Source organism: Pelophylax lessonae, assembly GCF_965119305.1.
Source record: "Pelophylax lessonae genome assembly, chromosome: 2".
Taxonomy (NCBI): Eukaryota; Metazoa; Chordata; class Amphibia; order Anura; family Ranidae; genus Pelophylax; species Pelophylax lessonae.
In genome coordinates, this window is record NC_138769.1 from 219,199,300 (window position 1) to 219,271,388 (window position 72,089).

A 72,089-nucleotide genomic window follows, 5' to 3' on the forward strand; every position below is an offset into this window, starting at 1 on the left:
CTACGCCTCTAACCCTAACCCTCTAACCCTAAGCACTAAAAATAACCCTAACCCTAGCCCTAACCCTAATTCTAATTTTTTTCTGGTTCTGGACATGCTACAGAGCTGAAACTTCACAGGTACACTTTTTAGACCCCCCAGACACCAAATCACACAAAAAGTTCTTAAAAATTGTCATTTTTGATAGAGAGCCAATTATTGGAAAAATTAAAAAAAAAATAATAATTTCTTTGGATTTAGTGTCTGGGGGGGTCTAAAAAGTGTACCTGTGAAGTTTCAACCCTGTAGCATGCCCAGAACCAGAAAAAAATTATGAATTAGGGTTAGGGCTAGGGTTAGGGTTAGGGCTAGGGGGTTAAGTTTAAGGTTAGAGGGTTAGGGTTAGGATTAGGGTTAGGGCTAGGGTTAAGTTTAGGGTTAGGGTTATTTTTATGGCTAAGCTTAGATGGTTAGGGTTAAGGTTAGAGGGTTAGGGTTATGGTTAGAGGGTTAGGTTTAGTGTTAGGGGATAGGGTTAGGGTTACGGTGAGATACTTAGGGTTAGAGTTAGTAACCCTACCCCTACCCCTCTAACTCTAACCCTAAGCACTAAAAATAACCCTAACCTTAGCCCTGACCCTAACCCTAGCCCTAACCCTAATTCTAACTTTTTTTTCTGGTTCTGGACATGCTACAGAGCTGAAACTTCACAGGTACACTTTTTAGACCCCCCCCCCCCCCAGACAATAAATCCAAAGAAATTTTTTTTTTATTTATTTTTTTTAATTTTTCCAATAATTGTCTCTCTATCAAAAATGACAATTTTTGAGAACTTTTGTGTGATTTAGTGTCTGTGGGGTCTAAAAAGTGTACCTGTGAAGTTTCAGCTCTGTAGCATGTCCAGAACTAGAAAAAAAGATAATTTTTCAGTAGAGCAGAGATGGTGGGAACCCTCCTTTTACACCTATATGATCTTTTTTTCCTGGTTCTGGGCATGCTACAGAGCTGAAACTTCACAAGTACGCTTTTTACACCCCCCCCCCCCCCCGACACTAATCCCAAAAAAGTCATGCCTGCCTCCAAAAATGCCTGATAAATATATAGAAAAAAAATACTCAAATACCAGCCCTAAAAAGGGCTTTTTGGGGACAATAGATATATATATATATATAATATATATATATATCCAAAAAAAAAAACTCAAATACCAGCCCTAAGAAGGGCTTTTTGGGGTGCTGTCCTTACAGCAGGAGTGTACCAAGAACACTGACTTACAAGACCGGGAACACTGACAACTGTCCCTAGCTATTAACAGCAGCAGCAGCAGCACTTTCCCTGCTCTCACACTGCTTCAGAAATGATCTAAGATGGATGCTGCCCTTGCTTATTTATAGGAGGTGGGAGGGTGTGGGAGGGAGGTATGCTGATTGGTTGGAATGTGTCTGCTGACTGTGAGGTTCAGGGTCAAAGTTTGCCTCAATGATGAAGTATAGGGGGCAGACCGAACATCGCATATGTTCGCCCACGGAGGCGAACGCGAACATACGAAGTTCGCCGGGAACTGTTCGCCGGCGAACAGTTCGGGACATCTCTACTGACATCTACTGTTCAGGCAGTGGTAATTTTTATAATAGTAATGAGTAACTATGCAGCACAAAAAAAAAATATCGGAGTAGAAGTATTGAAATCAACGAAAAAATGTAGTAAAGTAAAAGTGGAAGTAGGAGAAAAAAATTCTACTCCAGGAAGGTACAGATACCGCCTTTCGGACTTAAGTACAGTAGTGAAGTAGTTCTACTTAGTTACTATACATCTCTGAATACAGGGCACTTGCACCCCCTTCCTGCCCAGGCCAATTTTCAGCTTTTAACGCTGTTGCATTTTGAATGACAATTGCGCGGTCATGCAACACTGTATCTAAATCAAATTTATGTCATTTTTCCCCCACAAATAGAGCTTTCTTTTGGTGGTATTTGATCACCACAAGTTTTTTTCGTTTTTGCTAAACAAATAAAAAAATGACTGAAAAGTTTGAAAAAGAAAAAAAAGTTTTTTTGTTTATGTTATACAATTTTGTAAAATAGATACGTTTTTTTCCTGCACTGATGAGCACTGATGAGGCTGCACTGACAGGCACTGATGAGGAGGCGCTAATGGGGTGGCACTGATGGGGTGGCACTAATATGCGGCGCTGATATGCAGCATTGGTGGGCACTGCTAGGCGGCACTGCTGGGCACTGATAGGCGGCATTGATGGGCACTGATAGGCGGCATTGATGGGCACTGATAGGTGGCACTGATGGGCACTGATAGGCAGCACTGATGGGCACTGGTAGGTGGCACTGATGGGCACTGATAGGCGGCACTGATCGGCACTGATGGGCGGCACTGATCGGCACTAATGGGCACTGATAGGCGGCACTGGTGGGCAATAATGGGCGCTGGTGGGCGGCACTGATAGATGGCAATGATGGGCACTGGTGGTTAGCACTAATGGGGAGGGTACTGGCGGGCAGCACTGATGGGGAGGGCACTGGCGGGCTCCCTAAGCCCTGACTGCCATCCCTGGTGTCCATGGTGGGCATCCCTGGGGGTCATGGATGGGCATCCCTGGGGTCATGGGTGGGCATCCCTGGTGGTTCGAGTGGCACCCCCCCCCCCCCGAGGGTCTGCACTGGTAATCAATGATCTGAATACTAGTGCAGACCCCCCCCCCCCCCCCCTGTCAGGAGAGCCGCAGATCGGCTCTCCTCTACTCGTGCCTGTCAGGCACGAACTAAGGAAAGCCGATCAACGGCTCTAAACAGAAAAACAGGGTTTCCATCCATCTGGATTTCACGGACCATATCAGATCAGATAGCAGCAGGTGTCAGCAGACATGTCACCGCTGACATCCGCTGCCCCATAGAGCTGCATGGAGCATCTGATTAGGTCCGCCTAAAAAAACTGACAGGCGGACCTGATCAGAAAGTCCGTGTGAAAGGGGCCTAAGTGAGGACCAATAATTTTGGATCTTTCTGGCTCACGCTACTGCGACCTGAAAGTGTGACTTTTCCAGCCGACTTGCTGGTCATTTGCTGGCGACTTAAGTACTACTTTGATGCGACTTGATGGGACTTTGAAGCGAGGGAGGGGTTACACTGCAGGGAATGCTTAGCTAATCTTCCTGTATTGTTGCATCCAAATCACATCAATATAGATGAGGATCCGACTTGAAGGCGACTTCCATTAAAGTCTATGGGCACAAAATAGAAGTTGCCTTGAAGTAGTACAGGAACTTTTTCTAAAGTCGGAGCGACTTCAGTAGTGCTAATTGGGACAGCTTTCATTGACTGACATGGGATTTCACATGTCATGCAACTTGGGGTCTCACAAGTCGGATCCCAGTGTGAACTTAGCCTTAATCACTAAGCCTGGGTTCACACTATTGTGATGCGGGAACCTGCGCAATTCCAGTGCTGGTTCCCGCATCGCATCTCCCCCGCAGGCAGTTCACACTGCCCTCTGGAACTGCTGTGGGTGTCAATACAAAGGTAATGACACCCCCCAGTTCGATTCGCAGTGCGAACTGTGAATTCGGACATAAATCGGATCGCATGAGCGTGAACACCCGTGCGATCTGATTCCAGTGTGGGAAAAAAAGGTTCCTGCAGTCTTTTCCTGTGAATGCAATGCCAGTTCAGCCATACAAATTATATAACTGAATTTAAATCGTACAGACATCACATGTGATCGGCACAGCAATGCGGCGCGAATCACATGCGATGTCTGTGTTCGCAATAGTGTGAACCCAGGCTTATGGTCCCAGTGCCAATAGTAAACAGGGCGAATAGAATAAGAGAAAAATTCCCCAAAATCCTTATACACAAAGTATTTTTTGTTTTGCACAAAGGCACGTGCACTAATCTCTCAAAGTAAATAAAAGATAAATAGTTACTGCAAGATAAGCATAGAAACATAGAAACATAGAAACATAGAATGTGTCGGCAGATAAGAACCATTTGGCCCATCTAGTCTGCCCAATATATCTGAATCCTATGAATAGTCCCTGGCCCTATCTTGTATGAAGGATAGCCTTATGCCTATCCCATGCATGCTTAAACTCCTTCACTGTATTTGCAGCTACCACTTCTGCAGGAAGGTTATTCCATGCATCCACTACTCTCTCAGTAAAGTAATACTTCCTCATATTACTTTTAAACCTTTGCCCCTCTAATTTAAAACTGTGTCCTCTTGTGGTAGTTTTTCTTCTTTTAAATATGCTCTTCTCCTTTACCGAGTTGATTCCCTTTATGTATTTAAATGTTTCTATCATATCCCCTCTGTCTCTTCTTTCTTCCAAGCTATACATGTTAAGGTCCTTTATCCTTTCCCGGTAAGTTTTTTCCTGCAATCCATGTACTAGTTTAGTAGCTCTTCTCTGAACTCTCTCTAGAGTATCTATATCCTTCTGGAGATATGGCCTCCAGTACTGCGCACAATACTCCAAGTGAGGTCTCACCAGTGTTCTGTACAGCGGCATAAGCACTTCTCTCTTTCTACTGCTTATACCTCTCCCTATACATCCAAGCATTCTGCTGGCATTTCGTGCTGCTCTATTACATTGTCTTCCCACCTTTAAGTCTTCTGAAATAATTACTCCTAAATCCTTTTCCTCAGATACTGAGGTCAGGACTGTGTCAAATATTCTATATTCTGCCCTTGGGTTTTTACGCCCCAGGTGCATTATCTTGCACTTATCCACATTAAATTTCAGTTGCCAGAGTTCTGACCATTCTTCTAGTTTTCCTAAATCCTTTTCCATTTGGCGTTTCCCTCCAGGAACATCAACCCTGTTACATATCTTTGTGTCATCAGCAAAAAGACAAACCTTACCATCGAGGCCTTTTGCAATATCACTTATGAAGATATTAAACAAAATTGGTTTAATGGCATAAACATTAATACATTAAACAAATATATTTTTATGCAGGTCAGGGAATAAATGTAACAATCTCAAGAAACTGGCAAGAAGCTCTGTAATTTGGCTGGGCAGTAGAAGAAATAGGTCCGGGCATGTTCTCTTCATACTGCTTGAAACGTCATAGTATGATCAGTCACTACTAGATCAGCTGTACGCTCTCCACCTACACATAAGGAAATATGTAGTACAATTACTACATGACAACTACACAAAATATGCCAAAGGTGTTGTTATTACCTTTCACTTTTATTTCACAGTTTTTAACTCAAATATTTTGTTCTGCAAAAATAAGTGTAATATACAGGATAGATAGATAGATAGATAGATAGATAGATAGATAGATAGATAGATAGATAGATAGATAGATAGATAGATAGATAGATAGATAGATAGATAGATAGATAGATAGATAGATAGATAGATAGATAGATAGATAGATAGATAGATAGATAGATAGATAGATAGATAGATAGATAGATAGATAGATAGATAGATAGATAGATAGATAGATAGATAGATAGATAGATAGATAGATAGATAGATAGATAGATAGATAGATTGATTGATATATCTATCTATATATATATTTATATTATATACAGTATATATATATATATACAATCTCAACAAATGCTACCAGTTATATCAGGCTATATAGGTTCTGTGTATGCAGTATATTACATTACCTAACCACTTGCCCTCCTGAAGGTTTACCCCTCTTCATGACCAGGCTATTTCTTGTGATATGGCACTGCATTACTTTAACTGACAATTGCGCAGTCGTGCGACACTGTACCCAAATAAAATTGATGTCCTTTTCCCCCCACAAATCTAGCTTTCTTTTGGTGGTATTTGATCACCTCTGCAGTTTTTATTTTTTGCGCTATAAGGCTCCGTTCACATATAGGCATCTCGGATCGCTGGCAAAATCGCCGCGATTCTGCCTGCGATCCCGAATCATTGCAAATCGCGGGATGCCCGTGCGATTCCAATGACTCGCAATGGCAACCCTTTGCGATTTTGCTATGATTGTCACCTGACGAATCGCGGTAAAATGGTGCAAACAGAATCGCGGGGCGCCTGACGCCCAAAAGAAGTTTTGGCTGGGCAGTAGAAGAAATAGGTCCGGGCATGTTCTCTTCACTGCTTGAACGTCATAGTATGATCAGTCACTTCTAGATCAGCTGTACGTTCTCCACCTACACATAAGGAAATATGTAGTACAATTACTACATGACAACTACACAAAATATGCCAAAGGTGTTGTTACCTTTCACTTTTATTTCACAGTTTTCAACTCAAATATTTTGCTCTGGAAAAATAAGAATAATATACAATGTATGTATATATATATATATATATATTTATTATATATACAGTATATGTATAATCTCAACAAATGCTACCAGGTCTATCAGGCTATATATATGGGTTCTGTGTTTGCAATATATTACATTACCTAACAAATTGCCCTCCTGAAGGTCTACCCCTCTTCATGACCAGGCCAATCTTTGTGATACTGCACCGCTTTACTTTAACTGACAATTGTGCGGTCGTACGACACTATACCCAAAAATAACAAAAAATTGATGTTCTTTTTTTCCCACAAATTAAACTTACTTTTGGTGGTATTTTTGGACAACAGGCGTCCTGCGATTTTGTTTGTGCAATTTTACCACGATTCGCCGGGTAGCAAAATCGCGCCGCGTTTGGGGTGCCGTTGCAGGTCACGGGAATCGCACGGCATGCCACGATTTGCAATGATTCAGGATTGCAGGCAGAATCGCAGCAATTCTGCCCGCGATCCGAGACGCCTATACATGAATAGAGCCTAAACCGACAATTTTGAAGAAAAAAAAACACCACTAATGCCGCAAAATCGCTCAGGGTTTTATGGGCAGTTTTTAAGCGCCTCAGTGTGAAAGGGCACTTAGTTATACTTCAATAGTGTAATGTTATTTCAATTGTAGCACCCTGCAGGTAGGTGCTAGGTAAATGTATAGTGGGCCTTGTCTGCTTAACAGCAAGGCCGTGATTTATTTAGTTAGGGTGTCATGGTTTCCAGGTGTGTTTGCTGAGGGGGGAAGTCTCCTCACTGGCTCCTGTGAGAGGCGTCTCATAGGGCAGTGTGGGAAGCCCAATCAGGGGACACATCCCAGCTTGTAACTACGCCAGAAGGCAGATTAGGCTGCAAGGGATTCTGGGAGTGGGTATAAGTTTGGAGGGAAGTGCATGGCACGGTGTCTTTGGCGAGAGCAGAGTCCCAGGAGGGAGAGTACGGCTGTCTCTCCTCCTGTCTGAAGAAGCGGATATCTCGGGGTGTCGCCTGAGTATCCAGAGAGTGCTGAGGGGGATCTGGTGTGCCGAGAACCAGCGGAGAGCGAGAGGGGTCCAGTCCCAGGAAAGCCTACACAGGTCGTGAGTACTGTGGATTGCCCCTGGGGGTCTGCCTAGAGTTAGAAGGGGACCACACCGGAAGAGGCTCTGGGATCCAGAGTCAGCAAGTTAAAAAAGGGGGTACATAGTCAGTGGGCCCTGAAGAGTTCAAGTTACAAAGGGGGTACATAGTCAGTGGACCCTGAAGAGTTCAAGTTACAAAGGGGGGTACATAGTCAGTGGCCCCTGAAGAGTTCACGTTACAAAGGGGGGTACATAGTCAGTGGGCCCTGAAGAGTTCAAGTTACAAAGGGGGGTACATAGTCAGTGGCCCCTGAAGAGTTCAAGTTACAAAGGGGGGTACATAGTCAGTGGGCCCTGAAGAGTTCAAGTTACAAAGGGGGGTACATAGTCAGTGGGCCCTGAAGAGTTCAAGTTACAAAGGGGGGTACATAGTCAGTGGGCCCTGAAGAGTTCAAGTTACAAAGGGGGCACCTGCAGCTGGGCCTTGGATTTATTGAGTGTGTCAGTGCAAGGACAGCTATACAGAGTTCTACTTCATGCTACCTCAAGCTGGTCAAAGCGGGGGACAGTATTCGGTGATTTATTCAGCACAACAGTGTCAGGAGTTCTACAGTTTTCAGTCCTGAATCTTCTGGATTAAAAGTCCAGGATTCAGCACTTATGTGTTCAACAAAGTTTCTCAGCGATAGTGGGTGCCGGCTGGCGTCAAGGAAGCGCCAAAGGGCATTTTCAGGAGTAAAAGTCCCAAGTGTAATTTGGTTCGAGCCTTAAGGAGTACCCCACTCATTCCCTTCTCCCATCTCCTTTATTTCAAATAAAAAACCACAAACAAAGATGCCGGAGTTGTCGCTGCTTCAGTTGTCACACCCAGTGTCACAGCTCACACGGGCTGCAGAGAGTACCGGTACTAGTGGCACACCCACATCAGGCCACAGGCCTGGAAATCTTGCTACACAAGCTTCAAGGTTTTGAAGCGTTTTGGTGCAAAAAAAAAAAAAACGCTTGAAAAGCTTGCAAAAACCTACTCATTGAAATCAATGAATGCTTTAAAGCGGTATTATACTCCGCCATTAAACTTCTACCACATGCATTCGCGGGAGTGACGTCATCGTGGCTCCAGCTACTCACAGCGCCGGAGCATGACGACTCCCTCAGCGGTGTCCGGACGACCGTGTCGGGGCTTCGTTTTAAGGTAAGTATTTCATAATGAGCTAGTATGCGATGAATACTATCTCATTATGCCTTTCTCCTGCAGGGTTTTTTTTTTTTTTTTGAGTATACAACTGCTTTAACACTGGGGCGGTGCGCTGGCGGAGCAGTGCGGTGAAAACAAATCCTGCAAGCAGCATCTTTGGAGCGCTGAAAAAAGCCCCTCTCCATTGAAATGAATGGGAAGTGCCTCAAAAGCGCCTCAAAAGCTCTTCAAAATGGTTCTGGAAGCATTTTTTGAGTAACGTGTCTATAAAAAAAGCGCACCACTAATGCCTCAAAAGCGCCTGAAAAGCACTGCAAAAGTGCTCAGTTTTATGGGCAGATTTCAAGCGCCTCAGTGTGAAAGGGTTCTAAATATTTTTCCCTCAAAGGGAACAGTAATCATCTGCAGTTTGATAACTTCCCATCCAATCATTTCTAAAATGTATCCCTACCAATCTATATATACCAGGGGATTTTTTGGATACCAGTGAGTGCTACCTACAAGTTTCTATTGTCTTTAGAGAGTGCTGCCATGAATGGGTTGGGTTTTGTAGAGGTCTGCCTGTTTAAAATGTTACCCGGCCTTTATTCTTTCTCAATCTGTCTGCTCATTTGCTGTGCAAAAGCATATAATTCAAAAGAAAAAGGTGACTTCATAATGAATAAACAATTTCGACATGTGCTTTTTAGGAAGTCAACCGTATTTCACAGAAAAGGAAGTGTTACAATGGATAAATGATGCAAATCCTGCAGGTCATACCCAGAATTTATGAACGTAGGACGGAGGCTTGTAACCAAACGTCTGGAAGCCTATACAGAAAACTAACAGTTTAGAAGTAGTTGTTGATACTCAGGTTTAGGTGCTTACATTACATTTTCTGCTGGAAAATTACAATTAAACACGTGGTGTCACTTGACTTCAGTTGGTTGTTCAAGAGATTACAGGCTCAATTTAAAAAGCTAACATTCCTGGATAAGCATACGAATTGTCAAAAAATTGACAGGTATTTTCAGCTGAGAATTGAAAATTACAGTCACCTGGCTGTATTAAAAGCAGAGTTCTAGCCAAAAACACAACTAGGTCTCAAACAAAAGGCCACCCCACCCCCCTCGTTTTTGAAAATATATATACATATACATAGTATCTCACAAAAGTGACTACAGCAAATTTACACTGTTATACAAGCTGTATACTAACTACTTTACATTGTAGCAATGCTGGCGGCACTCATATGTCTATTTCCCAAAGACAACCTCTGGATATGACGCTGAGCATGTGCACTCAACTTCGTTGGTCGACCATGGCGAGGCCTGTTCTGAGTGGAACCTGTCCTTTTAAACTGCTGTATGGTCTTGGCCACCGTGCTGCAGCTCAGTTTCAGGGTCTTGGCAATATTCTTATAGCCTAGGCCATCTTTATGTAGCGCAACAATTCTTTTTTTTAGATCCTCAGAGAGTTCTTTGCCTTGAGGTGCCATGTTGATCTTCCAGTGACCAGCATGAGAGAGTGAGAGCGATAACACCAAATTTAACACACCTGCTCCCCATTCACACCTGAGACCTTGTAACACTAAAGAGTCACATGACACCGGGGAGGGAAAATGGCTAATTGGGCCCAATTGGTCCGCATGACTGTCATCCTAGAAGGAAGCCTCTTCTAAAGATGATGTACAAGACAGTTTACAAACAGTTTGCTGAAGACAAGCAGACTAAGGACATGGATTACTAGAACCATGTCCTTGGTCTGATGAGACCAAGATAAACCTATTTAGTTCAGATGACAGGAGCCATTCAGAAAGCACAGCGCGACTCGCACATACGCTGTAGACTTTACTGCCAGTTTCCCTTAGTTGCAATGGTGGCGCCTGCACATGAGCCAATGGACGAATCGGCTTCGGGGGGCTGACATCGTGGGATCCCTGGACAGTTGTGTCCTTACATTAAGGCAAATGTATACCCTACTTGGTGATTTTTACCCACCTATAATAAGGCTTACCTGTAGGTAAAATTAATATATCTTATAAACCTGCATGGTTTAGGAGATATTTACAATGCATGCAGCCGCTGACCTCAGCGGCGCATGCGCTCTGAAGGTCCGGCATATCTTGTCAAGACTTCAGAGGTTCTTGCCGGAACAGAGGGCTCCCGTGCAAATGCTCACAGAGCCAGGGGCCGCGAACCTGGAAAAAACGGAGGGGGAACATGTCAGATACCTCAACGGTAACCGGGTGCCCCTGCAGGAGCTTCATTCTAAGATAAGTATTTCATAATGTGCTAGTATGCGATGCATACTAGCATTTTATACTATGGTCTTGCAGGGTTTTTTTGGGGTTTTTTTTTTGCGGTTTACTACCGCTTTAATAAGGTTTACTTGTAGGTACAGTTAAAGAGGTTGTAAACCCTCTCTTGGAACTTGTACCTATAGGTAAACCTGTAAATATCTCCTAAACTAGCACCGTTTGGGAGATATTTACTTTTAATGCAGCCAATGACGTCATCGGCGCATGCGCTCTGAAGGAACGGCCACCCGTGCCATTCCTTCAGAGCCCTGTGCTGTGAGCGGCGGCTCCCGCGCGCATGCGCGGGAGTGATGTAATCGCGGCTCCGGCCAATCAGATGGCCGGAGGACGCGAACCAGGAAGTTGGCCGTTCTGTCGCTGAGCGGGCGGCACTGCGGGGGCTTCGTTCTAAGGTAAGTATTTCATAATGAGCTAGTATGCAATGCATACCTAACATACTTAAATCAGAACTAAACTATATGTGAGAACCACTAATTGAAAACATGATGTAAAGGATAAGGCCTAACCTATCTAGCCCTGTAAAGAAGAAATCAGTATACATATCTATTTTGAAGCCGATCCGATCTCCAGCAGCGGAAGCTCTGCAGAGCACACGGCTGACAATGGCCTTGAAATGAATGAGGAGTGACGTCACCTCACCCATTGACTTACTATGGGGCTTCCATTGTCGGCTGTGTCCTCTGCACCCGCCTACACAGCGAAGCCGCCGCTGACAGCTCAGCGTGGGACCGGGTCGGATTGGCTTCCAAAAAGGTATGTATACTGATTTCCTCTTTACAGGGCTAGATAGGTTAGTGTCAGATTGGGGATGTCTATAGATGTAGGGATTTTAGTGTTAGGGTGGACCTATTCTTTAATTCATTTTTAAAATGCACAGCAAACTCACCCATCCATCTGTGCTTTATTTTGTTGAGAAATCACTTTGAAAAACAACCCCTAGCATTTCTAGCCAAAGCCATTTTGAGTAAGGGCATTTGGCTTCCTGGAATCCATCTGCCCTTAACTCAGGCATGCAGGCAGGAGGGTGTGCTTAGCTGAGAAAATTCCTCCTCCAGAGGAAAGAAAAAAAAAATGCCCATGAAGACTCCTGGGATGTATGACCTCATTTTGGCCTTGGCCAGAAACCAGGAAAAAAAAAGTTTAATACAATTAAACATATTATACCTTCCTATCTATTTACTAAGGCTAGCAGCATCATGTTTAGAAATAGTTAATGTTGATTGAGAGAGTTTAGTTCTGCTTTAACCCTTCTTTACTCCTTCCAAAACAAGGAAAACTGGATACATTTCTGCTATGAGCCGCAGGAAGACAGAACAAAGCTTGCCATACACAGACAAATTTTGTCTTTATATTTAAAAAATATTTATGCTAAACAGCGCAGACAGGCAAATCCGCAGTGCTGGCTATTGTATCCTGACAGCCCGCACCTGTCAGAATACCTGAACATGGGCTGTATGCACCAATCCGCTTCTATCTATCTTCAACTTGTTCAGGTGAGCTTTGAAATTGAAAGATAGAAGCTGATTGGTTGCCATGCACAGCTGCTCCGGATTCTGTCTGCTCTGAGATTTAATAAATTCCCCTGTGTGTCATAACCCCTTTTTTTTATCCTTTTTTTGCCTTTAAGTGCCTTTCAAGCTCTTTTGCAACCACTTCCTGTCTGCATGTACTCCACGGTCAACAGGGTTGCAAGAAACGTGTTGAGAAAAAAAGTTAACCACCAAAGATTTGAGAAGAATCAAACGTAAAGCTACGAGGAACCCATTATGCTGTCATATTCCAGAACTGCAGCCTACCTGGAATGTCCAGAAGTACAAGGTGTTCAGTGCTCTGAGGCCTGTGCCTCGTACACACGCAACAATTATCGGCCGACCAATTGGCAGTCTTTTGTCCAGAGTTGTGTTTTGTTGGTTGGAATGTGCCTAGACTGCACACTAATTTTTTCGGCCAACAAAAATCAACTTCAGAAGTGATGTCATGTGCTGGTTTACTTTCCGCGTGTTTTTTCATCTCTGAGCATGCCCAGTCTTGCTCATCAGATTTTTGTTTGCCGAAATCTGTACTGACTGACGGAAAATCGGCCATTGTGTTGACGGCCAACAAAAATTTTATAGCCTGCACACCAGATTTTTTTCGGCAGAAAAGTCGGAGTCGGTTGTCGAAAGCATCATACTAACAAGCCGAAAATCGGCCGATCGGACGTTGGCCGAAAATTCACGGCCAACTATCGATGCGTGTGTATGAGGCAATAGCCTAGGTAAGGAAGGCTGAAACATGACCACCACTGAACAAGACACATAAATTAAAACATCAAGACTGGGCCAAGAAATTTTAAAAGACAGATTTTTCAAAGGTTTGGACTGGTGAGATGAGAGTGACTCTTGAAGGACCAGATAGATGGGCCTGTGGCTGGATCAGTAATAGGCACAGAGCTCCACTTCCACTCAAATGCCAGCAAGGTGGAGGTGGGGTACTGGTATGGGCTGGTATTAAACATGAGCTAGTTGGACCTTTTTGGGTTGAAGGTTGACTCAAAATCAACTCCCAATCCTACTGCCAGTTTTTAGAGGACACTTTCTTCAAGCAATCTACAGGTCAAAGTCTGCATCTTTCAAGAAGACCATGATATTTGTTCAGGACAATGCTCCATTGCATGCATCAAAGTACTCTACTGCGTGGTTGTCAGTAAAGGCCTTAGAGATGAAAGAATAAAATAATGACGTGGTCCCCTTCCTCACCTGACCTAAACCCTATTGAGAACTTGTGGACCCTTTTCTTAAACGGGAGATTTACAGTGAAGGAAAACAGTACACCTCTCTGAACAGTGTCTGGGAGGCTGTGGTTGCTGCTGCACAAAAAGTTGATTGTCAACAGTTCAAGAAACTGACAGACTCCATGAATGGAAGGCTTATGATTGTTATTGAAAAGAAGGGTGTCTATATTGCTTACAATTCATTTTTATTTAATTTTTTAGAATTCTTTATTTGTAAATTTTCAGTTGTATGTTTGTTTATTATTCTCAGCTAAAAATAAACAAGTGAGATGATAACATTTTCATTTTTTTTCATTTAGTTGCCCAATAATTGTGCACACATAGATATTCTCCTAAGAAAGCCAAAACCTCACTTTTCCTTTCTTAAATATTAAGTTTGAGGTTTATTAACATTTTGGATTGACTGAGAGCATTGTAGTTGTTCAATAATGAAATGAATCCTAAAAAATACAACTTGACTAATAACTATACACACGGTGTAATTGCGGTACACATATTACATATTGTTGTGCATGCCAGAGTGTGGGCAGGTGCATGACGAAAAAATGTGTTTAGTTTTGTTTAAATTTGTTAATCTAGTTAGTTTAGTTAACCAGTTCTGGACAGGAAGGTTTTGCCCCATTAATGACCAGGCCATTTTTTGCAGGCCATTTTTTGCAGGCCATTTTTTCGGCACTGCGTTACTTTAACTGACAATTGCACAGTCGTGCGATGCTGTACCTAAATAAAATTGATGTCCTTTTCCCACAAATAGAGCTTTTTTTTGTGGTATTTGATCACCGCTGCTATTTATATTGTTTGCGCTATAAACAAAAAAATAGCGACAATTCTAAAAAAAAAAACAATATTTTTCATTTTCTGCAATATAACATTCCCCCCCCCCCCCAAAAAAAAATAAAAAATTAAAAATCGAATTTTTTCATCCTTTTAGACCAATTTGTATTCTGCTACGTATTTTTGCTAAAAAAAAAATAAAAAACCTCCAATAAGCGTATTTTGATTGGTTTGCGCAAAAGTTATCTCATCTACAAACTAGGGGAAAGATTTATGTCATTTTTATTTATTTCTTTTCTTACTAGTAATGACGGCGATCAGCGATTTTTAGCAGGACTGCGGCATTGTGGCGGACAGATCGGACACCTAACTTGACATTTTTTACACTTTTGAGGGGACCAGTGACATTAGTACAGTAATCGATGCTAAAAATATGCACTATTACTGTAATAATGACACTGGCAGGGAAGGGGTTAACTTTATTGGTGATCAAGGGGTTAAGTGTGAGCCTAGGGGAGTGTTTTCTAACTGTATAGGTACTTCTGGACTCAACACAAAGACCTGTGATCCTAAATAGGAGGATCACAGGCTCTTTGTATTTATCCAGAGAGAACAACGGTCTGCTGTGTTTACAACAACAGACCGTTGTTCTCTCTCAGCGGCGAGTGATCGCGGGTGCCCGGCGACAATCGCTGCCGCCAGTCCCGTGAATGGGGAAAAGCCTTCGGTGTGCAGCAGTCCCCCTAATACTTACCTGAGGTCCCTCTCTGTCCAGCGATGTGCACAAGTGTCTCAACCGACCGTGACTCTCCTTCCTGATTGGCTAAGACAAAGCAGTGAAGCCACTGGCTCTCGCTGCAGTCAATCAAAGTCAGATAGCCAATCAGGGGAGAAAGGTAGCAGGGCCGGGTTGGAGCTCTGTGTCTGAATGGATACAGGGAGCTGTAACTCGGCTCGGGTGCCCCCATAGCAAGCTGCTTGCTGTGGGGGCACTGAACAGGAGGGAGGGGCCAGGATCACAGAAGTGGGACCCGAGAAGAGGAGGATCCGGGCTGCCCTGTGCAAAATCGACTGCACAGAGAAGGTAGGTATAACATGTTTATTTTTATAGGAAATAACTGGAGACTTTACAAACACTTCAAGATAAAAAAAAAAAAAAACCTTCTGCCTTTACAACTCCTTAAGACCTGGTCGCCTGACAGGTCGCCTGCCATAGAGAAGCTGTGGACCCGTTCTAATAGGAGCGACACAAGTCGCTCCGACTTAGAAAAAGGGTCCGGAGCTTCTTTGGGGTGACCTGGAGCGACCTGCATTGACTTCAATGATATGAAGTCCGTGCCAGCCGCTCCGAGGTCGCGGTGTGAGCTGCGCGCCGCGACTTGTGAGGTAGCCCCTGCAAGTCGGATCGCCCCAATGTGAACGGCCTGTTGCAGAAAGGGTGAACCCTGTCAAGCTGATCTTCCTTCTTAGCAAGGGATCTCTCTGCTGATCCCTGTTGAGCAGGCAGATGACAGGTCTGTGCCTGCTCCGCTATGCAGAGCAGACATAGACACAGCCCCCTTTACCCTATGGGGCTGTCGGAGAGAACCAGACTGCTTGTCCATTTCCATCTGATCTGCTGGACGGATGGGGACCAGATCTTTATCTGTCTGTTTTTAGTGGGCCCAATGCTGGTGCTGACATCTGCCTGCTCCTTAGAGAGCTATGGATGGTCTGATCGGGTCCACCTGAAAAACTGACAGGCAGACCCAATCGGTCTGTCAATGTGATTGGGGCCTAAAGGTAGCTTCTTAAAGTGCTTTACAAAGAAAACAAGAAATAAAAAAGATAGACCAAAGAAAAAAACGAATTGAATCATGTACACAAAAAAAAAGTAAAGCAGACTCTGGCAGTAAGTTGTAAGTAATGTGTCAAGTCAATAGGAAGGCACCCCTCCTTGAAGCAGGTCAGGGGGAGGTCAGTTGCAGATGACATATACCTGTCAGTGAATTCTGATCTTAGCTACAACTCACACTGATGTAATGGACACAAGCCCAAAGCAGATCCTACAAAAAGTGAAATGAACTATTGAAGTTACATAGACAACTGATGTTCAGGATTAGGACCTGCATCGTACATGGTGTATGTGCTGATCGGGGAGATTAGCTGTCAGATTTCCCCCCCCCCCGGCCCCTCCCCTGTCTCCAGCACAGAGTACAGCGTGTGTGTGTAAACAGTCCCAGCACACCGTGTGTCCGCAGACAGGGCGGGGCCTCCCGCTGGAGGCATTATGCCACGTCGTGCACGCCCCAACAGGGCCCGCCCCCCTCGGGATCTCCAGTTTAATGACGTCACCCTGATTTAAATAGCCGGGACGGAGTAGTAAGCCAGGACTGAGCGAAGCTTCTGTGTGAGTGAGATCGGCACTGCATTGCACGGCACAGCGCGGGGCGGCTGACAGGTACGAGTCATACACGGGGGATACATTGCTGTATACTTATATTGGTGTCTGCTATGGATGTATAGAGGATGAGCTGGTCCTGTGCTTGTGGATTCTGTATGCAGGTTGTACATTGTCTGTATATAGAGGCTGGGAGAGGTGCTGAGTACAGGGAGGATGGAGATGTCTGATGCCAGGGTCCCTCCTATTACCTATAAGGAGGTCTATAGGACTTCACACACAGGTACAGTACAGCATCCCATCAGAGAACACATCTGGAACTCACCTGGAGGAGATCATCTGACAATCCCCCCCCCCCCTCATCTTTAGGAGATCATCTCAACCCCCCCCCCCCCCCATCTATTGGAGATCATCTGACCACCCCCTATTCATAGGAGATCATCTGACAGACAAGTGGACAACCCCGCATTCTATAAGAGATCATCTGCAATCCTCCATCCATAGGTGATCACCTTCACCCCATCCATAGGAGATCATCTGCGATCATCCCATCCATATGAGATCGTCTGCAATCCCCCCCTTCCATAGGAGATCATCTGCAAACCCCCCCCCCCCCAATCCATAGGAGATCATCTGCAACCCCCCCCCCCCACCCACCCATAGGAGATCATCTCCACCCCATCCATAGGAGATCATCTCCACCCCATCCATAGGAGATCATCTGCGATCATCCCATCCATACGAGATCATCTGCAACCCCCCCCCCCCCCCATCCTCCACCCATAGGAGATCATCTGCGACCATCCCATCTATACGAGAGCATCTGCCATTCCCCCCATCCATAGGAGATCATCTCCACCCCATCCCGATGTCTTGTTCTTCAGGCTGTGCGATCCATCTCCTGTCAGATATATCGTCCAAGTTCTTCAATCACATCACACGGAGATATCCCTGGAGCCCTGCCAGTGCTGTCCTCTCTAATATCAGGAGGTCCCCCCTCTCCAGTGCTGTCCTCTCTAATATCAGGAGGTCCCCCCTCTCCAGTGCTGTCCTCTCTAATATCAGGAGGTCCCCCCTCTCCAGTGCTGTCCTGTCTAATATCAGGAGGTCCCCCCTCTCCAGTGCTGTCCTGTCTAATATCAGGAGGTCCCCCCTCTCCAGTGCTGTCCTGTCTAATATCAGGAGGTCCCCCCTCTCCAGTGCTGTCTTTCTCCAGCTCTACCCTCCTCCTGACTCTCATCTATAGGTCCTGCCTGGTGCTCTCTGCTAGTGATCCTGGCTCTTCTACATTGCTGCATCTACTCATCAGAATAATCTTCCACTCCAGTTCTGTACTCCTCCTGACACCTGTAACCTGCTTTCTCCATCCACTCTCAGCTTTTCTTGGATTAACGTCCTGGTACTTTCCTGAATGTGGTGATCAGCCAGCACTGTAATGTCTTATTAGCAAGGGGTTTATTCTTCTACTCTGCCACTACTGCCTGCTCACCCTTATCAAGTATTGTCCTTCTCTAATGCATTTCTGTAGTACTGTCCTTATTCAGCACTTTCCTCCTATCCTACCTTCTCCTGTATGGTCTTCCTATCCTTCTCTTATACTGTCCTCCTGTCTTTCTCTAGTATGTTCCTTCTCTAGTACTGTACTCCTATCCTTTTTCTAGTACTGTCCTCCTATCCTCCTGTACTGTCCTCCTATCCTCCTCCAGTACTGTCCCTCTCCTGTATGGTCTTCCTATCCTTCTCTTATACTGTCCTCCTATCTTTCTCTAGTATTTTCCTTCTCTAGTACTGTCCTATCCTTCTCCTGTACTGTCTTCTTATCCTTCTCCTGTACTGACCTCCTGCCTTTCTCTAGTACTGTCCTTCTCTAGTACTGTCTGCCTGTCCTTCTCTAGTACTGTCCTCCTGTCCTCCTCTAGTACTGCGCTTATCCAGTATTGTCTTCCAGTACTGTCCTTCTGTCCTTCGCTAGTACTGTGCTTCTCCTGTATTGTCATCCTATCTTTCTCCTGTACTGACCTCCTGTCTTTCTCTAGTACTTTCCTTCTCTAATACTGTCTCCCTGTCCTTATCCAGTACTGTCCTCCTGTCCCCCTGTCCTTCTCCAGTACTGTCCCCCTGTCCTTCTCCAGTACTGTCCCCCTGTCCTTCTCCAGTACTGTCCCCCTGTCCTTCTCCAGTACTGTCCCCCTGTCCTTCTCCAGTACTGTCTTTCTCCAGTATTGCCCTCCTGTCCTTTTTCAGTACTATCCTATTGTCCTTGTCTAATACTCCCTGCTTCTCCCACTTTAGTACTGTACTCTCCTTCCCTGCCCTCCTGCCGATCTAGGTGTCTCTGGTCTGTCAGGAGCCACTTCTTGTTGCTTCTCAGCCAATGCTGGACTACAGACATTTATCCAATCCCCATGTAACTGATATCTTTTAGGATCTTCATGCTGTATATGGCCATAATTATATACGCTATAGACAAAAGTAAAAGAACTAATATGTGTGCAGGTGATATTAGCTAAAAAAATATTCAAGGTACCATTGTTACTCTGAAAGCATCGTCATATCATTTACACATGAAACATGGAGCTGTAGACCTGGTTCAGTCTCACAGGAATAAAGCAATATAGATGTGTTGAGAAAAGAATTCTCTCTTTCTCTCTCCCTTTCTCTCTTTCTCTCTCCTTATATATATCTTTCACTATCTTTCTCTCTCCTCTCTCTCACTACCTCTCTCTCTCACTATGTCTATCTCTTTCTTTCTTTCTTTCTTTCTTTCTTTCTTTCTTTCTTTCTTTCTTTCTTTCTTTCTTTCTTTCTTTCTTTCTTTCTTTCTTTCTTTCTTTCTTTCTTTCTTTCTTTCTTTCTTTCTTTCTTTCTTTCTCTCTCTCTCTCTCTCTCTCTCACTCTCTCGCTATAACTTTCTCTCTATTTCTCTCCATCTCGCTATCTCTCCCTATATAAATCTCTCTCTCTATATCAGTCCCTATCTCTCTCGTTCTCTCTTTCTTTCTCTTACTATCTCTGTCTCTCTCACTGTGTCTCTCCTTTTCTCTCTTTCACCCTATCTCTCTCTTCCTATATGCATCTCTCTCTCTCTCCCCCTTTCTCTCCCTATCTCTCTCTCTCTCTCTCTCTCTCTCTCTCTCTATCTCTATATATATATATATATATATATATATATATATATATCCCTATCTCTCTCACTCTCTCTTTCTTTCTCTTACTATCTCTGTCTCTCACTGTGTCTCTCTTTTTCTCTCTTTTCTCTCTTTCTCCCTATCTCTCTCTCTCTGTCTTTCGATTTCTCTCACTATCTTTCCCTTTCTCTCCCTCTCTCACTACTTCTATCTCTCTCTCTCTATCCCTATAATCTTTTTATACCCTCCAGTTGTCTATCAGCATGACTGTTGACATACATTTGAGAGGCAGTAAAATATGACAGCTGCAGTAATGTATAGGTTAAATATGCAAGAAGCAGCGGAGTTGACTTCAGGTAATCCCACACCTAACTCACCTTGTCACATTGGTTGCGTGACGAGCCATTTCAAACATTAGGTCTGCTAGATAACAATATGTCTAGGTGTACATTATTATGACTTAAATGTTCCCTTGCATGCACAGTGTGTCTGCTCTGAACAAAACACGTTCTCTAGTTTCCAATTGCAGTTATTAAGATCTTGAAATATCTCTGACATATTTTTTTTTTTTTTTATATAATATTTGAACTAGCCAATTTCTTAAAGCTGCACTTTGGCCAAAAAACATTTTTTAGCCATTTGCAACGTAACATTTATTGAACTTTAATGAGGTGCCTGCAATGTGCATCCGCTGCTGCGCTATGCAATACTCTATCTTTCATTCTCCGAGTACTGTACATCCAGTCCCGAACATCTGACACGGAAACTTGCTCTGCAGCCCGTTCTTCCCTAATTATAATATTGACATTTAGTAGTCAACATGTATCAAGGTGTGCAAATGTTTATACAGTATATGTTGCAATAAAACAAGTGCATTGCTACAGTTAATCCCAATCTGTATTCAGTATACCGTCACAGAATCTCAGTGGCTAAAATGGCAACATGTGAAGTGCTGGTAATGGTTGCACATTTGCATCATGTTATAAAGTGGTTATAAATTATTACATATACCCAGTGAAGTGGCTGGCCTCAGATGATACACAGAGATGAAACAAATCATCCTTCATAAATTGTGCTTGTTAAACTGCAGTCTTCTCTTCTTTACACCTGTTGAAAATCCAGAATTTATAAAGCTTTTCTGAGCTGTGAGACTAAAAAAGGTGGAGGGCTATAAGGAGTTGTAAAGTCTAGAAGGTTTTTTTATCACCCCCTAATACTTATCTGTGCCACCTCTCTGTCCAGCAATGTCCATGAGTTCATCTGCCGTCCTGGAACTGTCCCTCCTGATTGGTTGAGATACAGCTGCAGTGTGAACTGTCAGTTCGGCCAGGAATCAAATTGCATAGGTGTGAACACCCATGTGATCCGATTCTGGTGCGGACCAAAAAAAGAGTCCTGTGCGACTTTGGTCCGAATGCGATGCAAATTCAGCCATGCAACCTGCATGGCTGAATTTGCATCGCACAGACATTGCATGTGATTTGCACAGCAGTGTGTGAACTAGCACTAAAGGGGTGTACTTTTTTTCGCATCTCATGTCTGAGGTTTACAAACAATTAAGACTCGATTCACACTAGAGCGACTTGTCAGCCTGACAAGTCGCGGTCCCTCGCAGTCCATTGACTGCAACACAAGTCGCCCCGACTTAGAAAAAGGGTCCTGTACTACTTCGGGGCGACCTCTGAGCGACTTGCATAGACTTCCATTATGTGAAGTCAGTACAAGTCGCGCCAAAGTCGCGGTGCACGGGACTGCACAAGTTGCCCCTGAAGTACTACAGAGTCGTGCTGCCCCAGTGTGAACCGACTCTTAAAGCTTCATCGCTTGGCATTAGGATCTCCATTATTTTCAGTGGGACCCATTCACAACCCGAGTGTAGTGTCACCTGAAGCTCATCACTCCAAAATGTACACAAACTTATTTTTGAGCAGAGTTGCAAACCATGGTCCTAATCAACTTCAATAGGAGTGTCTCAAAATGCAGGAAAACATGCGTAACCTCATCTAGTGATAATTTTTCTATTGTCTAAAAATATTAATTAAAAAAATGCTCATGCCTGAAAAACCAGCAAAAACGTCTCTACAGACGCTCAGATTGTGGAAGATCTAAAGTCTATGAAGTCTCTTGGGGAATTGGATGGAGGTCCTGTGATCCTTAAAGGATAGGTCCACCCTAACACTAAAATCCCTGCATCTATAGACCTCCACGATCTAACACTAACCTATCTAGCCCTGTAAAGAAGAAATCAGTATACATACCTTTTTTGAAGCCGATCCGACCCAATCCCACGCTGAGTTGTCAGCCGCGGCTTCGCTGTGTAGGCGGTTGCAGAAGACACAGCCCAATGGAAGCTCCATAGTAAGTCAATGGGTGACGTCACTTCCCATTATTTTACAGCCGTTGTCGGCCATGTCTTCTGCAGACCTTCCACCACTAGAGACCTGGTCGGATCGGCTTTAAAAAAGGTATTTATACTGATTTCGTCTTTACAGGGCTAGATAGGTTAGTGTGAGATCGTGGAGGTCTATAGATGCAGGAATTTTAGTTTTAAGGCGGACTTATCCTTTAACACGTTGTTTTAGAAAGTAGAAATCCCATACAGAGGATACTAAAGACTGCAACCTGCCACCATAGAGAAGTGTGCCCTTGTGATGACCTACAGACGGTTATACGGTTATGGTGATATACTGTAATCATATACCTACTACCTTTTAGGCTGCCTTAATCTCCTTGCAATCACTAAAATCATCAAAGTTCCCTTTGATTTCTATTTCAATGAGAGACACACCAGCGCACTGCAAATACTCTCAAACTTCAGTTCAAAAGTGGAATGAAGACTGTAGGGATCAAAATGATTATATCTTTTTATATGATCTGCAATTGCATCTGTGAGTTCAAAGGGAATGGAAAGCAGTCTATGCAGAAACATTAGCAAGCCTTTAGGCTCACATTAATATATGCTGACACTGTTGGCGTAATATTAGTCATCTCCTAAAATAAAATCAAAAACATGTTTATAACTGATTTCACATTACCTTTGGCACTTGGAAGCTTTATATTACAAATGTGGCGTGCCATTGCTGTGTATGCCATCTTTCCTTTAGGATGAAAGACATCCAGTTCACTAAGAAGTCTGTGATCCTACAGCATCCCGGGAGCCAATGCTCCTTAAAGCTGAACTCCATGGTTTTTAGTGCCCTATTCCAAGTATACGTATTCTATGCTACATAAAAATGGCAACCAATGGCACACTCCATGGTTTTTAGTGCACTATTCCAAGTATATGTATTCTATGCTACAGAAAGATGGCACCCAATGGTACACAGGACGCTGACTTGCTGGGGTAGATTTACTAAAACCGGAACACTGAGAATCTGGTGCAAATGTGCATGGTAGCCAACCAGCTTCTAATTTCAGCTTGTTCAGTTAAGCTTTGCCAAAAAAACCTGGAAGCTGATTGGCTACCATGCCCTGCTGCATGAGATTTTGCACTCTCCAGTTTTAGTAAATCAACCCCACTGTGACCAAAACCCAACCAGGCAATGTAAGGTGGCTTCGGCTTGGCTCTCCACCCCCAAAAGAGGTCCCTCAGGCATGTTTTGCCCCCTAGTGGGCTTAATCCTTAAGGCCTCACCGATACCGAAACGCATCTGAGGGACCTCTCCTGCAAGTGAAGAGCAAAGTTGAAGCCACCTTACCTTATGTGGTTTAGTTTTGGTCACAGTGAGTTGGCATCCTATGTGAATGGTTGCCAGTTTTCTGTAGCAACTGGCAGACTGTTTTATTAGGTAGGAGCATTAGAGCGGTACTTTTTTTGTTTGTCTACAAATACATATTCTATACCTGTTGTAATGACTATTATGTTGAAATTAAGCCAGTAGTAGGCTCCTTTTCACATGTTTTCCCCCATATCTTTGCTCCTTTCTTGTAAATAGCCCACTGTTTACAGAGCTGAATAGCTTACGCTTGGGCCAATGTAAGTATTTATACTCCATACCTGTTGGACTGCTTTGGAAGCAGAGAATCACTGTAGAAGTCAGTGCTACTACAGTGATCAATGCAGTATTTTCTTGTGTATTGTTTTTTTTTTTTTTTTCAATAAATAATAATAAATACATCTGCTGATTGGTCAAGGTAGAGAGTGCAACATCACCACCCCTCTTCTCCGCCTCGGTCAATCAGAGAATACCTTGTCTTAAAAAAAAAAAAAAAAATAGGTGTTTTGTAAATGGCAACTGTGGCAAGAAAGCGACTCATTGCATTCACTATGCAGAAAGGCAGATGCTCAGCAAAGGACCCAGGGGACCGCCTTGATCACTGTAATAGCACCTTGACCAATCAGCGGATGCCTTGTATTCAATCAAAAAAATACACAGGACCCAGGAAAACCGCAGCAATCACTCTAGTAGCACTGACTACTACAGTTATTCTCTGCTTCCACAGCCAGTTCCGCAGGTATGGAGTATGAATACGTACATTGGTCCAAGCTTGAGCTATTTAGCTCTGTAAACAGTGGACTATTTACAAGAAAGGAGCAAAGGATATAGAAACTATGGCCCTCCAGCTGTTCAGGAACTACAATTCCCATGAGGCATTGTAAATCTCTGACATTCGCAGAGATAACTAAGCATGATGGGAATTGTAGTTCCTGAACAGCTGGAGGGCCATAGTTTGGACATCTTTGATATAGAGGGAAAGCATGTAAAAAGGAGCCTGCTATTTGCTGAATTTCTAATAGTCATATGCAATATTCTATATTTACCTTTATGAGTAAAGAAAGACAGTGTTAAAAATAAAGTACTACACAGTCCGTGTGATGTTAGTTTTGTTGTACGTTTCTGTATAGCTTCCCTTTTATACATCCACATTTTTTCCAAACTTCAAAGTTCTTCCTGCAAGTTAGCAAATCTTTCCGATTTGTGGTGTTTCCTTCATATATAGAAAGCTGAACCTTTTCAGGTCTTTCAAAGGCTTCAAAGCATAGATCTCTAATTTAAATGTTCAGCTTTAGAAGTTTGATAATAATAACCCATAATTTTTTAGGTGTGGGAAGCTCTGCGTGGCTACACAAAGTATTAAGTGGAACATAAGGAGTGGCTGTGGCAAGCTGCAAGTCTCCTGTGGCTTATAGAAACCTAAGGATAACTTACGTATAAGTCCTAATTAGAGGTGACACACCAAATTATCATGCACACTGTCGTAAACATGTCATTTAAAGCTTTGCAGATTGTATCAAGTGAGTAGTGTAAGACTAGATTAACTAGACTGTCTCCTCCCTGACGAGGAAGGGTTGCAAATAATACAACAAAATATTCATTGTATAAAAATATAGTATTACTTGTTAGTTGCCATACTAGTGATAATGTCTATGCATTGGATTGCTTAACATGGTCAATGTAGTTATGACATTATTCTACGAACACACAATAGAAGGTGATGTTGGCCTTTTTTCCACAAGGAACACATGGGAGCGTTAAATGGTTGATTGAGTGGGTGGAAGATCCCACTTTTGTCTTCGTAAAGGCAGAGGAAAATTGGAAGAGTAGAGGACATCCTTTGAGTTAGCTATTGTCTGAAGGTCCTTTTTTATGACTGATGCATGGACAGCATGCTTCTGAGGTCCCAGAACACCCTTTCTATTCCAGTTTTGTCTTCAGAAAACAATAGCAAACTGCATTGTTCGGCTAGCTAAACATGGGTAGAGTTTTGTTCAGACGTTCATATGGAAATTCTCAAAAATTGTTAGTCAAAGCATGTGATAATACCATTGGTGACTCAACACATTTAATTAGCAGACCTTTGAAAATGTCGATTTCCATGCCAATTGTTTGAATTTTAAGGTTTGATTTCAAGATGTATGGAAGTGATGTAATGTTTATGCCTGTGGCACTACTATATATATCAGCTATACCATATATATAAAGAATGAATGTTCTTGGCAAGCTCATGTTACAAGAAGTGATTCTTCTCAATTGGAAACCCAATTGACAGCTAGAATTGAATTGGTTTAGATAAGAAAAGAGGGACATCCTTCGCCTTTGATTGTTCCTAACAGTGCAGTTGAAAGGGTCGGCAAATTGTCCCCATTAACAATCAGCAAATCTAACAAATTACACAGCAGAGCTCAGTGGGGAGAGCTCTGAGAGCTGATTGGAGAGATAAGACACACCTTCCTCTACACAGCCCACAGGAACAGAGCTAAAGCCCCGTACACACGAGAAGAAATTCGGCCGGGAAATTTCGTCCGACGACCGATCTGCCAATTTCGGCTTGTTAGTATGGTGCTTTCGACAGCCGACTCCAACTTTTCGGCTGACAAAATCCTGGTGTGCAGGCATTAACATTTTTGTCCTCCGTCAAAACACGTCCGATTTTTGTCTCATTAGTACAGATTTCGATGGGGAAAAATCTTATGAGCAAGACTAGGCATGCTCAGAGAGAAAGAACACAAAGAAAGCAATCCAACACATGACATCACTTCTGAAGTAGAATTCTGTTGTATGGGAAAATTCATGTGCAGTCTAGAGCACATTCCAACCAACAGACACCACTCTGGACAAAAGACGGACGACCGGTCGGCGGAAATTCGTTGCGTGTGTACGAGGCTTATGGCTGTCAATCACAGGCTGTGTACTCCTCTGTCACCATTTTTTTCTTGGTGTCAGGAAAACTTGCCAGAAATGACTTGTGCTGATAGCAGAGGAACAAAGCTAATTGAGATAAGTACACACTATAGAGGGATATTCTTTGTTCATATTTCAAGTCATCTGCACAATTAAAGTGTTATACATGGACCCCCAACACGTGGAAACCAAAAGTTCAGCATGACAGCCAGGAAATGAATTCTGAAAAGGTGACGTTAGCAGTGGCCTCCTACCTAAGACACTCATGGCAGATGTTTTTCAAGTAGACACTGTCCCTTTGGCTATTCAGGACAAAGTTATAGTGACTTTGCAACGCACCCCCCAACCCTTGATTCTCTGTGGCAGCAGGTGATCATACCCAATACTTTCAGGCATTGGGGAGCATGCGACCTCCTACCGAGTGACATTGCTCTGATCTAGTGGCCAATTGCAAGGCCCAATCACTGTTACATGACCTGGCATGTGACGTCACAGCTCCTTTTAGCGTTTAACACTAGGCCCTACTAGGAATTTTAGTGCCCAATTGCAACAAAGGCAGGAGCAGCGATGAAGTAATGGTCAGGTGAGTATCAGTGGTTTTGGGAGGCTTTAAAAACACACTTTAACTTATATGTCTGGCTTTATAATAATGATTGGTTATTGCCAGCCTTTAAATTAGATCAACAGATTGTAGGTGCAGACAGATGACTATTATGAAAAATAATATGGCATGGCTGCAATCACAGAGGTTCTTTGTTTGTAAAACAGGCAACAAAATCTTTTTGGCTCACCTGACCACCAAACGGTGGGTGCTTGAAACAGTTTCAGTGACTGCCAAGCATTCTCAAACCTTTTGTTCTGAAAAGGTGAACTTAGCTTTACAGCTGGGCACACATTGACAAGTTCATTGGCGACAAGTTGCATCAACCCAGACTTGGCATGCAATAACATGGGCGGTGAATTAATCCTCATGCTCAAGGACCCAATTATGGAAAATGTAACTTTTGCATCAACTTTTATTAAAACAATGCTGTTTTTCTGCTAAAGCTACAAAAACAAATGGATGAAATACCATGAAAATATCATCTTGATTTACATGCATTGTTAAAGTTACAGCAGGTGAACCGGTGAGTCAATAACCTGAGATAATTCCTTCTCAAATGTCAGGTTTGCTCTTTATTTTGTTGTTTCCCATTTCACTGTATGATCAGATGTCAGTTTTCAGTGTTTTGCCTGTCTGTGCTCACCGATGATGGATCGAATCTGCTTGGTTACTATACCCTCGTGTCCCCTTTCTTTTCCTCTAGTTCAGGGGGGTCTCCAAACTTTTTCTAAACAAAGGGCCAGTCTACTGTCCTTCAGATTTTAGGGGGTCCGGACTATGGCCAGTGGGAGAAGAAAATGTACTGGTGTCAGTTGGAGTAAACAGTGCCCCATCTTTGATACTACGAGAAGGAAAAGTGCCCCATTTTTGGTGTCAGTGGTAGGAATTATGCCCCATGTTTGGTGTCAGTGGGAGGAATAGTGTCTCATATCAGTGGGAGGCCTAGTGCCCAATAAAGGCAAGCAAAGGTCACTTTTGGAGACCACTGCTCTAGTTATACAGAAGCCCACATTTATCCCTTGAAGGAAAACATTTTCAGAAAGTCTGGAGTTTACTTGATACTCTTCATTGGTGAACTTAAGTTGTTGAAGGTGCAAGCTTTCAAGTTAACTTGGATCCTTTCTTCAGGTTTTTCTACATAAATCCTGAAGAAGGGATACAATGTATGCCAAAAGCTTGCATCTTCAATAACTTAAACTAGGCCTTCACATCCTCTAATTATTTTAATTATTAGGTTCTATGATATTTTTAAAAATCCACCCCCCCAAAAAAAAAAAATTCTTCTGCGGGAGCCAAAATGCTCTTCCAGCTTTTCGAACTTAGGCATTTTCCCCCCTTCCCAAATCCTACCGGGATATTTACATTGTACGTCCCAAGAGGCTTTAGGGCAATGCCTAACACATTGTACGTATATAGGGCCGCGTCATTAGGGGGCTCGATGCAAGAACCTGGAATGAGACATCCTAGTCCTATGAGAACGCCATATTTGAAGAAGGCATCATGGAATCCATGATTCGCTGGGTATGAGAGTATTTATTTTTTTGAGGGCATCCAGTAGTACAGTTAAGGGGGAAAGAGAATTCTGAAGACGGTAGTGAAGTTCCTCTTTAAGTTAGCCAATAAACGGTAACCTCTTTAAGTTGGCCAGTTTATTTTTTTAATCCACTGCTTACCTGATGCTGGATTGTCCTCAATTCAGATGCTTACCCATCCAATGGATCCTGTTTATCCTGCTGCAATCTGCTTCTCCGCTGCCACCACTCAGGTCCCATATCGTCATCCTCCTCTATGACATCATCAGGAGGAGGTTGTCTCTTTTGGGTTTTGGCAACTCTCTCCTGATGATGGTCTGCCAGGCCCACCTCCTTGTTCCATTCATGAATGGGAGCCAAGGCCCCCTGGAATATGTCATGTGCATGTCCCAGGAGGCACCAGAAGCGCAGCCAAGACCATAATGGAGGAGAGGGTGGGCTGAAATGTAAAAATTGTATTAAAGGAAGCGAGCAGGAAACAAACCAGAGGATATTGGGGGGAATGCGTTATGTATAGAAGAAGATTGCAACGCACTATTCCAACGAACATGTTCTTGTAGAGATGGCTTTGTATGTAAGTAGGTGCTGCAGAAATCACTGGCTGAAGATAGTGAAAGTGAGGGAACGTCACCAACACACTATGGATCTCCATAATGGGTCCGAAACATTATTCAGTGATCACATTGCTACAGCAGAAGCAACATTCCAGAGCCTCACAGGACTTTCTTATCAGGCAAGTGACACATACCTGATGAAGGGGTCAGGTGAAACTCCGAAAAGTTGCTTCTGTTGTAACAATGTGATTTCTGAATAAAGTTTTGGACCTATTTAAGGGATCCATGGTGTGCTGGTGATGTTCTCTCGCTTTGTGCAGCAGAAGGGGAGACAAGGGTTTTGGAGGAGGAAAAGTTCAACCATAGAGTTAAGTTACGCTTACTGCATTCATTTATGGCTCACGAGTATAACAACACTGCAATTGCAAAAGAAATACAGCAAAAGAGGATTCTATATAAAGAGTAATCACTAAGGCTCCATTCACAACTGAGCGTATTGTTTTCATGCGTTTTTCGGGTGTTTTTCAGGCGTTTTTTTGTTTTCGGCTTTTTTCAGGTGTTTTTTTGGGCGTCTTTCAGGTGTTTCTTTGGGTGTTTTTTGGGCTTTTTTCGGCATTTTTGTTTGCAGGTGTTTGAAGGCAGGCATTGACATCTGACCAAAAACGCTTTTAATCTGCCAATAAAGAAACTCATGAACTTTTTGAGCTTCAGGTGACAAAACATTCATATGTGAACAGGGGCCATTGAAATGAATAGGATTTTGCTCGTTGGGCGTTTTGGAACTTCAGAGATGAGCATTTTATGAGCTGAAAAACGCTCAGGTGTGAAGAGGGCCTTAAGCCCTGTACACACGATAAGAAATTTGGCCGGGAAATTTCGCCCGACAACCGATCTGCCGATTTTCGGCTTGTTAGTATGGTTCTTCCGACTTCGACTTTTCGGCCGAAAAAATTCTGGTGTGCAGGCTATAAAAATTTTGTCCTCCGTCAACACACGTCCGATTTTCGTCTCATTAGTACAGATTTCGACGGGGAAAAATCTTATGAGCAATACTAGGCATGCTCAGAGATGAAAGAACACATAGAAAGCAATCCAACACATGACATCACTTCTAAAATAGAATTCTGTCATACGGGAAAATTCGTGTGCAGTCTAGAGTACATTCCAACCAACAGACACCACTCTGGACAAAATACAGACGACCGGTCGGCGTAAATTCGCTGCGTGTGTACGAGGCTTTAGAGCAACTTGTGATGGAGATTACTCAATTCTGTTTGCTATGGGAACTACTTTTGATTGGCTGTGGTGATTACTCTATTTTCCCCACTGCTCTCTGTGTTTTTATATAAGCCAGATAGTTTATCCCATTGTCTTTATATGTGTACATATTTCTGTGCATTCTTTGGATAAAGCACTAGGGTAAATTGATGAGTTACACAGGGTATTCTATGGCGTGACTGTAAAGGAATATGCTTGGACATGTCCCAGGCAGTGTCTCTCTCTCCTCCCCGAGAAGTGTGACTAAACCGGGACCCAGATGACACTGCATGACGCCGTGCTGTTATTAGCAGCTCGCTGACTCAGCCGTTTACACACTACTACAGGAAACCTTCATGTTCGTGCCGCAGGAAAATGCAATAGTCACTGTTATGTCTGTATCAGATCAACTTATTTTTTTTTTCTTTCTTTTTTTTTTTTTTCTTTTTTTGTGGGTTTGAGTTTTCCTTTTCACCTCTATCTTCATCTTTCTTGATTTCGGATCCTTCTGGGGGTGATTGTAGCCGTATCAGTGCACTTATGACAATTGAGTACTGCCCATGATACTTTTTTTTTTTTATTTGCACTAACATACAATTTTTCAGGACAAGCTTTCGGGGTGTGCTGGGACTTTGATGGAGGGGACACACCCTGAAAGCTTTTCCTGGAAAAAAATTGTATGTTAGTGCAAAAAAAAAAAAAAAAAAAAGTATCATGCATAGTACTCAATCATTTCTGATCTTTCCGTAATGACAGGTACACACAATCACATAGAAATCTGCAAATGTATGTTTTGACTTTACAATTATTCCATTACAGTAGAACCTTCTATAGTTTCCTTATGTCATCTCGGCCAACTGATGAGAAAAAAAATGCACGCCCGTGCTATCTTTGATATTATTATATGGTGCCACCAGTATGTGCAGTGCTTTACAAAATGAAGGCAGACATGGCAGTTATAAGAGGAATCAGATAAGTTTATTCAGGGCTTTTTTTCTCCAAGTATAGGTACAGGATCTCTCCCCTGCGGAGTCACCGCTTGTCTCCACCCCCTACCCACCTCTGAGCACTGTCCCTGGGTTCCACCCCCCTATCCACCTCCCAGTACCGCCCCTTTTAGAGAATACAGAACCAAGTATCATTTTGTGGCGCTAAATAATTTGTATGGAATTTGTTAATAACAAGAAAAGCAGAAAATACTAATATAAAATATATAAAAAATATATTATGAAAATATAAAATAGATCCCCTGCAGCCAGCAAAAATAGACCCCCCAGCAACAATAGATCCCCAACAGCTACAATGTTCTCTACCCCCAGCAACAATGGACCCCACACAACAATAGACCCAACCCCAGCAACAATAGCTCCCCCCACACAACAATAGACCCCCCACACAGCAACAATAGACCTCCCGCAACAAATGACCACACCCATCAACAAAAGATCCACCCCAGCAACATTAGACACCCCAACAGCTCTCCCAGCAGCCAGCAACAATAGACCTCTAGCTCAATAGTAGATCCCTTACCAGCAGCATAAGACCGTTCAGCAACAATAGATCACCACAAGCAACAATAGACCCTCATACAAAACAGATCCCCACCAGTGACAATAGATCCCCCAGCACCCAGCATCAATAGACCCTCTGGCATACCCCACACTCTTTGCTATTAAATAAATTCAGTGCTAGAGATGCCGGAACTGCGTTCCCCCCGCGTTCCGGCATCTCTAGCACTGGAAAAAAAGCCCTGAGTTTACTAATGGCCTGTACAGGGTGGATTTGATTTAAATCAAGTTGATGTAAATAATTTAAATCACTAGTAGAAAAACTTGATTTAAATCAACTTGATTAAAATCATAATTTTTAAAGAGCAACTGTCATCTCTGTCCCGCAGCAGCTCTTCCTCTGACCTGCTGTTGACTCACCCACAGTCCCATTCACTGTAATGGGACAGCTGGTGATGTGGCAGTGACACAACAAGGTGAGGGACATGGTGGCAGCAGGTGAGTGGATGCCCGCTAACAGGTAGTTGCTGGTGAAATTGTGTGAATGCATCAATGCAGTGCATGTTAACGCAGCTTGCATGAGTTTGCCAAAAATGTAAATATTACTGAATATACAGCCTCATGCTACATAACTAAGCTCCATTTCATGCTGAATAAACAACATTTTAATGTATCTTATAGGAGAGTTCCACCCAAAAGTGGTACTTCAGCTCATCTGCTTCCTCCCCCCATCTGGTGCCAGCTTTGGCACCTTTCAGGAGGGAGGGGAACGGGTACCTGTTTTTGACAGGTACCCTTCCCCAATTCCAGGAGACAGCGCTGCGGTGTCATCCCTTGGAAGTTCCTTCCCCTGCTGCCGAGCCGATGAGAATGCGTAGTGTGCTTCATGCATGTGCAGTAGGGAACCAGCTGTGAAGCCGAAAGGCTTCATTGCCAGTTTCCCATAGAGTGAATAGTGGTGGCAGCATCTGACAGCCGATCCGAAAATCGGCTGGGGTGCTGACATCGCGGGCTCCCTGGACAGGTCAGTGTCTATATATTAAAAGTCAGCAGCTACAGCATTTGTAGCTGCTGACTTTTATTTATTTTTTCCACAGCTGGAACACCGCTTTAAATAGAAAACTATCTTTAGATAGATTTTTACTCCAAAAGTGTTTTATTAAAATAGATTTAATAAAAAATATATATTTAAATCAAAAAAATCTGGTTAAAATCCCCAAAAATCTGATTTGCTTGTTTTTTAAAAAAAAAATATTCATTTTTTTTATCTACCTTGGCCACGTACACACGAAATTCGGACGACAGATCGTATTTTTATTTTTTTTTGGTTGCTGTCCAATCTCCAATGTTTCGCAAATGGGAGAGTTTACTGACAATACAAATTTTCTCGTACGATATTGCAATAGCTTGCTGTATGCGTAACCACGCTGTCGTGTGCAAGGGGAAATTATATAATGTGCGTGTGACCCCTGTAGCCACGCCTTGAGCGTCTATGTTTGGAGCTATTTGTAATTTTTCGTAAAAGCCTCTTTTGAATACCCAAATTAGGTTTGTTGATGCAAAGCATTACACCAAGAATAGAAAACAATGCCATGACATTTGGGTGCAGAATTACTCTGTCACCATTGCCTTTTAGATGGGGAAGTGCAGATATGAGAAAAAACAAGTTTAAACACTATTTATTTAATTGTATTTCAAACATTTCCATGAAAATAATTTTTTTGTCAAATAATTTAATTAATTTACTCCTACGAAATGACATTATGCTGTTCAAACATGTTTTTTTTTTTCGTATCCCAGGGTTTTTTTCCAGGCCGTTCTTTAATTTCTGCTCATGCTCTGTCTAGTGCACACACATTTTTCCTGACGGACACCATGCTAATCATAAGATTATCGTACAATGTGTTGTCTGGCGAGAGAATTTTTCGTGTTTGCGCCATCGGATTATATCGGATGAAATATCATGATGAGCTATTGAAAGCTGTGTACTATAAATCAGATTATCGTACGATCACTTCGAAAGTGGTATTTATCATGCAATTTTCGTATTGTGTGTACAGGCCATAAGACACTGCAGTGAGGGCTACCAGTAATGTATTGAAGGACAAGCAGGGGGATTACCAAAAACTTTCACACACAAATGAAATTTGTACAAGTATGTAACAATTATGTACATTTGTAACATTAGGGCCTTTTTTACATGCTTAGGAGGTGTTAGGATCGCCTCTTAAACCCTGAGAGCCGCTACTTAGCAGCACTCTGCAAAGCTATCTATTGTGGATAACCTTTCAGAACTTAAACAAGTGTGAAGGAACATAGCCTTATTTAGCATTTTATGTGCCAAATAAATAGAATTGCCATATGACTGTTCAATATTTTAGTGGTGCACTGTCTGTCCGTAGACACACACCTCTCCTCTCCCTCCTTGTTGTCCATCCCTCCCAACCAAAGTATTTACCCTACTGGTTTACATTAAGAACAGTTTTTAACCTCCTTGTCCATCCCTCCCAACTAAAGTATTTACCCTACTGGTGCACATTAAGAACAGTTTTTAACCTGGAAAACTGGTGCAAGTACTCAATCATTTTGGCGACCAGTAGCGGACCATAATAAAAATCGTCACACATCACTTTTAGAGCTCATTCACACTTGTTTTGACTTTACCTTTTACACATTAAAGTGCCTACTGCTTCAACATGCTTTTTTTGATGTGTGTTTGATGCTTTGGTGATGCTTTTTTGAAGCCTTAATGAAGCTTGGTAAATGCCTGGTGTGTTTATTTTTTTTTTTAGAAGCTTAGCTCAGTAGTACCCCCACTCAGCAGATCCCCAGCTCATTGGTACCCTTGTTCAGCAGATCCCCCATCTAATTAGTACCCCTGTTCAGCAGATCCCCTGCTCAGTAGTACCCCCAGCTCTGCCGATGCCTCACTTAGTAGTACCCCTATCTTTGCTGATGCCTCACTCAGAAGTACCCCCCAGCTCTGCTGATCCTTCTTTTTTATCCAGGCCCCACTCACGTCCTGCTATATTGCTCCCATGCTGCTCACCATATGTGACATCTGCTAGTTTCTCTTGCTCCGGTTGCTCAGCTCTTCTGATTATCTGTCACTCAGTCCTCTTTCTGCTGTCCCCGTCCACTTTCTGCTATAGTGTTTCCATGTTGCACACCGCATGTGCCATCTCCTAGGTGCTCTGCTTTAGTCTAGACCCCGCTCACCGTCTTGCTACTCTACGCTGCACACCTGATGTAACGTCTGCACCAGACGCATCCAGAATACATGAAATGGAAGTCACTGCTGATGACATCTTTCCAGTTCACTTGTTGGATTCCCAGTGCATCTTGGGATATCTCATACCTGCAATACCTACAAAACAAAGCAACGCCAAAGATGAATAAAAGCCCATCAAAGGCTTCAGGTGCTGTAAGTTAGAGTTGTCATAGACTTCTGTGGAGACTTTGGAGAGGCTTTGAATCGCCAAGTAAGTGACATGGGGTCACACCAGAATGCAATTTAAAAAATACACAAAAAAAAGCCTACACGTATACCAGTGTTTCCCTGTGTTTTTGTATGCTTAGCAGAGCACTCTGCACAGTTCAGTTCACAATTCATATTGTATCTACATTTTTGCAGTATTTACTAAAAACCTAAAGTCTGTGGGTCCGAAAACATGCAATTCTGCTGTGCATAAAAAGGTGCAAAAAAGTGTGCACAAATGCACGAGAAAAGCCCTCTAAATCGCACTCAGGTATTAATGGGGATGTGTCCAGTGTAATGATCCTCAAAAGAAAAGTATGCTTTTTTTTTTTTTAAGAATCATACTTACCTAGGTGGATGCATTGGTCCGATACTGCATCTGTCCCCCGTCACCTCTAACATTGAGAACCGAGCATTCGAATACCACCAATCACTCAGTTCTCACAGAGTGAGTGCTGCTGACTGATAGCCACCGCTGTATGCTCTGCCCCCTGATCACTGGGCCAGGTTGTGGAGGGGGCGGGAGCAGCCGTCTCTGGCTCCCAGCGGCAAACTGAGAGGGTGAGCCAGGTGTTGGGTCAGGTATGTGGGCAGATCCTGACTTCATTTTTGTGATCTTTCCCCAGCCTTGACCACTGGAAAACGGGGGACAGGAGTGCAGAACAAACTGCACTCCTGTGATCCACAGGAGAAGTACAGCTAAACAAGCTTTGGCTGTACTTCTCCTTTTAAGCATGTGAGTTTTTTTCTTTTTTTTTTTTTTTTCTTGGCTCAGTCCACTGGATGAAAAAGGAAAAACTAACAGGTTTCTCTATCCACACATACAAGGTAGATGGAGGAATCCTCCTTTCTGAGGCATTGTATTTTGACAGTGACACTTGCCGCTGTCAGAATACACTGATCAGCAGCTGCAACTGATTGGTTGGAGTGTCAGCTCAATTGAGTATATTCTAATATGTCCTTTCGACAAAAGTCAATTTAAACTATTAGCTTCTGCCCAGCCGATAAGTTCACACATTGATTGAAATTCAGTCAGTCCCTCTTGGAAAAGCCAATTTTCCAACAGTGTATGTCCAGCTTAATGCCTCGTACACACGCGTCGATAGTTGGCCGTGAATTTTCGGCCAACGTCCGATCGGCCGATTTTCAGCTTGTTAGTATGATGCTTTCGACAACCGACACCGACTTTTCGGCCAAATAAAATCTGGTGTGCAGGCTATAAAATTTTTGTTGGCCGACAACACAACGGCCGATTTTCGGTCAGTCAGTACAGATTTCGCCAGACAAAAATCTGATGAGCAAGACTGGGCATGCTCAGAGAAGAAAAAACACACGGAAAGTAAACCAGCACATGACATCACTTCTGAAGTAGAATTTTGTTGGCCGAGAAAATTTGTGTGCAGTCTAGGCACATTCCAACCAACAAAACACGGCCGATCGGTTGGTCGATAATCGTTGCGTGTGTACGAGGCATTAGTTGAATGAGTAGGTTTTTGGTTATATGATTCTAAATGAGTTTGTAATGGAAGGGTTGGTACCCTCCAGCTGCTGGGGAACTACAAGTCCCAGTATGCCCTGCTGGTCCCTGTTTTGGTTGCCCTTTAAAGTGGTCAGTCTGTCTTACAGGGGATGTCATCAGATTGTTTTTCATTGATCGTCAAATGTCAAATCAGGACAGTATTCATAAACTTTGTGACATGTACAGGGGAAAGCAATATAGATAGCACTGTGCAAAAATAACCGGCCTTATTGACGTTTAGTATGCCATTAAACTCTTGTATAACATGATATAGTGTTCCCTTAGTAGCAGTAGAAAGTGTCTGGAGTCCAAGGTTAAAATGAAGATAAGGACATAGGATATGTTGTAAACAAGTTGCAGTTAGTGCCCAGGACTTCTCATTTCTGTCTGTTATGGGTGGAGATCCTTTTCTTAGCAAAAGGGAGTTTACGATGGCTTTCCACATAGGGAAATTCCTATTTGTATGACCAGTTTCATGTATCTGTTTTCATTTCTGTTTCCTTGCAGGTAGTAAGTATGGAGGCCTACTCCTGGTGGCACAACAGTATAGTTGCGGGTTGGAATCTCATATGATCCCAGTAGCACAGAAACAATAATATCTGTGATCAAATCTGACCCTGTGAAATAAATTATAGTAATTAATTATACAGAGCTGGCTATCTACAACATATATTTTAAATTGGCCCTGTCACCAACCTAAACAGTTGCGGGAAAAATCATGCATATTAAATGTCAGCTTATACAAAAACTATTGGTGCCGCGCTGTCAGATATCAGCTCATCAGCCTTAGATACACGTGTGGTAGGTAAAAAGTGCATATAAAATAAAGAAATGTGAATAGATGATAGCCAGATCGCAATAAATGGAAGACAAATATCTCACATACAGTATCTCACAAAAGTGAGTACACCCCTCACATTTTTGTAAATATTTTATTCCATATTTTCATGTGACAACACTGAAGAAATGACACTTTGCTACAATGTAAAGTAGTGAGTGTACAGCTTGTATAACAGTGTCAATTTGCTGTCTCCTCAAAATAACTCAACACACAGCCATTAATGTCTAAACTGCTGGCAACAAAAGTGAGTACACCCCTAAGTGGACATGTCCAAATTGGGCCCAAAGTGTCAATATTTTGTGTGGCCACCATTATTTTCCAGCACTGCCTTAACCTTCTTGGACATGGAGTTCACCAGAGCTTCACAGGTTTCCACTGGAGTCCTCTTCCACTCTTCCATGACGACTCCACTGAGCTGGTGGATGTTATGGCGCTTTTCCACTACATGGTACGGCTTGGTTTGGCTCGGTTTGGTGCTTTTCTACTGCATGGTACCGCATGGTACGTGTTAGAACGGTTTGGTACGGTTTGGTACAGCGGCACTTTTCTACTACATGATACGGCTCGGTACGGCTCGCTTAAACAGTACCACCTCGGTTGGGGTTCCAAGCAGGCCATACCTATACCATATGCCACAATCCTTTGCATGCAGCCTTGATTGTTTGTCACTACTAGCCACTGATTGGTCAGAGAATCGTTGTAATCCCACCCACTTACTACTTTAGTGGAAAAGCAAACCGAGCCGAGTAGAGCCTATACAGTGCCGAAAGGTGCCGACTTGTACCACGCAGTGAAAAAGCAAACTGAGCCGAGCTTGGCCAAGCAGTTCGGGGTGGAGCACTGCAGTGGAAAAGTGCCATTAGAGACCTTGCGCTCCTCCACCTTCTGTTTGAGGATGACCCACAGATGTTCAATAGGGTTTAGGCTTTGGGACATGCTTGGCCAGTCCATCATCTTTACCCTCAGCTTCTTTAGCAAGGCAGTGAGTCCTGCTAAAAATCGCTGATCACTGCCATTACTAGTAAAAAAAAAAAAAATGACATAAATCTTTCCCCTAGTTTGTAAACACGATAACTTTTGCGCAAACCAATCAAAATACGCTTATTGGGATTTTGTTTCTACCAAAAATATGTAGCAGAATACAAATTGCCCTAAAATAATGAAAACATTTGATTTTTAAATATTATTATTTTTTTTTTTTTGGGGGGGGGGGGGGGGATGTTATATAGCAGAAAGTGAAAATAATTTTTTTTTTTTCAAAATTGTCGCTCTTTTTTTTGTTTATAGCGCAAAAAAATCAAAATCGCACAGGTGATCAAATACCACCAAAAGAAAGCTATATTTGTGGGAAAAAAGACATACATTTTATTTGGGTACAGCGTCGCACATCTGCTCAATTGTCTGTTAAAGTAACCAGTGCCGACAAATGGCCTGGTAATTAAGGGGGCAAATCCTTTCGGTTCAGAAGTAGTTAAATTATTTGTGTTTACAGCCTTGCAGTTACATTTTTATCTACAACCAGTGGCTGGTGTAATTCATGCGGCATTCAGGTTTCACTGAATCAGCGGAAATGCAAGCTGTGGGTGGCCCAAAACCCGGTTAAACAAACTGCGATTGAAAAATCGAAGGCGTTGGGTGGAACAATGTCAGCTGAACAGTGACTGCATCTGATTACACACAGTCACTCTTCAGGTGCTGAGGCTGCCTGAATATAATAGCTGGCAGCGGAGATTCTGTGCTGTGTTATCACGTCTACAAACTAGGGGAAAGATTTATGCCATTTTTATTTCTTTTTTTTTACTAGTATTGGATAGAGGAGTCTAATAGATATCAATAGAGATCCATGTGTGTAAGGGTCCATACTTAATCCTAGTACACACGCAACGAATTTCCGCCGACCGGTCGTCCGTCTTTTGTCCAGAGTGGTGTCTGTTGGTTGGAATGTGCCTAGACTGCACACAAATTTTCCCCGTACGACAGAATTCTACTTCAGAAGTGATGTCATGTGTTGGATTGCTTTCTTTGTGTTCTTTCATCTCTGAGCATGCCCAGTCTTGCTCATAAGATTTTTCCCCATCAAAATCTGTACTAATGAGACGAACATCGGACGTGTTTTGATGGTCGACAAAAATTATATAGCCTGCACACCAGGATTTTTTCGGCCGAAAAGTCGGAGTCGGTTGTCGGAAGCATCATACTAACAAGCCGAAAATCGACAGATCGCTCGTCGGACGAAAATTCCCGGCCGAATTTCTACTCGTGTGTACGAGGCTTAACAATAAGAAAATGGGAAGTAAACTTCATCCTGACGAACGATCTGCCGATTTTCGGATCGTTAGTATGGTGTTTTCAACAGCTGATTATGAATTTTTCAATGACAAAAGCTGAATGTGCAGGCTATAAAATTTTCTATCGTACGTGAACACAGCGTCTGATTTTCATTGAATTATTAGAGTTTTCGTCCGAAAAAAATCGCAAGAGCAAGACTACGCATGCTCGGAAATGAAGGAATACATACAACACAATTCAACACATTACATTTTTTCTGAATTTGAATTCTGTTGTACGAGAATTTTGGTATGAAAGTAACCTCTTCACTTTCCATATGAGACTAGCATGCAACAAAAAACGGACGAAAATTTGTCCAATAATCTGATCGTGTGTATGAGGCTTAAGGCTGGCTTTAGTCTTCTCTCTCCCCAAGTCAATTATTTTTTTAATTACTGGAACTATATAAGCGTGACAGAGTATTAGTATAGGGTGGATTCTGCACGGGCCTCATTCACGCCCAATGCACTGCGTTGCGTCATACCGTGTCAGCAACCCATTCAAAATAAATTGGCTAAAGCACATTTTTATGTAAGAAAAATAAAGGGTGTAGACTATTTTTTTTTTTTGCACTGAACAGGACAGCATAAATCTGCTGTGGCGTACATGTGTTGTAAAGGGGCCTTGGGGTGGCATTCAAAACGCATAACATAACGCGATATTCAAGGTGTTTTAAAATATAGTGAGAAGCAGACAGTGAAAAAACCCTTTGGAAAATGTTTTAAAATGTAGAAAAGAAAATAAGTTGAGCACTGTCAGGAAAGTTCCCTTCATCTTTCCTCTAATGTAAATAGCAGATTGCGGGTAGCTTTACAGTGGCATAAATTCTTTAATTATGGGGAAAACAGGTGGGACAACTCTGGGAGAACTGAAGGAATTAAAAGCCTTTTTTTTTTTAATAAAGAAAAGTATGATATTTTCTTTTTGAAAATGCAGATGGTAATGATAGCAAGTGTTGGTGAGACGGGAATATAGAAACTGGCAAATTATCCACCGTGTAAAAATATACTTTTTAAATATAAGTAACTTTTCTTTGTGTTTCTATGTATTGCCATCTTGTGGACAAAACAAGAAACTGCACCTGCTAGAGTTTCTTTTTTTTTAGCTTTAGCTCAGCTTATAGAAGGGGATCTGTGTCCTTATTTCCTGAGGTCAGTTATCTACATGTATATATATATGGGGCATCCAGAGTCATGACGCAACTAGATAAATATGCAAGCCATTTACCATGATCATATGTCAGAGTCACAAGGTTTTGTTTCAAAACCAAAACAGGGATTTGTTACATTTCAAAATCTGAATTTATTTAGTGGTTTGATTTTTTATTTTTTTTTGACAAATCAGCTAGAAAGGGATGTGGAAGAATGAAAGCGCTGCCTTACTATGAACACAGCATAGCGTGACAGTAATAAGGAAGAGCAGCAGAGGAGCTTATGTGCCATGAACTCAGTGACCGCACAGCTGTAGTATTCTTCACCCCTATAGTCACATCCTGCTAACTCCTTACAATAAAGCTGCAGCAGCTTTGAATGCTAAATTATTAATTATAGTAATATGTGAGCATAGGCGTAACGCAATGAATAGCTATATTTTCCCTTTTACAGTGGACCTTGTATTAAACAAATGACTATATATATATATATATATATATATATATATATATATACAGTAAACCCCCCTCCATTGCGGGGGTTATGTTCCGTACCCAGCCACGAAAAGTGAAAATCCGCGAAATAGAAAAACCCTATTAAAATGCATTGTAGGCATGTTTTTTTTTACTGTCACTGTACGTGTAAAAGCATTTTAAGGTCTTTAAACACACTTTTAAAACAATAGAAACTCATTTAAACACATAAAAGATACTGAGAGGCATAGCAAGAGCTATGGAAAACACAAAAATATTTCATTTTTAATGATTTATGTAGTAAAATAACATTACAAAAAAAAACGCAATATACCGGGACCGCAAAAACTGAACCGCGATGGAGCGGGGGTTTACTGTGTGTGTATATATATATATATATATATATATATATATATATATATATATATATATATATATATAGCCAGTATAAAAAAAAGATATAATCTATGTTGCCTGCTTAGCGCAATAAAGGCAGTGAAAATGATAGAACAGCTGAAACTGATAAAACTGATAGGACAGCTGTTTGCTGATAGAATTCCTGGTTTGCAAGTCAAATATTATGCGATAAAAAAAAAAAAATGTGTGTGTGTGTGTGTATATATATATATATTTATTTATGTATATATATATATACAGTATAGTATATATCTATCTACTATATACTACTATATACAATATAGTATATGTCTATCTACTATATATTACTCTATACAGCATAGTATATGTCTATCTACTATATATACTGTGTGTATATGTGTCTATATATATATATATATATATATATATTACCTTGTACTAATTGTATTTATTTATTTTTTTATTTATATTTTTATTATTTATATTCATGATCTTATGATTTTTAGATATAAACCCTTTATATTTCCATTTGTTTTTGTAGCCCTGATAGTGAGCGAGTGTGCTTGCCCCCCCCCCCCCCAAACACATTGGCTGTATGCTGCTATAAATCAATTTGATCATCAAATTACCTTAGACTCTTGTATGCTTTTTTGGTGCTCTCATTGCATTGTATGGGGTTGATTTACTAAAGGCAAATAACTTGTGCACTTTGTAAGTGCAATTATACTCTGCAAGTGCAGTTGCTCCAGAGCTTAGTAAATGAGGGGAAGCTCTGCTAACCTCCGTCATCTAATCATTTGCAAGCAAACTGCATTTTTTCCCCCCTTGCATGAAATTAAGTATTCTTTGCAAATTGGAGCCCTTGTCTCATTTACTAAGCTCTGGAGCAACTACACCTGCAAAGTGCACAGTCTGTTTGTATTTAGTAAATCAACACCTATGTGTGTGGATTCTAAACTCTGAGTCCTTTCCCTTTTTCCTGAGGGTGGTCCCCATTTTGGGGAGTGCTGCTGAACTAGGGTTGCCACCTCATCCCTTTAAACCAGGACATATATTCATTACACAGGTTCTGAGGCTTATATAATGCACATAAGGCACTAAGTGGTTTTGAATACCACCTTAATCAGCCACAGAACCTGTGTAATGAATGTGTGTCGTGGTTTAGGCCCCATTCACACTTGTGTGACTTGTCCTGCGATTTGGGACTGCAAAGTTTCATGACAAGTCGTACTCCATGATTTCCAGCGAGTACCGTTCATATCTATACGACTTCAAGCCACAATGACTTTAAAGTAGTCCCTGCACTGCTTTGGGACGATTTTAATGTGTTTTGGGGTCCAAAGACATAGGCATTGCTTTAAGTCCAGTCAAAATCGCTGCAACAAAATTGCGGTAAAATCGTGTGACTTTTAGGCTGCATAAGTGTGAAAGGGGCCTTAACCACTTCCCGCCCGCCCTATAGGCAATTGACGGCGGGAAGGTGGTTGCATTATACTGACCAGACATCATAAGACGGCAGCAGGTTAATGCGCTTTGCGCACCCCATGGGGGGGGCGCGCAGAGCAGCGATCGGTGATGCAGCATGTCACTCAGACACACTGACTGACGTAGGCTCTTTACCATGTGACCAGCTGTGTTCAATCACAGCTGGTCACATAGTAAATAGGAAGTCCCGTTGATGGGCTTTCCTCAGTTCGTGCCTGACAGGCACGAGTAGAGGAGAGCCGATCTGCGGCTCTCCTGACAGGGGGGGGGGGGGGGGTCTGCACTGGTAATCAGAGCATTGATTACCAGTGCAGATCCTTGGGGGGTGCCACTAGAATCACCAGGGATGCCCACCCATGACCCCAAGGATGCCCACTATGGCCACCAGGGATGGCAATCAGGGCTCAGGGAGCCTGCCAGTGCCCTCCCCATCAGTGCTGCCTGCCAGTGCCCTCCCCATCAGTGCCCATCATTGCCATCTATCAGTGCTGCCCACCAGTGCCACCTATCAGTGCCCATTAGTGCTCATCAGTGCTGCCCATCAGGGGGTGAAAGTGCCCTGTATTGAAGTGGTTAAAAGGATGAGGTGGCAACCCTATGCTGAACCCAGTGAAAATTAGTAAATTCAAATGCAGCACCCCATTTGTTCTTGTATGAGATATGTAATGTCAGCAATCTTTCTTCTCTGAGATCTCTCTATGTATAAAATATCAGAAGTCTGATTTTCTCCTTCTGAAGATGTCCATCTCACTGGCAGGCTAATCTAATGGCTTTATTTACTGATTAGGAAAAAGTTTAGAGATCTGAAATTCTGACTTCACTCTGATTGGCTGCATAATTGTTCACGGTCATTGACGCAGACCATAAAGTGAGTAGATCAGCATGATAGCCAGGCAACTGTAATTTCCAGAAGGAATAGTTGCTTCTATATTTTTCTCAGCACAGGCTTACAGTCAGGGCGATAGGATACTAGAAAGTAAGCTTTGTCTATGCAGCCTGAGCAAAACTCAGTTTAGCAACACAGACTATGAAAGCCATACATGCTTAGATACCTCTCAACCAGTCTAGATCCCATCCATGCATGCTCTACAGTGTGGGTGGAGGAACCTCCTCTGCCAGCTATTGTATTTAAGCAGCTAGGACAGCTGTAGCTGTCTGAATACCAAACTGACGGAATGCGGTCACTTTACGGATAACAATTTTTAAATTGACTTTTGTCGAGCCGGATGCTGTTGCGCCCACAGCCACCCACAGCTTGCATTTTCGGCCTACTGCAGGAATCTGCTGAAATATGGGCCTTGTACGGTCGGCCTATTGTGTGGACCAGACAGGCACAAGACAATAGTCTGCCCTGTTCTCTGAATTAATTAAAAAGATGATGAAAATGAAAGAAGGTCTGAAGTTGCTTTGCAAAAAAATAAAATAAAATAAACCTAGCAGTGAAGTATTTTTTAGTATGTTTCTTCTGCCTTAAAATCTTTCCCTGCCAGCTAGTGTGACGTCACGACATCACTTCCGGTTTACTCGGCTGCCAACGGCGCAGATTTAAAAAAAACTGTTAGCATTCAAAAATGAAGATTTCTGCGTTTTAATTACTTTGCAGTGCAGTGGAGGGATCTGGGGTCTTTTAGACCCCAGATCCCTCCATAATTAGTACCTGTCACTTACTGTCACAAGGGATGTTTACATTGCTTGTGACCGCAATAAAAGTGATTTATATATATATACATTTTTTTTTTTTTAAACTGTGTTAACCTCCCTGGCGGTATGATTCTGTGAGGAATTCTGTTCCAAAAGCGGTACAATTCTTTTCATGGAAATTTGGCGTTATGTATTATAGGCCTACAATTCTTAGTAATTACTGACTTAAACCTGACCAAAACAAGACTCTAGTAGACATCCCAGATGTGATAAATTTGAAACACAAACAAGTGAATTATAATTGAATCAATAATATTATTTTATTATTTAATATATAATATATATATAATAAAATTATATTATTGATTAGATTATAATTCATGCGCTATATATATATATATATATGTGTGTGTGTATATATACGCATGAATTATAATCGAATCAATAATATAATTTTATATATATATATATATATATATATATATATATATATATATATATAATGTGTGTGTGTGTGTGTGTGTGTATATATATATATATATTTTTTTTTTTTTAATTTCCCTCCCTAGTTCCGCTCCCATGCAGCATTGCTGCTGCAGGGAACGGAACTAGGAAGTCCTCCTACCGACAGACGAGCGGCGGAGATCTCGCTGGCGGTCACAGCAATGAGAGCTCATCGCTGGATCGCCAGGATAAGGTAAGAGAAGCTCCGCTGCGCTGTCTGCACGCTCTGCCCATTGACCCCGAGCGTGACTCGGGGATACCGCTAATAGCAGAAAATTCCTACCCCGAGTCACGCTCGGGTTTACCGCTAAGGCGGTTAAAAATAAAATAAATAGGAAAAAAAAATTTTTAAAGCACCACTGTCGTCGTGAGCTTGTGCACCAACGAAAAGGCATACGTAAGTCGTGCCCGCAAATATAAACTGTGTGCAAATCACACAAGTGAGGTATTGCCGCGATCATCAGAGCGAGAGCAATAATTCTAACAAAAGACCTCTTCTGTAACTCAAAACTGGTAACCGCTAAAAATGTTTAAAGCATTGCCTGTGGAGATTTTTAAGTACCATAGTTTGTCGCCATTCCACGGGTGTGCGCAATTTTAAACTGTAACATGTTAGGTATCTATTTACTTGATGTGACATCCTCTTTCACTATATACAAAAAATTGGGCTAACTTTACTGTTTAGTTTTTTTTTTTAAGTTCAGTGAAGTGTATTTTTTTCCCACGAAATTTTGTTTGAAAGATCGCTGCGTGACAAAAAATATTGCAACGACCGCCGTTTTAGAGCCGGTTCACACTGGGGCGACTTGTCAGGCGACCTGACAAGTCAGTCTAAGTCTTGTCAGTCGCTCCGACTTAGAAAAAGGGTCCTGAGCTACTTTGGGGCGACCTGGAGCGACCTGCATTGACTTCACAGGTCGCCCCAGCAAGTAGCGTCGCCCCTATGTGAACAGGGTCTCATTCTCCAGAGTCTATTTGGGGGTTCTGAGTAAATTTCTAGCAAAAAATACTGATTTTAACTTGTAAACAACAGAAATAGGCTTGGCCCTTAAGTGGTTAAATAACGTCCATCTGAAGCTATATGTCCACAGGGTGACATAGCTGTTGCACAGTTTAATTTGATCCTTGTAATTAAACTTTGTTTTAGGGTTTAGGGGGGCTCCAAAAAAAACAAAAAAAAAAAAAAAAAACCGTTGTGTTAATAAAACTCCTGATATACTGAGCCATATTTGTCATTTTTGGTTTTGCCCATAGTTCATAGTGATATTCTTCAAATGGCGACATGCTGGTGAAGTCCCGGTTCACACTTATGCGATGCGGGAACACTGCGAGTCTACTGCGGGTTACCGCATCGCATTCCCAACGCAGGTAGTTCACACTGCCATATGCGAATTGCTGGGAGTGTCAATTCAAAGTTAAAGACACCCTTAAATCAGTTCACATATAGCAGTGCAAACTGACATTCGGACATGAATTGGATCGCATAAGTGTGAACCACCATGCGATCTGATTCTGGTGCGGACCCAAAAAAGGGTCCTGTGCATGTTTGTGCTGAATCAGATGCGAATTCAGCCATACAATCTGTATGGCTGAATTCACATCGCACAGACATCGCATGTGATTTTCAGAGCAGTACGCTTCGAATCACATGCGATGTCTGCCATCGCACTAATGTGAACCGAGCCGAAAAGTTAGCATTTTGAGTACAAGGAAAAACTATATTTCTGTATTAAAGTTATTTTAACACACTACTTTGTATGTAATATACTTCTATTTGAAGTTCAGCTGTACTAGAAGAAATTATGTTGGCAGAAAAAAAAACTGGGCTTCGAACACATTTTATACCTGCATATTTAGGTAAATGAGTTAATTACAGTATATAATTAGTGTCTTCTAATATAACCGTCATGCATGTATTTATCTTTGAAACTGTATACAGTGTTTTCATTTCCTTTTTCCGTTTAAACACAAGGGGCTCAATGTTGCCATGTTGACATCACTAATGGTGCAGAACATTCCGACTTATCATAGACATTAGTGGGATTTTCCATAGCTTCCCACTGTTTGGTTACCATAGAAGTAAATAAAACTTCAGATACTGTATACGATTTATGACACAGATGGGGATCTGTGGACATAAGTCCATATCTCAATGATTGTTATTTATTATTTACTTATAAAATAAAATTACTTTAAATTAATTAATTTGGTGCAGCTGTGCATGGTAGCCAATCAGCTTCTAACTGCAGCTTTTTCAATAAGGCTACGTTCACATGTTAGCGTAGCGGACCGCGGCAGAATCACCGCGATTCTGCCCGCGATCCGAAAATCATTGCAAATCGCGGGACGCCTGTGCGTTGCCGTAGATTTGCAAATGGCACCCCAAGCAGCTGTGCATGGTAGCCAATCAGCTTCTAACTGCAGCTTGTTCAATAAGGCTACGTTCACATGTTAGCGTAGCGGACCGCGGCAGAATCACCACGATTCTGCCCGCGATCCGGAAATCATTGCAAATCGCGGGACGCCTGTGCGTTGCCGTTGATTTTCAATGGCGCCCCAAATGCTGTGCGATGATGCCGCGATTTCCGCCTGCCGAATCGCGGTAACATCGCGCAAACAAAATCGCGGGTCGCATGACGCCCCAAAGAAGCTCTTGTACCTTTTTTGGGCGTCATGCGACCCGCAATTTTGTTTGCATGATGTTACCGTGATTCAGCAGGCGGAAATCGCGGCAACATCGCACAGCATTTGGGGTGCCATTGCAAATCAACGGCAAAGCACAGGCGTCCCGCGATTTGCAATGATTTCCGGATCGCGGGCAGAATCGTGGTGATTCTGCCGCGGTCCGCTACGCTAACATGTGAACGTAGCCTTAAGGTCCATACACATGATTCGAAAATTGGACGAAAAATACCGCTTTCGAAACAACCATACGACATCGGATCGTTAGTACAGAGCTTTCGGGAGCTGATCATGGCAGTTCATCGGATAATACTCGTGCGATCCGATTCTGTGCGAACTTTCAGATCGCACTGCGATATGCAATCTGATCTGGGGGTGTCGTTAACTTTTAATTGACACCCCCAGCATATCGTATATGGCAGTGTGAACTGCCAGGGGACGGGATGCGATGCGGGAACGCGCTGTATATTCGCAGCATTCCCGCATTGCAGAAATGTGAACCGGAACTGGTAACCTTTCTTGTACGATACCAGATCGTACGATTTTTCGTTTAATCAGTACAGCTGTTTTTCGAAAATACAATAGAAATACACTACAACACATGACATCACATCCTATTTTTTAATTCTGTCATATTAGAATTTTCGTAACTTTAGTAAACTCTTCATGTGCGATATGCGACTAGCATGCAAAAAAAAAAAAAAACGGACGATCTGTTATCCGATTTTCGGATTGTGTGTATGGGGCATCAGCTAGGAGACGTTTTCATAATCTAAGGCGTGTGTCATTTTTGTGTATGGCAGGTGTCACTAATGAGATATTCCAGGTCTCGGGGTCACATTTCACATGGGGTGTGTAGCTATGGACTAGACAGCAAGTGTTTTTCTGCATTGACTGTAATTAGCAGCATAGTGGCTGTCAAGAGTTTGTCGCCTGCTGTCATTCTAGAGTGTAATCCTGTAATAATCCAGTTGTGAATAGGAGATTGAAGTGTGTGCTTGTACTGACATGTTCCTCCAATTACCAGGGCAAGGTGCAAGTTTGAGCAAGCCTGGACATGGCTGACTCACTCGGCAATGATGTCAGCATAGGACTGTACTGGGTGGGAACTGCAGTAATGTGATCCAGGGAACAAAGCTATTTATAATGTGTGATTCCTCTACAGGGAACAGAGTGCTTGTCAGTCTTTATGGCCTATGATGACACAAAGAGCTGTCTATCCATCTGACTGCTAGGCTGGCATTCTATACTTACACCTGCCCTGTCTGTGGGTAGGAAATGGAAACTTGTTACTAGGTGCAAGAAATGTGTCAATTTGACAACATGCAAAGCAGTTATGAATCGGTCAGGTGTTTCGGGTTAGGTTTTTCTGTGAATATAACCCCTTTCACATGGGCACCCTCTGTTCTGTGTCACAGGGGAACCCCTGATGTGGCTGCTTAGAATGGAAACAGATATACATAACTCCCAACTGTCCCTGATTTCGAGGGACTGTCCCTGTTTTGGAACAATGTCCCTCTGTCTCTCTTTCCCCCTCATTTTGGTCTGATCTATATAGTTGTATTTTAAATAGGGTGACCAGATGTCCCTGGGCTGAGGGCACTGTCCCAGGACCAAGTCTGTCCCCGGTTTTATCCCCAGATTCAGGGCCGGAATAACATAGACAGGGCATCCTATGCTGGCTGAGAAACAGCCTGTGCCCAGCGTTCTGTGTATTATGTAGTCCTGTACCCAGCACTCTGTGTATGATGTAGTCCTGTGCCTAGCACTCTGTGTATTATGTAGTCCTGTGCCCAGCACTCTGTGTATTATGTAGTCCTGTGCCCAGCACTCTGTGTATGATGTAGTCCTGTGCCTAGCACTCTGTGTATTATGTAGTCCTGTGCCCAGCGATCTGTGGATTATGTAGTCCTGTGCCCAGTGCTCTGTGTATTATGTAGTCCTGTGACCAGCGATCTGTGGATTATGTAGTCCTGTGACCAGTGCTCTGTGTATTATGTAGTCCTGTACCCAGAGCTCTGTGTATTATGTAGTGCTGTGCCCAGCACTCTGTCTATTATATAGTGCTGTGCCCAGCGCTCTGTGTATGATGTAGTCCTGTGCCTAGCATTCTGTGTATTATGTGGTCCTGTGCCCAGTGCTCTGTGGATTATGTAGTCCTGTGCCCAGCACTCTGTGGATTATGTAGTCCTGTGCCCAGTGCTCTGTGTATTATGTAGTCCTGTGCCCAGGGCTCTGTGTATTATGTAGTCCTGTGCCCAGGGCTCTGTATATTATGCAGTTTTGTGCCCAGCACTCTGTATATTATGCAGTTCTGTGCCCAGCGCTCTGTGTATTATGCAGTTCTGTACCCAGCGCTCTGTGTATTATGCAGTTCTGTGTCCAGCGCTCTGTGTATTATGCTGACAGCGCTCTGTGTATTATGCAGTTCTGTGTCCAGCGCTCTGTGTATTATGCTGACAGCGCTCTGTGTATTATGCAGTTCTGTGCCCAGCGCTCTGTGTATTATGCAGTCCTGTGCCCAGCGCTCTGTGTATTATGCAGTTCTGTGCCCACTGCTCTGTGTATTATGTAGTCCTGTACCCAGCACTCTGTGTATTATGCAGTCCTGTACCCAGCACTCTGTGTATTATGTAGTCCTGTGCCCAGCGCTGTGTGTATTATGCAGTCCTGTGCCCAGCGCTCTGTGTATTATGCAGTCCTGTGCCCAGCGCTCTGTGTATTATGCAGTCCTGTGCCCAGCGCTCTGTGTAATATGCAGTCCTGTGCCCAGCGTCCTCTGTATTATGCAGTCCTGTGCCCAGCGCTCTGTGTATTAAGCATTCCTGTGCCATTTGCCAATATATAAAAAAAAAAAAAATATGTCCCCGGATTTAATTTTAAAAATCTGGTCACCTCAATATAAAATGCACTATTTATCTCTCAAAAGGTGTTTCCCAGTGCTATACCTTTCATCCAATTTCAAAATGGCTGCATTTGTAAATGTCAAAAGCCAGTATAATGGAATAGTAGTGGTAAAAATCGCACAAGTGGGTTTAACTAATCTTTTTTTGTATAATTCTCCTTTAAGGGGAGTGACAGGGGGTGTGTCTTATGCTTACATAGTTTTGCTAAAAGGTGTCCCTCGTTCCCATCTCAAAAAGTTGGGGGGGTATGAATATATATCATATATGTGCCATCCATACCTGTTCCAATTTGTGATGGAGATAAAAGAGACCTGTGTACTTTCTATGGCTGGGCAGATACTGTAGTAAGTGGAGGTGTGGCCACCTAAATACACCCACATCCGGTTGGTAAAAGCAGACCCCAATCCATCCCCATAAGTAAGCTCTGGGGGGCAGAGTGAAACGTGTTGAGGACGTGGCTTGGCGGGGGTCCAGGCTGAGACCGCCACTTACCACCATACAGCGTGTCTTGACTTGATGTGTGGCTTCCAAGACATCCAGCCACTTTCTACCAGACCTAAATGTAAAATTCGGTCCACCCTTAGAGATACATTGCAGCCCATCTTTGATCTGTGTAATCATGGGTCAAAAATGGACTGTCAGAACAGGCAAGTGTTAAAGCGAAATTAAACCAATTGATTTCAGAGTTTCAAAAAACAGTTACATTCCTGGCACGTGCCGAGAATGTAACTGTCATATTGGTTGCGAACCTCAACCAAACTGTCAAACCATCCAATGGCTGGTGTCATCACTGATCACTTGTGCAGCATCATAGCAGTTGAAGATCAGAGGCCTAGATGGCAGCTTCCTTGGCTAAAAATGATTGGAGGGTTAGTCCTGCTTTAAAGTGGTTTTAAACCCTTCCATGTACCCAGTGAAGTGACTGGTCTCAGGTGATACACAGAGATGAAACAAATCATCATACATAAGTTGTACCTGTTTATCTACTACCATCTTTCTCCTACATTCATTCAAAGTGCCCCGATTCTCCTCTTCTCAGCTTCCTCGATAGCGCTCCGGGCCCCTCCCTCCTGCTGAGTGCGCCCACAGCAAGCAGCTTGCTATGGGGGCAACCTGAGCCAAGCTGCTGCTCTGTGTGTCCATTCAAACACAGAGAATGTGGCCCGGACCCGCCCGCTCTTTCTCCTAATTGGCTCACTGACTTTGATTGACAGCAGCAGGAGCCAATTGCACCCTCTGCTGTCTTAGCCAATGAGGAGGGAGAGTCCCAGACAGCCGATGCTCTCATGCAACATCACAGGATCAAGATGGGGCTCAGGTAAGTATTAGGGGGGCTGCTGCAGGCATAATAATAATCTTAATGCATTACAATTAAAAATCTTCTGCCTTTTAGAATCACTTTAAGTAATGATATGCAAAATACTTAAACAATGTACTTTTTAAGGGTCAGCTTAACAGCCAGGCAACTAGAATTTTCAAAAAGGAGGTCAGCAAATGAAGAACTGTTGTGTGCATTAGTCCAACACTACAGTAGCTACCTATCCCTGACTGCACTGAACTTCTAAAAGCTTATCAATGATTATTTGCAGTGCAGCACACTTTTCTATTTTATTTAGTAATCCCCAGTTTAGAATGATGATGATGATTGGTGGTGGTGCATTTTAACTACTGTATATGATTCCTTTTCATTGGATAATGCTTATGAGATTATGGTATACATGAAAAAAACTTTTGTGTTTATAAGTGTTATAGGTGTCCTGTTTTATTTAAATTGATTTATTGATTTCTTTTTTTTTTTTTATATTTTGCAGAAATCATGTATTCAGCCAGGGTCATCCTTTCACAGTCTAATGGCAGCACTGAAAAAGCTTGCCGAAATCTCTTTGGATCTGTGGATCATGAGCGTCTCAGAGCAGACTATGAAACACTACTGAACAGCACTGCGGAGGAGGCCAAACAAAGGTGGAACTTCGACTTTGTCAGTGAGACCCCTCTAGAGGGGGACTACAAATGGGAGAAAGTGGATTGCATAAATGGCGATATTCTTTGTCATATTGATGCCAATGGATCAGACTCATCCAAACGAAAGCAAATGCTCATTACAGGTAATTCTAAACATGCCAAATTTAGGATTTACAGAGTATCAAATGCCAGGACATTACTAATAGCTGAGTGCATCCAATTTAACCACTTAAGCCCCGGAGCATTTGGCTGCTCAAAGACCAGGGACTATTTTGCGATTTGGCACTGCATGGACACTTAACGGACAATTGCGCGGTCATGCAACACTGTACCCAAATGAAATTGACGTCCTTTTTTTCCCACAAATAGAGCTTTCTTTTGGTGGTATTTGATCACCTGTGCGATTTTTACTTTTTGCGCTATAAACAAAAAAAGAGCGACAATTTTGAAAAAACAACAATATTTTTCACATTTTTTTATGAAATCCCCCCCCCCCCAAAAAAAAATGTAAAAATCAAAATGTTTTAACATTTTATGACAATTTGTTTTCTGCTACATATTTTTGGTGAAAAAAATCTCAAAAAGCGTATTTTGATTGGTTTTGCATTTACTAAAGATTTATGTCATTTTTATTGTTTTTTTTTTTTTTAACTAGTAATGGCGGCGATCTGCGATTTTTTTTTTTTTTTTGCGGGGCTGTGACTTTGCGGCGGACAGATCGGACCCTTTACTGACATTTTTGACACTTTTGGGGGGACTAGTGACATTACTACAGTAATCAGTGCGATACATATGCACTGTTACTGTAAAAATGACACTGGCAGGGAAGGGGTTAACTTTATTAGAGAGAAAGGGGTTAAGTGTGTCCCTAGGGGCGTGCTTCTAACTGTGAACGGGCGTGGCTTTTGATGTAACCACAGAGACATATGATCCTACATAGCAGGATCGTATGATCTCTGCTGTTACACCAGGGAGAATGACAGGCGGCTTTGTTTACATCAGCTGCCTGCCTTTCTCCCTCTCCAGCGGGAGATCACGAGTGACCGGTGGAAATCGGAGCCGCCGGTCACTCGCGCGGGGATGCCCGTGAACGAGCGGGGGCGGGAGCGCGCCTCAGGCAGCGCGCGCTCGCCCCCTATTGGATCGCAGGCGAGTGACGTACCCATACGTCACTTTGCCTGCACGGGGCTGACCGCCGCAGTATATGTACTTGCTGCAGTCGGCAAGTGGTTAAACATATTTTATTGTATGTTAAAGGTAAGTACCAGGAAAAGTACAAGTCCTACCTAGCAGTGAGGCTACATCTAGGGGACCCGGTACAGCAGGTTTACTTACCTGATCCTCCGCAGGCTCCTCCACGTTAAACGATTGGTCCCTACAGCCTCTTCTCCTCTGCACTCCGGCAGTGTAATGCTTCTGATGTCTTCCATAGCCCTGCATTGAACATGAGTGTGCTGAGGGACAGTCCGCTGCCTGAGCGTAGGGCAGCACTATTTGCAGGGGGAGCAGAGGGTCAGGCAGGTAAAAGTGAAGTGTCATGACAAGAACAATAATTTGATACCATATGATTGCCATTTGAGAGAGAGAGGATAAGGAAAGCAGTCAATGAAGTTATACATTACCTTGCAAGCCTGGAAATGTTGGATGGAGTGGAGGCTAGATGTCTAGGCTTAGAATAAACACGTTCCTCCTATGTGGGGTAAGTAAGGCAGTAGGTGGAAGTTCACCTCTCCTTGGTGAGGGAGTAAGCAGTAAGGAAGGAAGGGATGATTTGGTGTGGATGATGATGATGGGATGTGAAGTGGAGGAAGGAGGGATGATTGAAATGGGGGAAGTGGGGGGGGATAGGTGGTCAGTGGGTTACAGGGGAGGCCTGGCTGGGAATGCATGTCCTTGGATGATTGACAGGCTCTTTATAGAAGCATCAATTGCAAGTCTACATTAGGGATTTGGTAGAACATATTGTATGTGGTTTTTAAAGCTGATCACCAGGTGAGCAGCTTAATACAAATTTGGAATGCGTATATGGGGACTCATTTACCTCTCGTAGGATTTGTAATTCTGTGCAGACATTTTTATGATCCAGTCATGGCACAATCATTGACATTCACTGCATTGGCAGCACAGCTCAGTCTGCCTGTTGGTTGAACAGTAGAAGAGCTTCAGCTCATGCCTTAAAAGAGTGTTTCGTGGAATTTTAAGTGGGAATATTTTCCAAATGGCAGCAAATTAATTCGCAGGTCCCTTATCTATTCAGTGCCACGAGTCAGAGTGCATTCTAGCATTTTGATGTAGACCAGGCTTCCTTTGAGAGGTGCCCCCCCCCCCGCCCCTTAACCACAGGTAGGTGAAGCTGCCCATCATTATAGGTTTTGGGAAGTCGGAGGGGTTTGGGCCAGCCTCCCCACCCTCTTATGTTTACACCAGACTAGCCCCAGATTTAGGGCACTAGGGATGCAGAAATGGAAAAGTGAGCTGGAAGCTCCAACAATCTATTACCCAGGGTGGATTAGAAACTTTTTTTTCCCACTTCAGGTATTCTTTAGTTTTCTTAGACTACTTGTTTTGTAGCAAAACGACAGGTGCATGTTAAAGCCTGTGCCATATGTTTTACAATGAACTGGCATGCACCATGCAATCATTGGGTGGCTAAGGATCTTGTGCTGTAACTCCCTATTCCTCATTAAAACATACATAAAAATGCTAGGTATTCTGTAAACAACTTGCAATTCATTTTACAATGTTAACATCAATGTTACGTTTACACTAGAATCACAAGGCAACTTATTTTACCTTTATTAGCTGGAAAAGCCTCACCTGTGCCCCTCTCTGATTTAGTTTCACTTTTTTACTAGGGCCTGACTATTCTTGGATTCATGAATAAAACTTTGTACAATAGGACTGCATCAGCAGCCACTAAGGGTAAAAGTATAAGACAGTAGAATAAGAATTGGTGGCGGTAACCAGTAAACTAGTAGAATAACAGTTGGTGGCGGTAACCAGTAAGCTAGTCACTAATGAGCATTTGTAATCTGAATTTTTACCTTAGAATTGTTATAGTGCAGCCTAATGTCAAACACGACTTGTATATGTGTTTTTTTAATTACCGTACTATTTACTTGTATTCTCTCCTGCCAAAGTGTCAAAGGCCATTCCAATTCCAGCTTGAGCTCTGATATAAAGGGCACTCACAAAACCGTAATATAACAAAGGAGCTGTCAGGGTTACATGAAATAAAGTGAAAGCAAAAGACTGGTCTGTTTCAAGGACTATTTGTTGATTGGCCTTATCTTAGAACATGGTCAATCATACACTATTATAATGAACTCCTAAAGTTTTTTCTTAATGTATTCTATGCTTTAAGATAAAAAACCTTCAGCCCCCCCATACTTACCTAAACCCCTTTTCGTTCCAGCGATGTTGCATAAAAGCCTCGGTTGTGCTAGGACTCACCCTCCTTTTCTGGCTGAGACAGCAGCAGACGTTGCTATCAATAAAAGTCAGTGAGCCAATGAGAAGAGAGAGGGGCCAAACTGAGCCACAGCTGAATGGACACACCGAGAAGTGGCTCAGCTCAGGTGCCCCCATAGCAAGCTGTCTGAATGGACACACCGAGCAGCGGCTCAGCTCAGGTGCCCCAATAGCAAGCTATTTGCTGTGGGGGCAGGAGGCAGGGGCCAGGAATGCCCAAGGAGAGGAGGATCGGGGCTGCTCTGTGCAAAACAACTGCACAGAGCAGGTAAGTATAACATGTTTGTTGTTTTTAAAGAAAAAAAGAAATGCAAGACTTTAATATCACGTTAATATCTGACCACCTTGGTGCAGTTTCTCATATTTACTATTGGACTCTCAATGGGACATTGACTGAACCTCCCCTCTTTCATTTGTGTTGATGTCACTATTTTTATATATACTGACTATGATGTACCTGATTTTGCTACATTTTTTTTGTTTTCGCTTTTACTCAAAATCTCAATAAATAGATTGAAACAGAAAGTGAAAGACTGAAAATGTAGTCCAGACAGAGTGTCAGTCATCAGCTCTGAGCTCAGACGGGACAGGTTAGCCTGCCTAAGGGACCTTTTGTGATCTAACAAAGAAAGAGTAACTGCACACGCACCTATAGTGTTTCAGAGACATTTGATAGGCATTGGGGAGACAATATGTCACCTCCTCGCCTCCTGTTTTAACCCGGTAAATGAGGCATCACCATGCATTGCGTGCAGTTGCAGCGTTGCCCCATTCACTTGAATGGGCCAAGTTGAGCAGTGGTACTGCCCACCGAACATGACGGGGGATCATTTTTGCCGCATCCACAAAGCAAAGCATCGCTGTCACGGCATGTGTACAACCCCATCCAGCTGCCTTTGTTTTTTACCGGCGGCAAGTGTAAACAAGCCCTTACTGATGCAAATATCAAAGTGCTCAGGTGGACAAGAGTGGTCCACCCATGAGGACTTCACTGTGCCTTCCCTAACAATACTTAGTATTAATAGTGTATTGCGTGTGTGTGTGTGTGTGTGTGTGTCATATTCATTTTTAAGATATGGTTACAGCGGTAAACCAAATATGCAAAAATCCATAAGGCAGGATAGGTATTCTATTTTGAATGTAATCTGTATATTTATTTTGAATACATTTTTTAATTGATTCCACATCTTTTTCCTTTCTTTTAGATTTCTTTCAAGTGAAGCGTCACTGTTCTCCGGTTCCTTCTCTGAAACAGTCATGCGCCTGATTTCGATAGTTATGCAAGTTCTTTCCGAGCCATCTTCCTCAAAAGAAGGAATCAAAAGTATACACTTGCAGAGAAAAATTTTAAGTTTGTAGGATGTACTTGAATTCAGGTAGACTATAACTGGACTGGAGCTCAGAAAAATATTTCAATGCACTTCATATAGACTCTGGGGAATATTAAGACATAGCTTTAGCTATAAAGTTGAATTTTTGCAGACAAATGAAGAAAGATGTCTTATGATTCCAGGGACTTTATGTGACATCTGTGTATTATTGTATGGTGTGTACCACATATACATGTACATATTGCAAAGTGAACTGCATATCAATAGAGACATGTAGGTAAAAAAAAAAACATAAATGTAAAAACTACAACATCAATTTGGTTTTATGTACATAAAAATTGTATATTGGATTTTAAAGTGGACCTTTTATGAAACAAATCTGATGTGCATCATAAATCCGGTTCAATAATAGAACTATGTAATGTATAATTCAATTAAAAAAATGATTGCCTGAAGAAGAACTTCAAAGGCATTCCTTAACTTGTTTGTTATTGGCCAGCCCAATGTCCCAGATCTCACCATTAAAGATTGCCCAGTGGCATCTGTAGCAGCAATGTTACACTTTAAGATAATAATCAGGTCTGCATAGCATGTGACCACAAATATTGGCCAAGCCTGTGGTCAGGACCGGTATTATAAGTGGGCTAGGTAGACCCAGGAGTAGGTAAACAGAACTGCTAAGGAAGTTTTGCTTTGTGTGTGTACTGTCTGAACCTACAGTAATAGTAAGGATTAAGCTTGCTCTTATAAATAGTTACTGCTATAGGCCATTAAGGAATCTGTCTCTATCATCAGAAGTTGGAACTATTTATTGACTACCAGTGGTAGTCCAGCAAGCGCTCCTAAGGCTAATGCTAATACTGGTTACCTTGCCGGTTGTTGTTGCGTAAGGTCTTGACATTATACATGACATGATACACGTTAGATGATACCCTGGGTTCTTGGGATAGAAATGCCTATTGACTGGCTCTTATAAAAAGTTATTGCTATAGGCCATTAGGGAATCTATCTCTATCATCAGATGTTGGAAGTATTTATTGACTACCAGTGGTAGTCCAGCAAGCGCTCCTAAGGCTAATTTTAATACTGGCTATCTTACCAGTTGTTGTTGCTGTAAGGACTCGACATTATACATGACATGATACACGGTAGATGATGCCCTGCGTTCTTGGAAAAGAAATGCCTATTGACTGGCTCTTATAAAAAGTTACTGCTATAGGCCATTAGGGAATCTGTCTCTATCATCAGATGTTGGAACTATTTATTGACTACCAATGGTAGTCCAGCAAGCACTCCCAAGGCTCATGCTAATACTGGTTACCTTACCGGTTGTTATTACTATAAGGGCTTGACATCATGCATGACATGATACACGTTAGATGATGCCCTGCATTCTTGAGATAGAAATGCCTATTGATTGGCCAGAAATAGAATTAGGATGCCTTTTTTTTTTTAATTAAGCATACTATATTTTTAAAAAAACTTTCTATATTTTATTGCAGCTATAGTGCAAAATTGGTGTTTTAATGGTTCATTTTTCACACATGAAAGGTCCATTTTAAAAAAGTTGATGTATTAGTAGTGACTTAAAGTAAACCAATGTGTAAACTGAAATGATAAAAGTAACATAAGCAGCAAATTACTGACATTATAAGCTTTCAGCACATACCACTTTTGGAAGAAACCTTTTTTTGCACCTCCTGGTAGACAAGATTTAGCGTACCTCCCGATTTATCATTCCCCAAAAAGTGCCCAAAGGATTATGGGATGTTGGAAGGGAGAGGGGGTAGCATTTACGTAAAGAGTGGCCAGCTGCTTATGATGTAACTTCAGATTACACACTTTGGTTTCATTCCAAAAACAACTTTATAAATATTGTACAGTTGAACAATCTGCTTTTTCTTGTGTATATATTTAATATATAGAGATCTCCGTTTATGGAAGGGTTTTTATTTAATAATGGAGATATCTGAGCAATATATTATAAAAAAAAAAAATATATATATGTTAATTTATCTGCATTTTTTTATTTTTATTTTTTTTTTATGTCAATGCTTTGTTAGGCAACCTGTACAGTAATATAAAATATAAGATTGGTTCTCAAGTAGGAAATAATTTGTTGCATTGCTTGTATGACACACCCCCAGCTATTTCTAGTTTTCTGCCATGACTTTATTTAATGTCTTGCTTGATTGCACAATTTGTAATTGGGAGCAGGTGTAGGCACCTACTAGATGAAATATAGACAGGTTGGTCTGTCTATATACCTAGTTTGTTCAAGTCCTGGTGCAATTGTGAACACAAATTGCATATACATAGAGCTAAGTTACTAAGGGCTAAAATTTAATTTTAGTAATTGTTTTATATTTTTGACAAATATCTTCATGATTGTAACACTAAGGGGCGGTACCACATGCTGAATTTTTCCAGTTTGGGCAAATACTATATTTAGGCTTTTTGTCTAGTTAAAAAAAGGCTACTGTCAAAGTAGTCCCCATACTAAGTACATTTTTAAGTCAAGTAATTCTCAGGCTATAGAGCTTGTACCGTTAGGTGCCTTCTCTTGCCTTGCCAGTGCTCCCCTTTCCCACAAGGGGAAAAAAATCTTAAGGCCAGTATTTATAACACCTTCATTCTCCATAGGAACATCTTGAAATTCACATGCACATTCAACTTTCGGAAAGTTGAAATTAGAACAAGTTTAGGCATGCTCTCCCCTACTCCCTGTGTGACTGCACTGGGGGGGTGAGGGGGGGGGGTGCTGACTAGTGTTAAATTTGATGTCAAATGCCATTTTAGTTATAGTCGTATTTTAGTCATCTGACTTGCTTTTGTTTTAATCGTATGTTAGTTAACTAAAATCTGCAGTACATTTTAGTCAACTAAAATCTAATGGGTTTAGTTAAATTGTAATGCATTATTTAAGCATTTCTCTAGAATTTCCAAACCTATTATATACTCCTGGAGTAAAAATCTACTAATATGTAGTGAGGGTGGGAAAGTAAATAGGAGTGAGGGAATGCACAGTACAGAGAACTGGCCTGGGGAGAATGTTGTATTACACAGTGCTAAGCACTGCTACCTTGCTGGGAGGGAAAACTCTCACCATGTGGTTGGCAGGCCATTGTTCCAGAACTTCCAGGCAGCAGCCAGGCAGACAGAGGGAGATTGCATCTCTCAGCCAATGTAGCTTGTCAGGGGGCTGGGGCATTACCAGACAGGCGAAGTTTATTGGAAAACTGAAGTTCAGGTGGGTAAATGTCCCTCTCTCACATTTTCATTCCAATTTAGTTTGTTGATGAAAATTGGAAACGATTTTTGTCGATTGACCTAATTTAAGTTGAAATTTTATTTTCGTTTAGTTTTCCTCCCTGAAAACACGCAGCTGACGAAATTTAAGACAATATTTTCACCTATGAAATTAACACTGGTGCTGATTTGCCACTCAAGTTGCAATCACTAAATTGTTAGAGACAGGGGGGAGTGCAGCATGTACCCCATATGCCGAAGTACCATTTTTTTTGTTTGTTTTTTTTTTTTTTATTGGGGCTCGTATTTGACCCTATCCATTAACTCCTTTGAGATGCTTATGCTTTTTTCTTCATCTCTATCATTTCTTCAGTTCATTTCTGGAAAACTTAAAGTTTTAACTCTGTGCTATGGCAGTAATATTGTCTACGTTCGTCTACTTTATCTGATCTGCACTGTAACTGCACTTTACTGACCACTTTTCGTTCACCGATTATCTTTCATTCGGTGAATTTTCTTTGCAAAGTGGATCATAGTCGAAGTGGAAAAATTCTCCTGCCTTGTACAGTGTGGCCATTTATCATGGTAACTCTTAGCGTGGCCATGTTCTCTGACCCCTGGCTGGCCAGTTTCTATAGGATGGGAGAGGATGTGCTGTTGTAGGAAGGATTTGTTGTTTTTATCAGTAAATGGAACAGCTTGGCAGATAATCCAATGCCTTATGGACTTTAGGTAGCTCCCCCAGTATAAAGGGGTTTAAAAAAAAATGAACTACAGCTTGACAATGACTGGCACAACATATCAAGTACCATAAATAAATAAATGGTGCAAAAAAAAAAAAAAAATTAAATTTGTTGTACAATTATAACACAAATTGAGGGTCAAGCACAAGCATAAGAAATATCAGCTCCACTACCAACCCTCCCTACATGGCAGGATGGGTATGGTTTCACTGAAATGGGGTTTTAGGTAGATCAAAGGTAGGACATAAAGCATGCTAGATTGGGTGTTAAAAATGTTAACATGCAGTGCATATCATCTCTTAATAAAATAAACAGTGAACACTGGTATACCAGAATATGGGTCAAAGAACGTGGAAACCAATGAACTGTCATTTTTGCAATTACCCTTTAGGCCTCCTTTACCCAGATGGTTTACCCACGGTTTTACCACTCCATGAACTCCAAATCATCTTAGTTTACCTCCCTGTGGTTGTGGCACAGCAAATGTTTGGCTTGCATTTGTGGCACAGTATTTCAATAGAAATAAAAAGGGCATTCAAGAGGCAGCAAGATCACCTCCTCCTCCAAATGGCTGGCAGCCATTGCTCTACTATAGAGAGCACCACTTGTATAAATGAGGCCTTAAAATGACAGCAAGTATATGTTTTCTCGATGATCAGGAGTAACCCAACAAACTAGGGAGTGGGGATTTAAATAAATATAGAAAACTGGATGTTTTTCCCATGGATATTGAAAGGTAACCTAAGTAAAAGGCACACCAATGGGATTTTGCTCATAATGTGGCCTGATCTATTTGTCCTAGTGGCTTTATCTTTGCGCTAGCCCTAACTGTGATGGCTAAATGTAGTTCTTGTTGACTAGTTTTAGGGAAAGCAATCCCTTTTAGTACATTTTAAAAGCAGGACCAGAGTTGTACATAAAAAAAAAAACCTTACTGTAGGTCTTACCTGAAGCATTGGTAAGGATGTTTGGTGCAGCTTCTTTCTTTCCAGAGCTAAAGGAGCAAAGAGCTAGGCAGGCCAGAAAGAGTGACCACCATCGTCTTGGATATCTACAATAAGGTTTTTTTTTGTTTTTTGACACCCTGGCTCTCTAAATCGAATTGGCTAATAAAGGTGAACTTTTCCTATACTGCTTGACTTCACCACAATTTAAAATAAACCTTACAGTGAACATGCAAAGTCCAGTTAACATATGTGGATCCCTTCCCTTATCAGTAATGTCCACTTTAAAGTAAAAATATACCTGTAGAAGGTTGAGGACTAGTTAGTCTTCATTGTTTTTTTTTTATTTTTTGTATGCAATGATACTTTACTGATATAATTTATGGCACAGAACCTGGTGAGTTCATATCTTGAAATGAAGCTGTACGCTGCAGTGCCTTGTACACTTTTGCGCTTTAATAAAACTTTTTGAACGAAAAAAAAAATTAAAAAAAAAATACCCGTAGGGAAAAACTTTATTGAATATTCATAACTTTGCCTCTGGCTTCCACCCAAGAATCCAGGGAATCCTGAATTTGGGCTTCCTGGAATTTCATCCCCCTATATTGCAGGAGCTAGGGATAGGGTAAAAAAAAAATGTATTCTTTTTTTTTTTCCCTACAGGTTTAAATTTTCTAGCTTTATCTCCGCTTCATAATATGGGGAGGCACCTTGATATGTTAAGTTGACCTCACATTTTCAAACAGGATCCTCTTTTAGAGCCCATTCAGACTGGCGCGACACGACTTTGGGGGGCGACCTGTGAAGTCGCGTGCACCGCCGTGCACCGCGACTTGCAGAGACTTCACATAATGGAAGTCTATGCAAGTCGCCTCCAGGTCGCCCCAAAGTAGTACAGGACCCTTTTTCTAAGTCGGAGCGTCTCGTGTTGCTCCTATTAGAACGGGTCCTGTGCTAATCAATGGACCGCGACCAAGCGCGACTTGTCAGGCTGACAAGTCGCCTGACAAGTCGCGCTAATGTGAATGGGCTCTAAGTGTATTGTTTTTATTATTATTATTATTTTTTTTTTCAGTTTGTTGTCAAATGACTGCTATAATTTAAATATAATGTTCATACAAGCAGTGTGGCAGTAAAGTTTGTTATCTGAGCTTGCTGTACCTCTGGGAATTGCAGGAGTTTGGTTACTGATGTTTTATTTTGCTTTGGTGTAAAGTAAAGGGAATGCAAATACTGTATTTTTACCAATAAATTGAATATATAAATGTAGATACCTTTGTGCTAATATAATTGTAAGCAAATACAAAAGGGAAAAGTGGACCGAATAAAATTCTACTAATACAATAATAAAAAAAAAAAAAAAATGCTTATTGCTTGCAATGGGTTAAGTTGGCTATAGACTAGTAGATTTTCTGACGAACCTTCCTATGATTATTTGAATACTGTATTATAATGTGACAGAAATCTCATTCACTGTTAGAAAATAGAAATGTGTTTGTTCGAGAAAAAAAATTCCTTCCTGCTCCTTTGAATTTTCTCATTTCTCGATTTGAATCCCCTTATAATTAGAAAATCAAATTAACGTTTTTAAAAGAAAAAAATGTTGAAATTTAGAATTCTACTAGTGTATAGCCAGCTTTACAATACTCTTGCACAGATACATCATTTAACATATTACTCATTGTGCTGTTCATAAAAGACATGCCTGTAATTCATATTATAAAACTTGCAGTCAGACCTTTATGGTAATAAAAAAGGTAAATAAATACTGTACAATGTTTCCCAGCTCCTGCAGACGTCTGTTGTCTATGTTTACTATAATGCACTTTGCAAGCCAAATTGTAAGCACTAATTGTTCTCTGTACATAGGTCTGTAGATGTATGTGTTGCATAAAAGAATATTGATATATAACTGTAACTATTTATTAATAATAAAGAAACACTTAGAAGTACATACCTTGCTTGTGAGTGTCTTATTATGTTATTTTTAAAATGTTCAGATGTTAAATTGTCATTTTTTTCTAAAAGACAAGGCGATGACATCATGATCTCCTCCTAATCCAATCAGACAACACCCTGATTTGATGGGGAAAAAAATTATATTTTTTTCTGTGAATGGTGACAGTGCTGAACTACTGTGGTCAATGTGCAGAGGGGACGCTGCTCAGCACAGAACTTGCAAGATTTAAGCTATATCTGCCGTAGTGCTGACTACTAATCGTGATGGTTAGCTTGCCCAGCATTCTCTCCTGTATGAGGTATGCATACTTGCACCGATCAGCCGTAGCATTTTGACCACCCACCTAATATTGAGTATGATCCCCTTTTGCCAAAAACAGCCCTGACTCATTTAGGCATGGACACCAAAGTAACATCCACATGAATGGCAGGACCCAAGGTTTCCCAGTAGATCATTGCCCAAAGCATCACACTGCCTCTTCCGACATCACACCGCATCAAGGTGCCATCTCTTCCCCAGGTAAGTGACGCACACGCACCCGGCCAATCACATGATGTAAAAGAAAACGTGATTCATCAGACCTGGCCACCTTCTTCCATTGCTCTGTAGTCCTGTTCTGATGTTCATGTGCATATGTAGAAAGAAAAGCGGCATTACCAGTAGTAGGAAAACGATTTATTGCAAAATCAAAGGTCCAACATCAAAGCATACAGGTCAAACTGGATCAGCAGACGCGTTTCACACCATGTGCTTAACCACTTTACGACCGGCGCACGACGATCTACGTCGGCACTCAGCCCCGGCCAGGCAAACTGACGTAGGCCTACGTCAGCACAATTTGCCGGCCCTGTGCGCGCTCCCGCGCGTCCCCGCCGCCGATGATGACTCGATTGGGTTCAGAACCGATCAGTCATCAGGTCCAGGCCAATCATTTTTGGTCTGGACCTGTTGATCGGTCCTGCCCAATCAGATCATCCTCTAAGCCTGTGAAATGTAAACACAGGCTTAGAGGAGATGTGCCCTCCCCCCACAACGGTCTTTTCGGATCCAGCGTGAGAGGAGAGCACATCTTACTGTGAGTACTGCACCAAGCACACCCACACACAGTTAGATAGGCACATTTCACCCCCGATCGCCCCCCCAATTAACCCCTACAGCACCTGACACAACACACACTATATACAGCATATAGCATATACCTATATACCTGTATAAGTGTGATTTGTGAACAGGTGTAGCCCTTGCGACCCCCCCTTTTCCACTCAAATTACCCCCCACCCCCCCCTAATAAAGATTTAACCCACTGATCCCCCCTGAACCCCCCCTGATCACCGCCGTTAACCCCTACACCCTCTGTCACATCAGCACTAATACAAACGCAATATACGGTGTTATTGTATTTTTGTATTAGTGTCATTGTGATCAGAATTAGCGCAGGCGACTAAGTTTCTGTCCCAAGAAGGTTTAGGGTCCCCGCCACCCGCCCAATAAAGATTTAAGCCCCTGACCCCCCCCTGATCACCCCTACACCCCCTGCCATAACACACACCGTATACAGTATATAGCATTTTGCTATATACCCGTATAAGTGTGATTTGTGGTCAGGTCTAGCGCTTGCGACCCCCCTTTTTCCACTTGAATTACCCGCCACCCCCCCCTAATAAAGATTTAAGCCCCTGATCCCACCTGATCCCCCCCTGATCACCGCTAGTTAACCCCTACACCCTCTGTCACATCAGCACTAATACAAACGTAATATACTGTGTTTTTGTATTTTTGTATTAGTGTCATTGTGATCAGAATTAGCGCAGGCGACTAAGTTTGTGTCCCAAGCAGGTTTAGGGTCCCCCCCACCCGCCCAATAAAGATTTAATCCCCTGATCCCCTCCTGATCACCCCTACACCCCCTGCCACAACGCACACTGTATACAGTATATAGCATTTTCTATATACCCGTATAAGTGTGACTTGTGACCAGGTTTAGCGCTTGCCACCGTTCCTTTTATCCTTAGGATACCCGCCAGTCCCTTCCAATAAAGATTTAAACCCCTGATCCCCCCCTGATCACATCCCGTTAACCCCTACACCCTCTGTCACATTAGCACTAATACACACATAATATACTGTTTTTACTGTATTTTGTATTGGTGTCATTGTGACTTGAGGTTGCGCTAGCTAGCTAGTTTCTTTCCCAAAGGAGGTTTAGGGTCCCCGCCACCCCCCCCCAGATCCCCAGCGCATAGTTTAGAAGTAACCCCTTGATTGCCACACACGCACGCACGCACCTACACTTCCATTTCTAGTATAGTGTTTGAACAGATCAATATCTGATCTGATCAGAACTATACTAGCGCCCCCATAGTTTAGGGTTCCCAAAACGCGGTGTTTGCACGATCAGTACTGATTCCGGCCAGCACCTGCGTTTAACCCTTTCACCCAGGCAAGTGTAGTAATCAATAGATTACTGTCACTTGCAAAAAAACACAAGACACAAAACCGCTGTGTTAGCAGAGTCAGGCCTGATCCCTGCTAGCATTAGCAGTTTTTTTTGTAGCGCTTGAAATAGTCTTCGACAACCAGGTGCTTTTATTACCTGTGAGTCGCATCACTGTACGAGTAAATTTAGTTGCCAAAATGACCAAACGTTCGTACAGGGATGAAGAGCTTCTCAGTTATATGCTGACCGAGTCATCTGATAGCGAAGGGGAAGCTACAATGACCGAATTAGTGTCAGTATATGAACCTGATGACGGCAGCGGCTCCCTGACAGATAGCTCCGACGACAGATGGGTCCCTGTTAGACCCAGGCGTACCCGACCCCATTCTGAAGTTGTTGTGATGCAGGAATCGCAGGGTGCTCGTATGGAGCAGAGTGTGGGTACTAGTGCCGCTCATCCTTCTGGCGACCTGGCAAGCGCCAGCGGCCTAGTACAACCTGGACCTAGTACAACCAGCACTGCAGTAAGACCTGGTGACGTGGCGAGTCCCCTAAGTGCAGTTGAAGCTGGTGCGGTGGCTAGCACAAGTAGTGGCCCGCAGCCACCGCGTATTCGAAGACAGGCCCGTAGAGCCCATAGTGCCCTCCCTGATGCGCTGGCATTTCCTAATTGGCAACCCACCGATACTACAGCGCCAGTACTTCCCCCATTCACCGCCCAACCTGGAATCCACGTGGAGACAGCTGGTTTTACGCCCCTGAACTTTTTTGAGCTGTTCTTCACGGAAGATCTTTACAGATCTATTGTGGATCAATCAAATTTGTATGCACAACAGTTCATCGCCGCCAACCCAAATTCACACCTTGCCAGACAATTCGGCTGGAAACCTATAACGGTTTCCGAATTTAAGATCTTTCTGGGCCTTTCCCTCCACATGGGCATAACTAAACAGAGTGAATTGCGGCTATATTGGTCCACTAGCCCAATTCACCATATGCGCATGTACTCTGCCTCTATGTCCAGGACGAGATACGAGCAAATTCTGCGATTTATGCATTTCAGCGACAATGAACTCTGTCGTCCTCGGGGAGACCCTGCATACGATCGGCTCCACAAAATTCGGCCCCTCATAGACCACTTCAATCAGCGGTTTGCAGCCTTGTTTACCCCCGAACAAGTTGTCTGCGTTGACGAGTCCCTGATTAAATTTACTGGCCGCCTTGCTATGAAACAGTACCTCCCCAGCAAGCGTGCCAAGTACGGGGTCAAACTGTATAAATTGTGTGACAGGGCCACAGGCTATACAGTTAGTTTCCGGGTCTATGAGGGAAAAGATAGCTGTGTGGAGCCCCCCAACTGCCCAGACTACATAGGGAGCAGCGGTAAGATCGTTTGGGACTTGGTGTCACCCTTATCCGGAAAGGGGTACCATTTGTACGTGGACAACTTTTATACAAGCGTGCCACTATTTAGTCACCTTCTTGATTTACAAATTGGCGCATGTGGCACCGTGCGACCTAATCGCCGGGGCTTCCCCCAACGGCTTGTAGATTCCCGTCTTAGTCGGGGGGCGAGAGCCTGCTTGAAAACGGACAAATTACTTGCGGTGAAGTGGAAGGATACACGGGATGTTTATGTTCTGTCCTCCCTTCACCCAGACACGACGATCCAAATTCCTACGGCAACTGGCGTTATGGAGAAACCCCTCTGTGTCCACGAATATAACCTTAACATGGGAGGGGTGGACCTTAACGACCAGCTTTTGGCGCCGTATTTAGTTGCCCGTAAAGCCAGACGCTGGTACAAAAAAGTGTCTGTTTACCTATACCAATTGGCTATGCTGAACGCCTTTGTCCTATACAGGGCGTCAGGACGAACTGGATCTTTCCGGGAATTCCAGGAAGAGATCATCCTTGCCTACCTGTACCCAGGAGGCATGCCTGCCCAACTTCCCCTTCCAGATGCAGTGAGCCGGCTGCATGAGAGGCATTTTTCACATGTCCTCCCGAGTACCCCTACCCAAAGATGGCCCCAAAGAAGATGTCGTGTCTGTAGCAAGCGCGGATTTAGGCGTGACACCCGTTATTATTGTCCCAAATGTCCTGACCAACCTGGTCTCTGCATCGGGGAATGTTTCGAGCGCTACCATACACTAGTGGATTATTAGCGTAGGGTACAGCACGACACAGTGTAGGGCACATAAACACAGGGTCTCGAAGGATGTTGGATGTCCATCGACATTTTGAGAGACCCAAGCTGGAAGAGAAGATCGCAGATGATCGCAGTCCCTCCCAAATCAAGAAGTAAAGGAACAGTTAGAAAGAAAAATAAAAGGATCCAAAAACTGTTGTGGTGTCAGTAATTTTATATGTCCTTCTACTCCTTCCTACTATACTTTTTTTCAATGTCCTTTGTTTGTTTTTTCATTCTTTTGTGACCTGTTTCTCTTGCAGGTCCCTTGTCGGCTACCACGCATTGATTTTATATATTCTGACACAAACAGCGTTTGCGCTCAGCATATATGGATACCTTTGCTGATAGCAGCTGTGGTGATTTTCTGATTTCAGCACTGCAGTTAAAATCCTATTTTGGTATACGTGGATAGCGCCGTGTATACCCATCATTAAATTCAGTGGGTGGTTGTTTGGGCGGTTAATGATGAAAATCCAAAAACTGTTGTTGTCAGTCATTTTATATGTCCTTCTACTCCTTCCTACTATACTTTTTTTCAATGTCCTTTGTTTGTTTTTTCATTCTTTTGTGACCTGTTTCTCTTGCAGGTCCCTCGTCAGCTACCACGCATTGATTTTATATATTCTGACACAAACAGCGTTTGCGCTCAGCATATATGGATACCTTTGCTGATAGCAGCTGTGGTGATTTTCTGATTTCAGCACTGCAGTTAAAATCCTATTTTGGTATACGTGGATAGCGCCGTGTATACCCATCATTAAATTCAGTGGGTGGTTGTTTGGGCGGTTAATGATGAAAATCCAAAAACTGTTGTTGTCAGTCATTTTATATGTCCTTCTACTCCTTCCTACTATACTTTTTTTCAATGTCCTTTGTTTGTTTTTTCATTCTTTTGTGACCTGTTTCTCTTGCAGGTCCCTCGTCGGCTACCACGCATTGATTTTATATATTCTGACACAAACAGCGTTTGCGCTCAGCATATATGGATACCTTTGCTGATAGCAGCTGTGGTGATTTTCTGATTTCAGCACTGCAGTTAAAATCCTATTTTGGTATACGTGGATAGTGTCGTGTATACCCATCATTAAATTCAGTGGGTGGTTGTTTGGGCGGTTAATGATGAGTAATACTACGCATTATTCCTGTGCTGATTTCTGATAGGTTCTCTTTTTTTCCGTTCAGCCCACAGGCTGCATGAAAAAAAAAAAAACCTATATGCCAAACAAGGACCAGCAATGTACTGGTACGTTGCTGGACTTTGAGTGGTTATACCAGGATGATGCCTGCAGATTTAGGCATCATCTTGGTATCGTTTTTTACAGCCAGCGGTCGGCTTACATGTAAAAGCAATTCTAGCAGGTAATTGGCCGCTAGACTGCTTTTACATGCAGTGGGAGGGGCCTCCCCCCCCCCCACCGCCGCCTTCCGCAGCCTTCCATGGTTTTTCTCTGGCTCTCCTGTCCCACCGGTTAACCCGAGAGTGCAGCCGGTGGTTCAATTATCTAACCATAGAGCTAATTGGAGATGAGAATGGCTCCAATCATCTCTATGGCCTAAGATGCCGGAGGCTACGAGCATTTTATGACTTCTGTTTCGCCAGAAATAAACAGGGCCATTGGGAAATTGGGAAAGTATTTTATCACACCAATTTTGGTGTGGTCAGATGCGTTAAGGTCAGAGGAGAGATCTAGAGTCTAAAAGACCCCAATTTTTTTTAAAAAGAGTACCTGTCACTACAGATTGCTATCATAGGGGATATTTAAATTCACTATGATAACAATAAAAATGATTTAAAAAAAAAAAAAATTAAAGGAAAGGTGTCAAAATAACATAAAAAAGCAAAAGAAAAAAAAAAAAAAAAAAAAAAAAATTGAGCCCCCCCCCTTACCCCCGGTGCTTGCGCGCAATGGCGCACGCAAGCGGTGGTCTAGTGTCATATGTAAACCACAATTGCAGCATGCATGTGAGGTATCGCCGCGATCGCCAGATCGAGTGCAGTAATTCTTGCAGTAGACCTCCTCTGTAAGTCTAAAGTGGTAACCTGTAGAGACTTTTAAAGGTTTTCAAAAATGTACATACGTTTTTGTCGCTGCGCAGGCATGCGCAATTTTTAAAGCATGTCATGTTAGGTGTCTATGAACTCGGCATAAGATCATCTTTTAAATTTTACCAAAAAAATTGGAATTATATAGTGTATTTGTGCAATAAATTAAAAAAAAATGTATTTTTTTCGCAAAAATTGCGTTTGGAAAATCTGTGCGCAAATACCGTGTGACAAAAAAATTTGCAACATCCACCATTTTATTCTATAGGGCCTCTGCTTTAAAAAAATATATAATGTTTGGGGGTTCAAAGTAATTTTCTAGTAAAAAAAAAATATTTTTTCATGTAAACAAAAAGGCACAGAAAAGGCTTGGTTTTCAAGTGGTTAGAAGAGTGGGTG

At 42.4% G+C, this 72,089-nt stretch overlaps 1 protein-coding gene across 1 annotated transcript; it reads left to right on the forward strand.

Annotated features, from left to right (window-relative positions):
- The first annotated feature begins 16,686 nt into the window (after nucleotides 1-16,686).
- LOC309547437 (cyclin-dependent kinase inhibitor 1-like) lies at nucleotides 16,687-58,415 on the forward strand. Its single transcript, XM_082247294.1, has 3 exons — nucleotides 16,687-16,823; nucleotides 53,167-53,460; nucleotides 57,994-58,415. Exons 2-3 carry the CDS (start codon nucleotides 53,172-53,174, stop codon nucleotides 58,053-58,055), a joined length of 351 nt encoding a protein of 116 aa, XP_082103420.1. The 5' UTR covers nucleotides 16,687-16,823; nucleotides 53,167-53,171; the 3' UTR covers nucleotides 58,056-58,415.
- The last annotated feature ends 13,674 nt before the right edge of the window (nucleotides 58,416-72,089 follow it).

Bases quoted from the DNA above. Each gene is read 5' to 3' on its own strand.
- LOC309547437 (XM_082247294.1), top strand. From the start codon at position 53,172: ATGTATTCAGCCAGGGTCATCCTTTCACAGTCTAATGGCAGCACTGAA. The intron at 53,461-57,993 runs GTAATTCTAAAC...CCTTTCTTTTAG, and splicing joins AAAGCAAATGCTCATTACAG to ATTTCTTTCAAGTGAAGCGT.